This window comes from Seriola aureovittata, chromosome 24 (genome assembly GCF_021018895.1).
Source record: "Seriola aureovittata isolate HTS-2021-v1 ecotype China chromosome 24, ASM2101889v1, whole genome shotgun sequence".
NCBI classification, from domain to species: Eukaryota; Metazoa; Chordata; class Actinopteri; order Carangiformes; family Carangidae; genus Seriola; species Seriola aureovittata.
This window is the reverse complement of record NC_079387.1, coordinates 12,016,245-12,077,192: the sequence shown is the minus strand read 5'-3', so window position 1 is coordinate 12,077,192 and position 60,948 is coordinate 12,016,245. Positions and strand designations below refer to the sequence as shown.

Sequence of the window (60,948 nt, the reverse complement as noted above, 5' to 3'; positions counted from 1 at the left end):
CTCATCACCTGTCAGTCCTCATCCTCCGGGACTGTTGATGGTCTGAGGACTGATGGGGGTCAGCTGGGTCCAGGTCTGATGGTCTGACGCTGGAGGTGCTGACAGCTGTGTCTCTCCAGATGGAGCTCCCTAGGGATCAGAGACATGACGGACGCTTCAGGGAACTCACACAGGGTTGGACGTTTGAGTTGTCGCTCTGCAGGACGATGTGTGGTTTTTATAGAGCAGGGACAAAAACCAGGAACAGGACTGATGTGGGTGTGAAAATCTCAAAACCACCAGAGACTAAGGTTGTAAACATGCACCTGCTCTTCAGACTGAGAGTGACATGGTGATGATGATGATGATGATGATGATGATGAAACACACAGGTGTGTCTGTCCACACATGTCATAACTTCCTGTAAACTATCAGAGTAAAAGAACTGAGGAGCTCAGTTTAATACTGTAACAGACCTGAGATCACACACACACACACACACACACCACACACACACACACACACACACAACACACACACACACACACACACACAACACACACACACACACACACACACACACACACAAACACACACACACACACACACAAACACACACACACACACACACACACACACACACACACACACACACACACACACACAAACAAACACACACAAACAAACACACACACACACACACACCCGATCAGGTTTGATCAGAATCTGCAGTGTGTTAAGCCAGCTGTTGTACAGATGTCACACACACTGTGACGAAGTTGTGTGAGTGAGTGAGTGAGTGAGTGAGTGAGTGAGTGAGTGAGTGAGTGAGTGAGTGAGTGAGTGAGTGTTGCTGCCGCTGACGTGCCCTCAAGCCAAGCAGCTGGCACACATAACAGAGACTTGAGTTTCACATCCTAAGGTTTCACCCTCTGTACAGTGTGTGTGTGTGTGTGTGTGTGTGTGTGTTACAGTATGTGTGTGTGTGTGTTCAGAGGGGGGGTCCAGCTGCTGGCTATGAAACTGTCATGTCTTTTCACACAAACTTGACCAATGAGATTATTTTTACTCTCTGCCTCAAGAACAGGAAGAACACGAACACGAACACACACACACACACACACACACACACTAAAAGTTCAGACCTGATCTCACAGTCAAACCTGGACAGAGACCAGGGACAGTTGTGTCCGCAGGTTTGGGACTGAAGGAGGAAGGAGTTGTGGGAACATTTCTTCTTCTGTGTCTAATAACAGTATAGAGTTTCAGCGTGTTATTGAATCTGTAACCTCAGACAATGACATCATCATCTGACATCACCATCTGACCGTCGTCAAAACATCAGCTTCTTATTTTCTTTCTTCTGGCCCGAGGACAAACTGACAGAAGACGTGGCAGCTGTGATGTGATCCAGATGCGGGAGAGGACACTGATGTCTCCGCCTCGGGATGTTTAAGACATGTGAGCGGAGACGAGCTGATGATGATTTATCCACAGAAGAAGAAACGGTCCCTGGGACATCAGCACGTGGACTTCCTGTCAGGAACAGGAGCTCTGGTTCTGTTGGACCCTGCCGGTCCAGAGGTTTCACTTCAGTCCTGGGTTTGAGCCCTGACCCTCAGGTCCCCTGTCCTGTTCAGTCATCCAAACCTGGGTCCAGCTCAGGTGAACTGATTCATTTATTTAATCAATAAATGAATTTACGATAATGAGATAAATTTAATTAGTGAACTCAGAGACTACAGAGGTTTTTCCATCAGACAGTCTCAGCTTCAGAGCGGAGGGAGATACAAGGTTTGGACAGGAACCACACGGGAGCAGCAGGTCTGGTTCTGGTCTGAAGTGGACTCACCGCCTCGTCGCAGCCCAGCTTCATGACCTGCAGGATCCACTTCTGAACATCTGGCCTGCTCCGCTCCCAGATGTTCCTCCTGGACCGCTGTCTGTTCAGGAGTCCATTGACCTGACGGTGGGCGCCGACAACACTCCCACCCACGACCACCTGCCCACCAACAAGTGTTACCATTGATTTTCAGAATAAAAGCCTCAGCCACAGAGTTTGAAGGTCAGGTGGACGACAGCGTGCCTCAAGCCTCATCATCAACATCATCATCATCATCATCATTATCATCAGCTGTGTATCTAAATACAGATGTTTCGTTGGTCATCCAGCTGAGGCGTCGCTCTCACTCTCAGCAGGAAGTGTGAAAACCACCGCAGGCTGATCTGAGAGCAGCTTGACTTCCAGACGACTTTCACTCACTCACAGTCCGAGGTCAAGTTAATGATTATTATTATTAATTATTATTATTATTATTTCATTCGGAGAGGAAGAGTCTCTCAGGTCAAATTAATTATTCATATTAATTATCATTATCATGATTATTCATATTAGTTCAGTCAGAGAGGAAGAGAGTCTGAGGTCAAAATTATTATTAATGTTAATTATTACTATTGTTTATTATTATTTAAAAAATAACATTTGTGACCCATTCGAGCCAATGACGGGGGGGTGTTACAGTTAATTAGCTTCATTAATATTCAAGCTGATTCTTTCAGTAGCTGTTTTATCATCAAAGCTTCAGCAGGTGAGCAGCAGTCAGACAGGTGACAGGTGAGAGCTAGCGTTAGCAGTTAGCTCTGTTTATTATTAATCATATGGTGTCGATCTGTGTCTGAACATCAGCTGTTTCCCAGCAGGACGTCCTCATGTGTCTCTGGTGTGAAATCTGTCCCTGCAGCCAGTCGTCTCACACTTCACCCCAGTTTATTCTAATCATGTAGCTCCAACAGCTGGAAGTCAAGCTAGCTTCAGAGAGAAAGCTCTGCTGCCGCCACAACAGATGGATAGAGAGATCGATATATCGATAGATAGATATAGATCAATGGATAGATGGGTTGCTGGAGCTATACTTTATTTATCCCCTAGGGGGAAATTCCTGTAATGAAATACATGATGAACAGGGATCAGAGCCTTTATGTGACAGAAGCGGTTCTGAGATAAGATGTCTCTTCAGTATCGATCTGATTTTGTTTTTACCTTTAACCCAAAGTAACGACTTTACATCCTCCACTCTCTGACTGCAGCCAGGAGACTCACTGTAAAACTTCCCGCTGCTGGTAAAGGGGGGGGGGGGGGGGGGGGGGGGGGGGATTCTCCATCAGGTCAAACTTTCTTTTTTAATCTGCCTGTTAAAAACCTGGAGACAAACACACAGTATGAACCCACTGATGAAATGTTGGTGGCAGTGAAGAGCCTGATGTTTCCCAGCAGCACCTGAACGCATCATCTTTTCAAAACAATCCATACTACCTCAATGAAACTTTAAGGAGAAAAAAAAAATCTGTGAGTTTGTCATGTTTGTTATCAAGCTGCTAAAACACTTAGGAAGAAGTTTAAATCCGTCTTTCCTCCATTTGTTCAACATAAAAAGTGTCTCTGCATAAATAACTTGCTTAAAGCATCAGTCTGTGGGGGTGGGGGGTCAGGACTGAGCTGGGGGGTCAGGACTGAGCCGGGGGGGTCAGGACTGAGCCGGGGGGGGTCAGGACTGAGCCGGGGGGGTCAGGACTGAGCCGGGGGGGTCAGGACTGAGCCGGGGGGGGTCAGGACTGAGCCAGCTCCAGTCTGCTCTCTGAAGATGACGGAGCTTCGATGATTTCTCCAGATACGAACAAGTCCTGAAACAGAAGAGACACTTCTTTTCAGACAGGCAGGCAGACAGACAGGAGACAATCCAGACTGTCTGTCAGACTGAACTGATTCACTTCGGTCCAGCCCTCATATGTTCGTACTGTACCTGAAGGTAACAGCTGTTCCACCAGGTGTGTCTCTTCACTCACCTTATCGTAGATGACTTTAACAATGAGGGAGCAGCTCGGACACGACGCCACCTCCTCTCCGTTCTCCAGGTCCTCCTTTAAACCGACACACAGACCCGTGAACATGTTTCCTAATGTCTCCTGGTCCTTCACTCACACTCAGCTCGATGTGTTAATACCAGCGACCTGCAGACTCACCGGAACAACATCAAAGTTAGCTGTTAGCCGTTAGCTTGCAGGAAACTTACTTTAGTGATGGCGAATCTGTCTCCGCAGGGACAAGGGAAGTAATATGTCTCCGTGTCCTCGTCATATTCAAAGTCCTCGATCTCGACTTCGTCGTGAAAAACCGACATTTTATCGGAAACGTGAGCTCAGAAAATAACAGAAAGTCTTCATTACTAGCGTGTGCTGAGGCGCGCTGTGATGACGTCACAGCCAGTTGTCTCAGGCCAATGACGTTTTCCTACCTTTTTTTCCCCGCAGAACTTTACAACAAAAACACGAGGCGGTGAACAGACAACCAACGACTTAAAACACAATAAATGAATAAATGAATAAATGAATAAATAACAGTTTGAAGCCGTGTCTCCAGCTCTGCTTAAAGTGCCCGGTCGTGTCCACCAGGGGGCGCCATCAGACAGAAGACAGTGTCTGTCCCACACTAAAACCCAGAAAGTTCTGCAGAGATGGAAACAGACTGAGTTAGTTCATGGACTTTATTTCATTGTTTGGTTATTTCCATTCAAGTATGGTTTATATTAATTCACTACATTTATCCAAAGAGCGACTCATACTCTGTTATTACTGTCAAACTGAACTCCCTTCAAAATGCATAAATGATATACAATCATCCACTGGCAACCTGAACCTGAGAGAATCTATGAATGATCAGTTCTATGAGATACTCTGTAGTGTTAAAGGGATGATATTTACACGAAGGTTCCTGCTGCACTGAAGTTTACTGATGTCCTTCACCTGTAAGTCGCTTTGGAAACAAGCACCTGACAAGTGAATAAATGTAACTTTATCTGGCAGCTACTCTGAGGATCTGAGTAACTAACAGCAACATTAAATATAAATATGATAACATAGAAAACAAAGACAGTGTTGTAGTTTCACACACATCCACTTAAATATAGTCGAAGACAGGACTCCTTAAACTCCAGAGACTCTGAATACAGTTTGGTGTGAAGAACAGAATGAATCTGAGGTTCTTCGTTCAGGATCAGTGTTTGTGACGTCATCATAAATAACAACAGACAGAGGTTTTACTACAACAGGACTTTTATTTAACAGCATGAACCTTTCCAAACGTGGAGAAATAAAGACGTGAGAGTCAGACGCCATCACAGTCACTCACAGGAATATTAACTGCATTATGGTTGTATAAGTGTTGTTGTAGAAACTAGAATATTCTTCAAATATAAACAGGAACTGCTGAGTTTCATTTGGAAAATAAAGCTACTCTTGACTCTCTCACGCGGCTTTTAATTTGAAAAGTATCCCCGTTTACTGTATGAAGCGCCTGCGAGTTAAAGGCTTTCAGTCTGTATGAAGGGAGATATCGGCGGAGGACGCAGTAGACGTGTGTCGCCACACGAGGGCGCCCTCCACCTATTTATGACGAAGTGAAGCGTAGCATCGCGGAACTACAGGGAGTATCTTTAACGTGTCATTTGTAAACTCGCACTGTGTACATCACAGGACACCGTAGTGTAAATGTCTCTTTCCTTAATGTGCCATATAATAAAAAATGTACATCATATCAGCCAGATGGTGTTTCTACAGCCAGAAATGTGGACAGAGGAGAGAGTTTCTGTCTGTAGAAATGTGATAAAGCCGAACGGGAGTCGAACTTTTAGAGTTTATCATTCAAACAGAGGAATAATTTTAATCTTGATCGGTTATTTCCATATGAATAAGACTTAATTTAATTCACTTCATTTCTCTGGCAGTCGTAGTTACTGTTAAATTAAATACAAACAAGATGAAGAAGAAACCACCAGGGAACAAAGACAGTGTTGGACTTTCACATATGTCCAGTTAAATATGGCTGAAGGCAGGACTCATTCATCTCCAGAGTGAGAACATCAGTGTTAATTACAGCAGAGTCATTCTGATTCAATATTCAGTGCATTTGAAAGGATGATCTGAAATTCGGATGGATTAGATATAAGATGAACTCCATTTAAAGATTTGTCATTTCTACGTCCTCTGGCAAAAAGAAAGGAGACCTTGAGACCTACTGTTCAATATCAGAACCATATTAAATATTGAGAGCTGATTAACAGCTGATACACACACTGAACTCACCAGGGATCCTCAGTGATGAGTGGAAGTTCTTAAAATGCTTCCTGCTCACTGTGGATTTATTTCACTGAAGGCTCAAACCTTCAGTCAATAGGAATTTCAATGGAGTTATATACAGTATAAATATATATATATATATATATATATATTATAGTTATGATTTATGTTGATTTGTTTTATGTTTAACTGTATGAAAATGTTTAATGGCATACTGACTGTACTACACAATTCTACTTCTAATAATTACAGGAAACGTGTTGAACTGCGACTTTAACAGACAGGAAGTCACATTAAACTTTATATACTGAGACAGATTCATGATTTCTGATGTTTATATGTTTTGTTTGTTTGTTTGTTTGTTTGTTTATTTATTTGTTTTCTGGGTCCAGAGGTGAAAGGTAACATCATCATCAAAAGACCAAAGAGCTTCAAAGGTTGTTTTCTCAGTGTGAAGATCAGCATCTGGATGTCGTGTCTGAGGTCGTCATGGAAACCACACAACCTTCGCGTTTCCCGTTTTCTCAGCCGTAATGAACTTGAACAAAGCCTGATGCAGACACCCTGTTTCTGTTGGCTCTGCCTGGTGACGCTGCGGGGCGGGGGGGGGGGGGGGGGGGGGGGCAGTGAAGCGCGGGAACAAAGCAGGGAAGCAGAGCGAGCGATGCCATTAACTTCAAACGCCTTTCAGACAGAGATGTGGGCATCAACATCCTGTCTGTGTTTGAACGACATCCTGCAGGCGACTTCAATGATGCTGTTGTTTCCCGCCGGCCAATCACCTTCTCCTCTCTGACTGATGGGGGGGGGGGGGGGGGGGGGGGGTACCGCTCCCTCCCGTTGGACTTGAATGTACAGAAGAGTTTCTTCCGAGTCCCCGCGGAGCTGGCAGCCCCCACAGGATATTCTCTGGAAGGAGTCCCGGACCAGGAGCCTCCCCCTCCTGACAGGGAGGGAGGCAGGGAGGTAAAGAGAGGGAGACCCGGGGACCCTGAGACTCTGAGCATCGCCGTCATGGACTCAAGTGTTTGCGCTCTGGAGCTGCTGGGGGTCTTCTTCTCGGCGGGGGCCTGGATCTGTTCGCTGGCCACCACCCTGATGTCCACCTGGCTCACCCTGTCCACGGAGCTCCTCCCCACCGAGAGCTACGAGCTGGGTCTGTGGGAGACCTGCGTGGTGCAGGACCTGGGGGGCCTGGAGTGTCGGCCCTACGACAGCCTGCTGGGTCTGCCCCCGGACATCAAGCTGGCCCGGATCCTGATGTGCGTGACGCTGGGCGCCGGGATGCTCGGGCTGCTGTTGGCCATCCCCGGGATACACCTGGTGAACAGCTGCCACGGCCGGCTGGACGACCTCAGGTGTAAGAGGGCCCTAAAGATGGCCGGGGGGGTGCTGTGCCTGGTGGCCGGGATCCTGGGGCTCATCCCGGTCTCGTACATCGCCCACCTCACGGTGGTCCGCTTCTTCGATGAGTCGGTGCCGGACGTGGTCCCGCGCTGGGAGTTCGGGGACGCTCTGTTCTGCGGCTGGACGGCCGGATTTCTTCACCTGGTGGCGGGAACGCTGCTGCTCACTTCCTGTATGTGTCTGCAGAAGGACAGCTGTGACATCCCCGTGCCCATCCCTCTGGTGGGGGCGCAGCCGGGACGCCCCTTTATCAGGACCAGGTCCGAGTATGTCTGAGACCCCCCCCCCCCAGTAACATCCGGAAAACAACAGAACCGTGACTTCAAATGTTTGAAGTCACCTCTCCTGGATGTGGGATCAGAAATCTTTTCCCGCTCAGATCACTGAATTTAAGATTTAAAATGACTGACACACGGACTCTGGAGGTCGGATCACAGGTGACCTCACTCTGTCCTGTTGAATCTTGGGGGAATTTATCTAAAAATCATAATTCGTCATAAACAATTTCAGGGTTTTGATGTTTTCTAAAAAGTTTATTTCCTCAGCAGTTCTTCATCAGAGTCACTTTATTCAAACAAGATCAAAACTGGATTTTAAGAATTCATTTGATTTAAAACACTGATTTAAATCACTGATTTAAAATGTAATGTTTCCAGATGTTTGTTCCAGCTGGATCTTCTTAAATATTTCTGATCTAACAGAGAGAACGTAGTTTCAGCCGCTCACTGAGAGGATAACCTCCTGCTGTGTTGGATCGACAGTTACAGTAACGTTTGGCTGCACGTCTCAACACTCTGAGAAGAGAAGGTTTCTGATCTGACATCCAGGTGTGACCTTTGACCCCCTCACTGTGGGATGTGTTTCACTCTTCATGGAGCCAAAGAGACTGAACGTGCTGCTGTTTCCTGTTGTATTGGTCCTGTGTGTGTGATGACTGTCTGCAACACTTCTGTCTCTGAGGATGTCACCTCTGACCTTCAGCAGGGACTGTGGGCAGGAAAAGGCTGATTATTGAAGTAAATATGAAATATATATAAATATATATCAAATGAAATAAAGAACATGCTCAATAATCCATGTTATTTCCACTCACAGTCACAGCAGGTGAAAAAGACCATCAATGAGTTTCTCTTCAGGAAACATGATTTATTTTCATGTTCAGAGACAGAAGCTGCTGATGCTGAAAATCACTTCACGCTCAATCCAGACCAACGTTTGTATTATCACCATTATTATGATTATCATGATCTGAGCATCGTTATCAGATGATTGTAAAAGAGCAGCTTGTAAATAAAGATACAGAATAAAAACCTATGAAAAGTTGATTTGAGTGTGTTTACAGTCTTTAAACAGCAGCTCAATCAGCTGTGATCAGCTGATCCTGTTTGTCCTGTGTGTGTCTGTCACCTCTGACCTACCGACAGGAAGCTGTGAACCAGTTCATGGATGATGAAGCTCGCCGACATGTTTGACTCGTACGTTACCTGCCATGTCACTCCTCGGGGAGCGTCTGATTGGTCGGCTGCAGCTCCTCTGAGGATAAAAGAAAGTGGAGCTCCAGCGCCGAGAGCGGCTGTTGTTCTGCTGATACAATACGCTCATTATAATCTGCCCGTCTGCCTCCAGCAGCTGGATCCACATCAGTCCACCACGGCAACCGCACCATGTGACCACAACATGACACCACAGCAACCGCACCATGTGACCACAACATGACCTGTTGTTGATCTGCTGAGGCGTAGTTTAGCATAGCATAGTGTAGCATAATGTAGGGTAATGTAACGTAGCATAGCATAATGCAGCGTAGCGTCACAAACAGGATGATGAACACTGTGTTGTCACTGAGCTGATGCTTGTTCCCTTCAGCTTCCCTGATGCGTTCAGAGGACTGACAGTGTGGGTCCATTAAACACACACAGTAACACACACACTAACACACACAGTAACACACACAGTTACACACACAGTAACACACACAGTTACACACACAGTAACACACACTCTCAGATATTAAACACACACAGTAACACACACAGTTACACACACTCTCAGATATTAAACACACACAGTAACACACACAGTTACACACACTCTCAGATATTAAACACACACAGTTACACACACAGTAACACACACAGTAACACACACAGTAACACACACAGTAACACACACAGTTACACACACAGTAACACACACAGTAACACACACACTTACACACACTCTCAGATATTAAACACACACAGTAACACACACAGTTACACACTCTCAGATATTAAACACACACAGTAACACACACACTTACACACACTCTCAGATATTAAACACACACAGTTACACACACAGTTACACACACTCTCAGATATTAAACACACACAGTAACACACACAGTTACACACTCTCAGATATTAAACACACACAGTAACACACACAGTAACACACACAGTAACACACACACTTACACACACTCTCAGATATTAAACACACACAGTAACACACACAGTAACACACACAGTTACACACACTCTCAGATATTAAACACACACAGTAACACACACAGTTACACACACTCTCAGATATTAAACACACACAGTTACACACACAGTAACACACACAGTTACACACACTCTCAGATATTAAACACACACAGTTACACACACAGTAACACACACAGTTACACACACTCTCAGATATTAAACACACACAGTAACACACACAGTAACACACACAGTTACACACACAGTTACACACACAGTAACACACACAGTTACACACACTCTCAGATATTAAACACACACAGTAACACACACAGTTACACACACAGTTACACACACAGTTACACACACTCTCAGATATTAAACACACACAGTTACACACACCAACATGAAAGAGAGGGAGCTGCAGGACCTCTCAGCCCGCCGCCTTCTCTTTAATTGCCCTTTTCCTTTATGGGACAATAGAGCCATGATTTGATAAAAACCTGGTTTGGGGAGTGAGTCCACAGAGGAGCGTCATGTGGTGCAGACAGGAAGTGGACCCCTCACCCTCACATTGTTTCAGGGCGGCTCTCATCACGAAACATGGAAACGCTGCCACGCTCTGCCACCGCTGACAAACCCTCAGGTCTGCACAGAGCAACAGCAGGGGGGAGCCTCACGTCTCTGTCCCTTCCCCTCGCTTCATGGACGCTCAGCTGCTGCACTGACAGTCCGGCCCACATGAAGGACAGCGGCGGCCAGAGCTGTTGACAGACCTGAACATCCTTCACACGAGACGTGAGAGCCAACACATTCAATCCAGTCACAACCGTTAGCCCACGCTAGCATCGCTGTGATACGCTCTGCAGCAATGCTAACAGTTAGCCAGAACACAGTCATAATATGGGTCACAGCAGGTTAGCTAACGTTTGCATGTGTACTGTAGCCGGCAGGAGAGCCTGAGTCCATCTAAGACAGTCAGTCAGAAACAGTCAGTTCACATGACAGAGCTGAGGCTGATGAAGACAGGACACCTCAGAGTGGAGGTCACACCTCTCTGACCGGGTCACATCATCAATAATCAGAACTTATTGATCCTCAAAGTCACAAGCAGTTCCATGCTATATCTAAGCCCCGCCCACTCATTCTCACCTCCAGCCAATGAGTGATGACCTGTCAGTGTTCACAAGTGTGATCCGTGTGTTTTTGTGTTTGAATGCTGAACAACAGGAAACATTCAGCAGGTGAACTAATCCTCACCCCCCCACCCTCACCCCCTAACCCTCACCCTCACCCCCCAACCCTCACCCCCCAACCCTCACCCCCCACCCTCACCCTCTCACCCTAGCAGCAGACCTTTGGATTTCAACAGTTCATCATCAGTTTATTTTTCCTTGATAATTTGTTTGATTATATTTTTTTCATTGTTATTATCCTGCTCGTGCTTTTATTGTGAAGTACTTGTAACTCTTGTTCTGAAAACTACGACACAATAAGCCTCATTTACTTAATATGCCTATTTGCTTCAGGTGTGTGTGTGTGTGTGTGTGTGTGTGTGTGTGTGTGTGTGTGTGAGACACTGGTGACATTGTTCACTGGAGCAGAGTGTGGACCAGAACTCCCAGTATTGTAACAGTCGGGAACAAAAGATCCAGTTTTCATCTGAGTCCAACATCAGCAGAGGACAGGAAGTCATTCAGCAAATCAGATGTGACTGTGTGTGACTTTGTGTGTGTGTGTGTGTGTGTGTGTGTGTGTGTGTGTGCTGAAGTTAAAGTACCATTATCACAGAGTAAAAATACTCTGATGTAACAGTACAGAAGTATCAGCAGTAACATGTACATTAAGTATTTCTTGTAGTTAGAGTATCACAGTAAAAGTACTTCCTGTCTTCTGTGATTGATCTCTGATCAGATTATTGATCCTGACTCATGTTACTGTTGGAACTGCTTTAACTACATCAGATACACTTAGATAGTTCAGTCTGGTTCACAACCTCTGGGTCAGGCCAGTCCTGGACTCAGTCCTGGACTCATCAGTCCTGGACTCATCAGTCCTGGACTCATCAGTCCTGGACTGTTATGGGCCAAGAGGATCCAGGTTGTCTTCAGTTTCATATTAAAGTCAGCTGTCCTGTGACACTGATGAGAAACCAGACTTCACCCTGAGACTCGGTCCTGGTCCTGGATCCGGATCCGGATCTGGATCTGGACTCAGCTGAATCAGACTCTGGTTGATGAGAAGATAAGTTGCATGATGTCACTTTGTTGATTGGTGTTTACTGCCCCCAGGTGGTCACAGCGAGGAACTGCAACAACGCTACATGATGATGTCACTACCAGTTTTGGCCAGGTATACAGGTAATGCACCTTTAGAAACTTCAACACTACAACCAAGATCGTGAAACAGGAAGTAGAGCTGGAGCTGACGCACTGTAAAAACATTAATCAGATTAATGAACATGACATCATCTGATCAGTGATCAGGAACATCCTCATGAGTGTTTGTATTGAAGACATCACTGTTGTTCATCAGTCGTTATTAGTACAACTCTAATAACATCTAAGTCTTCATCATGTCACCTGTTCACCACCAGAGGGTGCCACATCTTCATCAATGACAGAGTGCTTCACAGGTAATGGAGAAGTACTTCTGTACTTTAACTGCTGCTCTGTCTCCATGTGGTCAGACTGTCTCATTAACAGCTGCTGAATCAGCTGATCAGGTGTGATCAGCTGATTCAGCTCCTGTCTGCAGTGAATCATGATGTTTTACTGTTTTACTAAAGGAAACTTAAAAAGGTTCTGCACACTCTGTTTCTCTGGAGCTTTATTGTGGAGGGACATCAGAGATGATAACATCCTCAGGAAGTGATGTCATACTGAACCAGCTCATGTCTGTGTTCATACTTAGTTTTACCTACAGAGTGGGAGCGTGTGAATGCATCTCAGCGTCTGCGTGATGCTGCTGAGTGGAAGTTTTTCCACAGGCGACAGAAAAGTCTGGCTGGGATTCCTGTTGTCTGTTCTCCCCCAGCTGCTCCTGTAAGGAGGTCACACTGCTCCAGTTTCACTCCTGCAGGCAACAACACTTCCTACTGTCTGCACAAAAGCAAAGAGAAAGAAGATCAGATGTCAGCAGGAAAGATCCACACTCCTGCTTTACGATGAGCACAGTGACTCTTTGCCAAAGTAGATCAGTGTTTTCTCTTTCCCAAAATACAGATGTTGTTCAGCCAAAGGTACAAGAACCAAAAGATCAACTTTCAAAAAACTTTTATTCTGAAAAACTGTACAAGTATAAGGTGTGTAGCATCAATAAAAGACAAAGAAAACATAAAGGTGAAAAAGGTGATTTTCAAATTCTCATAAATACAGAACAAATTTACAAATGATTTATAAATGAGGCAGAGACTCGAACCTGCAGAAACCATGAAGACAAACACTTTCCTGAATGAGCAGGTGGAAACACAAGGAGAGGAACAGACACAGTTTCACCAACGCTTTATTTTAACAAACTGATCATTTCCTGTAAATGATCTCAAAAGATTCCTGGAAAGAAATTTTCAGGCCAATACTGATATTGCACTGATTTTGCTGTTATATGTATAAAATATATTCATTATTTCTGCTTCTAATTAATTTGATTTAATTCCCTCCTCTTTTTAAATGTATTTTAACATTTTAACTGTTACAGATTAATGTAAACTATGTTTATCATTATTATCATTGAAAAAATCGCAGCTGATGGTCATTATTTTGAGAGATTTTTATACGGGACATTTTACAGTGTACTCACTAAAAACCACTGGTAGCATGCTATAAGCAGTTCCCATAATGCTTTGGGGGATGTGAATAAATAAGAGGAAGTTACCATGGACTGAGTCAGTGAGATGTGAGTCTCATTCACAGCAGCTCAATCAGAAAGTCTGCAGCCGCCGTTTCTCTGGAGCTTTATTGTGGAGGGACATCAGAGATGATGACATCATCAGGAAGTGAAATCATACTGAATCAGATCCACATGTGGTTCAGGTCTGACTCAGTCAGGCCTCCATGAGCTTTTTATTGATTCTTTAATTATTAGTTATTGGAAACTATTTTCTCCACGTGTTGAATTTATGTCGATCAAAAGACTCAACAGGTTACACATTAATTATTAGTGTACTAATCAGATCTGATGCTATTTGTCAAGGAGGAATAATTAGACAAGGTTTGAATATTTAATGTTTTTCTTGACTGGGTTTAATTGAGTCAGACGTCGCCCACTGAGTGAAACTTGCATCAACACTTTAAAGACTAATCTAGAAATAATCAATAAATTCATCAATAATGACTCAAATGACATTTCTTGTCCAGGACACCTTCAGGGACCTGTTAATTAAAGCGTCACCTGAACGCAGAGGCTCAGTCAGTGTAGGAAACATTAAAGCGCTGCAGGTGGAAGAGAGTTCCTCAGAGTCCTTCACTGTGATCCAGAACTCGGCGCCGTCTGTTCAGAGTCTCCGTCAAAAGCTCAGTGTCAAGCTCAAGATCAAACGTTCCTCCATCAGTCCGGGTAACTTCAGCTCTTCTCCACCAGCACTACACCGTCGTCTCTTCCTGGTTGCTGTTGCTCAGTCTCTTGTAAAACCGGCGCCACGACTGCAGCGTCTTGCCCGACCAGATCCAGAAGCCAGACGTGATCCCCACTATCATGGTCATCAGGTACTTGATCATGAACACGGTGAAGTCCGGCGTCACCGGTGCGAAGTTTCCATCGGGGCACGGCACGGCAAATCGCTTGCACGTCTGCATGTGCCACGTCCTCTCCCACCGCGGCCGGAACGCCTGCTCGTAGAAGTAGCAGGCGATGACGATGGTGGCGGGCACAGTGTACAGCACGCTGAATACGCCAATCCGCACCATCAACTTCTCCAGCTTCTCCGTCTTGGTGCCGTCGTGCTTCATGATGGTGCGGATACGAAAGAGCGACACGAAGCCCGCCAGCAGGAAGGAGGTGCCGATGAAGAGGTAGACGAACAGCGGCGCCAGCACGAAGCCCCGCAGGGCGTCCACGCTGTAGATTCCCACGTAGCAGACACCAGTGAGCAGGTCTCCGTCCACCTGCCCCGTCGCCAGGATGGTGATGGTTTTCACCGCCGGAACTGCCCAGGCCACCAGGTGGAAGTACTGCGAGTTGGCCTCAAGGGCCTCGTGACCCCATTTCATCCCGGCTGACAGGAACCAGGTGAGGGACAGGATCACCCACCAGACGGAGCTGGCCATGCCGAAGAAGTAGAGGATCATGAACAGAATGGTGCAGCCTTCTTTCTTGGTGCCCTGGGCCACCATCTTGTAGCCGTCCACCTTCAACTTATCGATACACACGACTTTGTCCTCCAACAGGAAGCCCGTGGTGTAGGCCAGCGCCACCATGAAGTAGCAGCCGGACAGGAAGATGATCGGTCTCTCCGGGTACCGAAACCGCCTCATGTCCACCAGATACGTGAGCACAGTGAAGAGGGTGCTCACACAGCACAGGACGGACCAGACGCCGACCCAGAGCCGACCGAACTTTAACTCCTCCTCACGGAAATACATCAGTCCATTGGGCTTGGAGACCTCGCAGGGGGCGCCGCAGTCCTTCACCCCCAAGAACTGGTAGCTGAGGTAGGTGGGCACCTGGAGCTGCAGGGGGCAGGAGAAGGGCTGGTGGGGCCGGACATACGGCGGCAGGGTCACGAGCTCAGGCGAGCCGGGGGTCGGGCCGGACACGGATCTGTCGACGTCGGTTGTGTTCTGACCCACGCAGATATCTCCTGATCCATGGACCGGGAAGTTCTCGCAACGCAGCCTCTCCGGCCACTGGAAGCCAAATTTATTCATGAGCGCCTCGCAGCCCTGGCGTGCCCGTTCACACAGTGACCGGCATGGCGGGATGGCCTGCTCCAGAACCGTGCAGACCGGAGCGTACATGGAGCACAGGAAGAACTTCAGGTCCACGGAGCACTGGACTTTCACCAGTGGGTAGAACTGGTGGACTTCCAGCCCAGCGTCCTCCTGGTTGGTGTGTCCCAGCAGGTTGGGCATGATGGTCTGGTTGTAGGCGATGTCGGTGCAGAGCGGGATGGAGACCGGCTGACAGAAGCCGTGCTCTGGGAGGGAAACCCCCCTCTCATACTGACTGCTGCAGGACTGGAGGAGGAGCGCAAAGACCAGAGAGCAGCCCGTCACCCACACCCCCCGCCGGCCTCTCCCCACCGCCATGACAGCCAACACCACCCCTGAGGAACTGGATCCCGCTGAGGAGCAGTTCAAAAACCAGCTGAGAGCCTGTTTCCAGAGGCACAAATCCGTGTAAGGAGCCCTTTAATGCCGCATTCCTTCACTACTCCACAACTCTCCAGGAAAAAGGAGGGAAAGTGAGTTTGTTCATGGTCCAGTCTTTGAGAGTCAGTGGATTAAAACACGTCTGTTCAAGTAAAAAGCGGCAGATTTAAAGTGTGTGAGGAGTGGGGGTGTCCGGTGTGGAGGGTCCGGGTCTCCTCACACGCCTCACTGAAGTTCCGCGTGTCCCTGAACCATCACTTATATCCGCTCTCCTCAGTCTGTCCGCGGGGCCGCGCTCATCACTCTGCCCGGGACAGTTTCCAGGCGCCCCCCCCCCCCCCCGCCGACATTCACCGCCCTCTTCTGCATCGCAGGAGGGGGCGCCTGGAAACCCCAGTCTGCCGCCCGATCCTCCAATCACACGCTTTGTTTTCTCAACCGTCTCAGCGCTGATTGGTCGGTGGAGGTGAAAGGGGGCGGGGCGTTGCGCAGGAGCCGTCACAGAGCTGCTGCTTAATATTCCTGCAGGGACTCATAATGTTTGAACGAAACTACAGGTACACGAAGTATTAGTACATCAATATGTACAATATGAAGTACTTGTACATGTCAGAAATAGTCAGGAAATACTTCACTTTTACTACTTAGTTTAGTTTCATTGCAGATTAATGAAGCGCATTAATTTCTTTAATCATCTCTAATTAAAATAAACACCTTCTATTTTCATTAGTAACAATATTTTCAAAGTAAAAGTACACATTGGATCATTTCCTGCTGCTGGTGTGTTTCATCAACACCTGGAACATCCTCAGTTATTGGTGCTTTTATTTTCTTATTGATTTGAATCTGGAGTTTCAAAATAAAAGGAAAAAATAGAATGTCTATGTGAATGTATAGAAATGACTGAAAGAATGAATTCACATGTTGCAGCAGTAGAAGAAAAACACACACACACACACACACACACACACACATCTGGTCATCACCTGAGCGTTGTCACAGGGAGGAGTTCATCTGTCCTCATCCAGTCCTGGTCCCGTATTCAAAAAGCATCTTGAGGCTAAAAATAGCTCTTATCTCGCTGATTTAGGAGAAACTCCTAAAATGAATGGGCGTCCTGACTTTAGGACTCCTTTTTTTTTTTTACTAAGAGCGATTCACAAAGACACTTAGTGCTAAAAGCAGCTCCTCAGTCTGAGAGAAGTTGGCAGCAGTCGAGAGGACTCCTGACTCACTAAGACCAAATCACAAAGAATCATAAAGAGCTGCCGTCACTCCACATCACAGTGTTTTAAACCTTACATGATGCTGAATCACTGAAAAGATTCCACTCAATCAGAGGGAATAATGATCGTTGTGAATGATCAATTCTCTCAATGGAAAATTGAGAAAAGCTACCTGTCCTAGACTCCCTAACTAAACCACAGCCTGTTGTAGCTGCACCTGTTGTAATGTAGCTGTGGTCCCAGCTGTGGGTTGAGGTGTGTGTCCACTGCTGCTGACTTCTCTCAGACTGAGGAGCTACTTTTAGCACTAAGTGTCTTTGTGAATCGCTCTTAGGTTAAAAAAAAAAAAAGGAGTCCTAAAGCCAGGACTGACGCCCATTAATTGTAGGAGTTTCTCCTAAATCGGCGAATGCGGGACCTGATCTTCTGCAGTCAGCTCATGATAAATGTGGTTTTTATCTCGACCCTCCATCAGCTGTTCTCACAGACTGGATCTGATCCAGGACCTGATCCACCACCCCCCCAGAACGGTCAGGGGTCAGGACGACTGCTCCAGAGTAATGAAATATATTCAGTGTTTTCAACTCCAAGCAGAGACGTTTCCGTGAGACCCACTCTGACAGATTTTCCACAGACTGAATGAAGAGAAGAGAAGAAGAAGAGAAGAGGAGAAGAGTATAAACACATCACAGAGTAAAGTAAACACAGCCCCAACTCTTCAAAATAAAAGACCTGGACCGGTACCCATCCATCACTGCTGCCTCGTCTCTTCTTCTACTGTTTCTTTACTCTGCTTCACATGAACATAAACATAAGAGGAAAAATGGAAAACAAGAGAAAGAGTCCAGGAGGACAGAAGGAGAGGAAGACAGAGACGGAGACAGAGTCTTTTTCTTTCAACCGTGTGAATGATGACGTGTCCCTGTCTCTGCTCTGTCCAGCAGCTTGTGTCAATAAAGTTCATTTGAATGTGGATTTCTCTGAGGCTGATGAAAGGATGGAGAGAGACTCATCTAACCCAGTATCTAACATGGAGCTGCTGCAGCCAGATAAACCTGGACCAGGATCTTGATCTGGACCAGGACTAGGACCAGAGACCAGATAAACCTGGACCTGGACCAGGAAAGAGGTTCTGCAGGTTCACCTTACATTCAAAAAACCTGCAGACCACCTCCACCTGACACTGAACCAGGTACATGACCCACACCTGGTCCAGCCCTCCCTCTCTCTCGCTCTCTCTCTTTCCACTCTGTCTCGATGTCTCTCGTCCTCCCAGCGCTGAGTGATGAGGCGTCTCTGCAGCTTTCTGCTGTTTCCTGCTGTTTTCATCACCACACACACACGCACGCACGCGCACACGTCTCCTCACCATGTGGTGATAAGCAGCAGCGTGTGACCTGCATGTAAACTCTCAGACACACAAAGTGACTGTTGTTACACCTCAGCTGTCCGTTACCACGACAACACACAGCTGACAGTTGTTGTGATTGAGACTACAAATCTAATCAGAGCTGATTGAATGGAGTGTGATGAGCTCCTCGTGATGAAGGTTTCTGTTCAACACCGACTGACAGGAACTTGATTCACAGTCTGTTTGTCTTCCTCTTCATTTCCCTGCTAATGATTTCCTTTGATTATTGATTAATCTGCTGATTTATTGTTGTTTATTACATGACAGAACAATAACATACACACAGCCTCACCAATAAAAAACTAATATAAAGATGTAAACAAACAACCCACAGAGAAGAAAATCATCTACATCTGTTTATGTCTGAATCAACTTTTAGTTTCTTCTCTTCAGAAAAGTGAGGAACACACAGATCGATAAACTGAACTCACTGTTATAGATCATTTATCGGCTTATTTACAGCTTATAAGATTTATTATATTTTATACAATATAAAATCTTTAACATTAGTATAGAAATCAATATAACACACGGACTTAAGTACGTTTCAGTGTGATTTATATGTAGCTAAGATAGCAGCTACTGCTACTCTGCTAAGCTAGCTCATGATTACATTCAGTGGAAACGTGTTATTAAAAAGGATATTTGTATTAGTGGAAATACGTAAATGTAGTTTTAGCTTTAGCAAAGGCTAGCTGTGGCTAGCTCACCAGCTAGCTTTAACTAGCCAGGTTAGCTCCGTCTTGAACTTACTGTAAATTTAGAATGTTGTTACCATGGAAATGATACATTTCTATGACACCAGACTTATTTACGTGGTAAACAGACGCCTCACGTTAAATAATGTTTAAGTTTTAAACGTAGTTACTACGTTTTAGCTTGTGGCAGGTTTGTTCTGATATTTATTCTTTGTTTGAAATCATCAGCGATGACCATGAGCGTCTGCAGAAAGTCAAGGAAACAAAGACTCAAAGTTTGTCGAGAGAAAACAAAGAAAGCAAACAAACAGAAAACAGTCGTTGAGGGCCGGACATCAAAGGCTGCTGAACATGGTGATTTATTAATGATGCCATTTGTTCGAGTGTCGTGAATGAATTTTCTCATCAAACAAAAAACAAACACTTTGTTAAATATGCACAAAGACCGAACTTCTCTTTTATCTCACAAATCAATCAAACGTACATTTGATTTTCCTGTCAATCAACTCGATCTCACTGTGTCTCTGTCAAACAAATAATTCTATATTTATACATGAGCACGATCAAAACAAGCGAACGCGTCGAGTTCAGTTGTTTTCTTCTGTAGAAACAAACACGTTGATCAGTAGCTTCGCGATGAACAAAAGAAACAAAGAAACAAAAAAAACTCTGTGAAACAAAGTGGTGACTGTTTCTCTGCTGTGACAACAACACCCGCTAATAAAAGGCCGGTAGCCTACATCTAAATCACAGAAGAAGGAGACGTGAGAAAATAAATTCAGTAAAGAATCAACAAGAATAAAATGCTAACAACAACCGCTCCGTACTCCTCGTTAAAGAATATAAAAGGTTTGGTGTTTGGCTGAAAAAGACTAAAAAACAAACAGGTCCATTTTAAAACAAACTGTATGTTTGATTATCATGTTAGCATATCTGGCTAACTAGCGTCCAGCTACAGTAACCTCGAGCTACGAGTGTATGAGATAGAAAGAAACTGTGATGTTCCTCGAGCTTCTCATTGGTCCTGACTCACGACCAGCGTAGCTCAGCCAATCGGCTTGTTCAGCTAAAATACAGCAGCAGTCACATACACCTGAAGGGGTGGAGCCTCTTTAAATCCACCTGGTTGCTGGCCACCAGTTTACAGCCTGTGTAAAGCAGCGTAGCAACACAGTTTAATTAACTTGCTACACATCATTAGCTCAGTTAGCTTCACTTCATTATTTATATTCCTTCAGTCAAGAAGAGTCAGAGCGTTTTTCATTCAAGTGTTCCAGGCTGTCTGCTTCTTATTTTGATGGTTTCAGCTTCATTTGTGAAGCTGCTATAGCTAGCAGCTAGCACCCTCTGCTGGCTGAAACAAGTGTAACGCCGACGTCTGCTGCTCGTCTATTTTTAATTCTCAGAAACAGGGACGGGGACGTCTGGTTATCTTAGAGGGATGTGATATTTCAGGTTGTGTAATGTGTAAAACGTCTTTGTTATTGTTATTATTGAGTGTAGACTGATGAGGGAAAAAAGAATTTAAATGATTTTAGCGGTAACATTACAAGATGTGAAGAAAGTGAAGGAGTCCGAAGACTTTCTGAATGAAGCAGAATTCTCTCACCATAGAACAAGTTTATTTAAGCAGCTTCAGGCAGGTTTATTGTGTATAAAGCATTTATATGATATATGTTGGAAAAGTCAAACTTGATCTAAAGCAACTTTTCAAAGTGACAACTTGGATCAACTGAAAACACTTTAATCTTCACACGCGGCCAGAAAATCACATTTCAATAAAACACACAACACACTGCAGAGTTGCTGCAGATTCAGTCAATATTCATGAAGAGTTTCAGGGGATTTCCTCAGAGAAAAACACATTAATAAATCCTCGCTAATCTGCTGCTAACGCATGCTAAAGAATGCTAACATATGCTAACAGGAATCAGGGTGGAGGGGGGAGTAAACTGTTCAGACTGAAGGGAACATTTTATATTTAAATCAACAATAAATCTGATTAAATTAGATTTACATAGAAGAAGATTCTTCCTCCACCCTATCAGCACGTAGCTTCATGCTAACAGCCAGATCACCTGTGATCACACCTCAACACCAGCTGTGATGATGTGACTCTGTCGTCTGCTGGTTTGGCGCCTCAGTGCCTTTTATTCCATCGGGGGGGGGGGGGTCAACGGTCTTAAATGGATGGTCACAGTGAAGGAGGGGCCAAACAGACAGAGAGCATCTGAGCCGAACGAGCCGTTTTTACTCTGTAATTATTAAAGTAATTCTTTAGGGTGTATTTACTTACAATGAACTTACGATTATAACTGAATTACACTGTAAAACTTCAGCTGATCTATTCTCAGCCTTTAAGTTTTTTTAATTTCATGTTAATTCAACAAGAATGTGTTTTCTTACTTCATTCCTTCACCTCTTCTTTTCATGGCAGATGATCTGAAATTAAAACAACTTGTGTGGTGTGAATTAATAAAACTGAATGTTTGATGTTTTATAGTGGTTAACACGATAATGATCATTTCTAATTTACAGACAAGATATTGTAATACTGCAGTTTTATTCCCTCATATGTTTAACAGTTGTCTCTGAGTTTGTCCCTTCAGACTCTCCGTCCCTGGAACATAGGTCAATATTACACATCATGATTTTATTTTGAAGGTAAGCTTGACTTATGGTATTGTTTCTCACAGTTTGATGCTAAGATGCTAACTGTTCTTTGGTTTTGGCTAGTCTCAGTTTGTTCACCCCTCTGCTCGTCCTCTCAGGCGGATGGTGATTTGATTGGAGGGTTTCATCACCAGCACTTGGCGCCAGGCAGCAGGGAGGGTTTCACCCTCCGCCCAGGGTTGTAGATGTCCCTGACCTCCGTCTCCAGACGAACACCTGGAACCTTGAAGATGGACACAGCTGAAAAACACAGAAAAACCCTGTGAGGCTGGGTTGGTTAACTGCATGCTAACTGTGTTAGCAGGGTGAGACTGGACAGAATCAAACCGGCAGCTACGGAAACATAGCATATGTCAGTGAAAATGATTATCTTACCATATATATGGCCATACTAGCATGTTAGCATATGTATAGCTTTGTTAGCATACAACTATGTTAGCATGTAGCCATGTTAGCATGCCCTTACTGTCTCTGAGGTGCATGATGGGAAGAGGCAACGTGCTGAAGTAAGGGTGCTGCAGAGAATCCTGGGCTGAAATCCGGTCTGCAGGGACTCCCTTTAACATCCTCTGGACCAAGTCCTCCGTCTTATAGGGCAGCTGGTTCAACCTGATTCAGATCAACACAGACTGATTGATGGGCCTGTTAGCATTTGGCTCTTTAAGCATGCATGTGGTCCTGTTAGCATACATGTAGCATGTGTGACATGTTAGGATTTAACATGCGTACAACCCTGTTTGCGTGTATGTTGATTATGTATGTTTGCGTTCAATATGTTAAGTGATAGTTAACTCCATGCTAACATGCTAACAATTTACCATATGGTAGACTGAGTAATACTGAGCCCCATGGTGGCAAACTCTGTTGAATGACAGCAGGCTAAATGCTAATACCTTAGCTTAAAGTGTTTGGTAACCCGGGCTCATGCTAACACTTTAGCACACACTACGTTAAATGATAGTAAGCGCTATGCTAACACTTTAGCATCCATTATGCAGAGTCACAGTTAGCTTACCTTTTCCAAACGGTCCTGAACTGTTTTGGCTCGGACTGATGAAACCACTCTGAAGAGAAAACAAACAGCCAACTGTTAGTTAACATGCTAACATGCTAAACTAACTTTAAAATATTTTCGTAGTGCAACATGCTCTAAGCTTTGTAACTACAGTTCCCATAATACTTTGAGGAATGTAAATGGTAAATACAGTCAGTTAGTGGATGTGAGAACTTGTGGTTCAGGTCTGACTCAGTGAGGACTGATCTTCACATTCACCTCCCACAGTGTCTCCTGCTGAGAGGAACATGTGAGGAGCTGGACCTGTTTAACCCATTTATACCGGGTGCTGCCCCTCCCGCCGGCTGCTGTGTAGCGCAGCATTGTAGATTCCTCGTCATTTTCATGACGCATGCAGCATATGAATATGTAAAATATGTATAAATATATCATGAAAATGACGAGGAATCAACAATGCTGCGCTTCGCAGCACCCGGTATAAATAGGTTAATCCTCAGCTGTTAGTCTGTGGAGGAGGTGACGTCTGACGCTCCAACATTACAGAGCATTAGTCACGGGCTGGATATATATTAATCAGGGTTATTAAAATAACAATACGTTTATTTAGACTGATTAATTAACACATATTAATGATTAACACAAATTCATGGTTAATAAACACAAATTAATGATTAATTAACACAGATTAATCACTGTGTCCAGTCCATAAGTACTTTCACTCTCACTTCACTTGTCACTTACTGTCTTGTCCTCGCTGTCTTATGATTGGCTGTTGGGACAGGTAGGGGGTGGAGTAAACTCACCTGGTTTATAATTGGGCAGCAGACTGACGCCAGGCCAGCTTTCCTCAGAGGGGACGCTCAAGACCTGCAGAGACCCACAACCCAGATATCATTATTATTATTAGTAATAGTAGTACTAATATTATTATTATTATTAGTAGTATTAGTATTAGTTGTAATAACAGTACTACTAGTAATATTAATAGTGGTAGTACCGTCCAGATCTTCCGCAGCTGTTCAAACACATCAGTGACTCCGGGGAACGCCGGCGCCCCCTGCAGCATCTCGATGAAGATACATCCCGCCCCCCTGATTCAAACACAGAAACTTTATTGAGTCACGTGAACAGAACAACCTTCAGCTGCAGCAGCTCCAGCACTCACCACATGTCCAGGGCCGTGGAGTAATCTGTAGATCCCAGCAGCACGTCGGGGGGGCGGTACCACAGGGTCACCACATCAGAGGAGAACGTCTGACTGGGGATGGACTTGGACCGAGCCAGACCTGAATCAGAACCAGAACCGGTCAGGACCAGCACAGTAAAACACCAGTAAAGACTAGTACCATTTCGTCTCTCATTAATCTGAGATAGTTTCACATCTTTATCTGAGAAAATAAAAGTTATCTCGTGGTGTTGTGTGGTGGGCGGGCCTCTGCGTGGTGGGCGGAGCTCCTGTAAATTGTTCCTTACCAAAGTCAGCCAGTTTGAGTTCTCCCAGGTAGCTGATGAGCAGGTTCTGAGGCTTCAGGTCTCTGTGGAGGATCCTCTGGCTGTGGATGTAGCACAGACCTCGCAGCAGCTGGAACATGAAGATCTACAACCAGACAGCAGACAGGTGCAGTTCACCTTCACCAGAAACCACACCCCCCAGCCTGAGATCACGTCAGTGGGACTGTAAGGATCTGTCTTACACCCCGAGCAAGTGTCTCAGCTCGTCTCAGATCGACACAGGTGTCACTTCCTGTGCAGCACCTGCCGTCATGGTGACTGAAATGAGGTGTAGTCAGGTGTATATTGCTGAGGAAGTAGGAAGTGACTGGTGTGAAGTCAGTGGTGCTCAGACACAGACAGTCAATGACCTTACTTAATTTAGTAAATTACCTTTACACATGGTGCACTCCGATGTAACAACACAAGATATTGTGATAAATTACACAACAACTGCAGAAAATTATAAACTTAAAATTTGTCCCACCCACAGCAGCTCATCACTCTGCTAGTGCACCGGTCCTCCTGCTGCTCCTCTAAACTGAATCTACTGCAGGAAACACACTGACTGGACATGACGACCTCACACAACCCCACGTCTAATAACCACAACTATCTCCTCAACATCCTGAAGGATGCGTGACGTACCCGGACGTTGTGTGAGTGCAGACCTCCGGGGTGTTGGGTCATGTACTGGGCCAGGTCTGTCTGCTGCAACAACAACGACAGAAGAAGAGGAGTCATCACCTGCAGCCTGATGTCTGACCAGTGAGATGCTTCATTAGAAACAGTGGGGCTGTACATTAACTGCTGACTGCAGCGCCCCCCCCAGGTCAGCATGGACATGTCTCTCACCACGTATTCAAAGACCAGGGTGAGCGAGTCTCTGGTGTGGATGATGTCGTGGAGGAGGACGATGTTGGCGTGTTTCAGACCTTTGAGCAGGGATGCTGCATGCACATGCACACACACACACACACACACACACACACACACACACACACACACACACACACACACACACACACACACACACACACACACACACACATGAAACCGGACACTGTGGGTGTTTCATATAAATCAGATGAAGTCATGATCTGATTGGTCACCTTCTCTGATGGCGGTGAACGGGACGCCCTCCTCCGTCTTCATACGAATCACCTTCAGAGCCACGAGCTGCCCATTGATCCTGCACGGAAGAAGAAACGTTCACAGTGAAGTCAGAGAGACACATTACAAATGTGTATGAGTGTTTGCTGGAGGATGGTTCTGTACAACCTGGCAACCCAGTCGCTGTTCTTACCAATGTCGTATGACTGATCTAAGAAGCATCAGTCAATTATTATTAACCATTAATTAAGACAGTCCTGGTGAAGCCTCATCAGCTTTGTGTCATTACTGTAACATGGACTTCCTGTAGGACTTTTATTAAATGCACACATTTAACAATATCACTGTACATTACATATTCTACTGCAGCTGTGTGTGTTTGTGTGTGTTTACAGATGTGTGTGTTTGTGTGTGTGTTTACAGATGTGTGTGTTTGTTTACAGATGTGTGTTTGTGTGTGTTTACAGATGTGTGTGTGTTTACAGATGTGTGTGTTTGTGTGTGTTTACAGATGTGTGCGTTTGTGTGTTTACAGATGTGTGTGTTTTGGTGTGTGTGTTTACAGATTTGTGTGTGTGTTTACAGATGTGTGTGTGTGTGTGTGTGTGTTTACTGATTGAATAATAGAATCTATGTTATTGTCATTAGCATCAGCTGGGTCTACAGACCGTGGTGACATCATCAGAGCGTGATGACTGACCTGCTGATGCCTTTATAGACGGAGGCGTACGCTCCCTCCCCCAGTTTCTCCAGACTCAGATAAGACTGAGCCGTTCCAAACTGAAGACCTGGTTTCTGAACACAGCACACGCGTGTTACACGTCATGTCATACAGCATATCACATATGCTGTGTGTCATATGATGTGTCATCTCATCATGTCATATTTAAGGAATCACATCAGATTGTATCACACAGCATATGTCAGGTCATACCGTATGTCACATGCTATATGTCAGGTGACATCATATGTTATTGTCCATGTGTCTCATCCTGTCTTATGTGATGTCATATATAATAATCAGATCACATAATACACATCACTGTACATGTCCTGTCGTCTGTCACATCACATGTAATACGTCATTATATGACACGCCACGTCATGTGTCCTGTTATGTCATGTGATATTTCTTGTCATATATAAGGTCACATTTTGGATTTTACCTTTAAACTAAACATGTAAATAAAAAATGACACTTTTTATTTTCATTATTCATCGATGTCTCATCAAATGATTTTAATCTGAGTCTCTAAAGTCTGTACTTAGTCGTTAAGAGGAGCGACAGGTGTGAGATGTCAGCTGACCCAGGTGAAGTGGTCTTCGCAGCCCCTCCCTCCCAGCGGGTCACTGTTGCTGCGTCCTCGCTGAACTCGTAGCCGTCGCACCTGAAGCGTGTGGAACCACTGAGGCCGAGACTCAGAGGGGGACGAGCCAGACCAGTCCGGATCCAGCTGTGCCACAAAGACGCAGGGCAGGAAGTGAAAATCGAATATAAATATTTTTACATACAAATAATATAATTTAAATGTTTTATTAAATTATTTGAATAAGTTTGTCAGTTATTAACTTATCTAATACATTGCATTAAACCGTGTTTGCTTTATTTTTCTGTACTTAGTTTTTAGTTCTGGAATTAAAAATATGTTATTATATTATTCAAAAATTTCTAATGTCTAAGGATACACTGTAAAAAATGAATCACAGCAAACAGTGATGTGCTTTAACAATATCACTGTGACAGATTAAATTAAAAGAAAAGGCAAAAAAATTCATACCACAATTAAAACCAAAACAATTACACTATGAAAAACAAAGACCATGGGAAGAAGTCCAAAGTGTAAGCCAGGAATCACACTGTAAAAAATGATGACAAAGATGCCAAGCAGTGGAGAACACTGTAGAAAATGCAGCAAAGTATATAAAAATATATGTAAAAAACTCTCTCTCGGGGCGTCGTGTGGCGTAGTGGTCTAAGCAGGCGCCCCATGTGTAGAGGCTACAGTCCTCACTGCAGTTGGCCCCGGTTCGAGTCCCGCATCGGACGGCCTTTACTGCATGTCATTTCCCCTCTCTCTGCCTCCCCATTTCCTGTCTCTCTCCACTATCCTGTCCAATAAAGGCACAAAAGCCCAAAAAAATATACTTTAAAAAAAAAAAAAACTCTCTCTCTCTATATATATATATATTTATTTATATTTATATATATTTATATATACACACACACACACTGTAAAAAATTACCAAGACATGTAACATGTCAGTTTCATCACATACCTCAGCAGGAGGGAGCGAAGTCGAACTTCTGCTTTTTCTGAAGCCGAGATCCTCCATCTTCACCTCCTCCTCCTCGCCATCATCATCATCATCTTCATCTCTCCTCTCTTTCTCCTCTTCATCTTGCTCACCACAGCAGCACCTCCTCACCCACCACCCGGCCTCACTCACCCACCGGGACAAGTCCTCCATCTTTTCTTCTCGTCTTTACACTCCACTCCTCTTCCTCCTCTCTCATATGACTCACATGGTCCAGGACGAGCAAACAGGGTCCCATGACCATCCCTAACCAACACCCCCCCCCTACAAAAAGACACACACACACACACACACACACACACACAGAGTTTAGAACAACAGTGTCCATTCAGCACAGTGTATGTGTGTATTTGCTGCCCTCCAGTGGTCACTGTCTGCAAATACAACTCTGCACATGGTGGCACATTTACTGATAATGGTCTGTCAACTGCATATAAAACACACACACACATAGGGCACATGTAGGGCATACACTATAAAAAATGATAACCTGCATGGATACAGAGAGACTCAAAACTAAAACCACTAACGTGAAACATTTTACAGATGGACTGACAGGTTTAGTTCAGGATCATCTTCATTAATGAACACCACCGTATGATGTTTGATGCCTCAATACAATCAAAGCTAATCTTACGCTGTAACCAACTACACCACGGTCACATGACTTCAACACCATAGTCACATGACTTCAACGTCACCACCACTAAACTTCAACTTGTAGTTTGATTTGGATTTCTGACCTCTTCTACAAAAGCCTTTCCTCTCACAGAGTTCGTGACAGTTTGTATAAACACAACACGGCTGTAAAGGTGGACTGATGAGTTAACGCGGCTGTAAAGGTTGAATGGTGAATAGATCAGTTTTCATGTTCAACATGATAACATCTAACGTCCCGACAACCTCTGTAGTTTCATTTGGACACATGTTAGCAACCGACACATAGAAGCTTCAAGAAATCAGGACTGGAGTTTTTACTGATGTGTTTTATGTCAGAGAATTAAATGTAAAAAAAGTCTTGTGCTTGTGTTCAACTCAGTCTGTAACTCCTGTCTCTAGCGGTCTCTCAATCAAAACAATAACAACAGGTGACATTGGGTGACATCATGAAGTAGCGTTGGATCATGGGAGTTGTTGTCTTCTCCCTGTTTGGATTCCCTCAGTGTCAGTGGTAAAGGAAATCAAACAGACTCAATGATTCTAACCGTTAAAAACACTGAATAAAGCAGTGTCACATTAAAAGTCATTGTTTGACTGACGCTGTATGGAGGACAGAGACGTCAGGGAAGAGTTGGAGCTTAGATTTTTTTCTTAAATAACTTACGAACCAGATATTCAGCAGGTTTTTAGCAGCAGCTGAATTACATACCTGAACTACCTGCAGCGGCCAAGCTGCAGTCCGACCCATGGCCCACGTCCTCCCCCCTCTCTCTCCCTGACTTTCTTGTCTCTCTCACTGTAGATATCTGAAAAAAAGCAAAAATGCCCCAAAAGTTAACTTAGAAAAATCAGTGATTCACCGACGCTCTTCAGGGGGACACATGATGTCTTAGAGTAGCTGGAAACTGCGATAGCTTACCTTTGATTCTTTAATAATTTATGAACCAGACACTCAGGATCTTTTACCAACAGCTGAATTATCCACAGAGGTGTCCTCCTCTCCATAACGAACAGACCAGGGATTAAAACCGAGACTTATAAAGCTGTTTCTATTTAAAAAAACAAAACAAAACAGATTCAGACTCTCCAGCGGACACAGGACAGGACCCCTCACGCGCAGCGTCTGGGAGCTGGGCTGTCTAACATTTGCCTGACTATTTTCTCTGATAACTTCATATTCAGAAAAAAATCCTTTATCTGGTTAAAATATACAGTTGAAAACCATCAAGGTATAGAATGTGTTTGCGGCTTAAAACTAGATTAAAGTAAATTTTACATTTCTGGAAGACAACTACAAAGCCCACCCATGCACTTGGGGGGTAGGAAGTCATCGACAGGCGACCAAATGAAACGAACCGTTACCACAGATCCTCTATAACAATATAACGAATAGACTGTAACTTTATTAACTGTCTCGGTTATTACCATAATTAAAATCCATGATGCCTATGAGCCAGGCGGGCAATTAGTATGGAAGTGAATTGGCGCCATTTTTATATCCGGGCATCCAGTTAATACTACAACAATGCTAATAATACATCAATGTTAAAATCACAGATTTCTCTGAGCTGAGGCTGGAAACATCTGGGATAACGTAAGTACACTACTCGAAATATACATATATAACATAGCTCAAGTCATTTTTAGACATTTTAATGTGGAAAAGTTACAGATTATAACTTATTTATTTCAGTTATGAACCAAAAACTCACCCAAGGGTAAGTTAGCTAAGTAAAGCTAAGATTTCTCTGCCGCCAAACTTGGTTTCATGGCGGAAGCAGGTGGTGGTGATTGTTGATGACAAGAATTTCGGCCATTGTTGCATTTAGAAGACAAGAGGTTATAATAACCTCCGCTGTGCAGCTTTGTCCTCCTGGCAGACTAGAGGCTACAGTGAGTCTGTCGGAAACTGAGACCGGTCGGGGCTAGCTGGTTAGCATGCTAACTTCAGTTGAAGAAAAGACGTGACAGACACTAGTAAACATTGTTGTTAGTTTCCACCTCTGGAGACAGCTGTTAGTGAGTAAAGGGATGATATTTGATGGTGAACTCACAACGTTTTTTCTAGACTGGTAAGTAAACACCTTCCTACGTTAGCTATATAGAGATAGCAAAAATTACAAATAGCCCCTAAAACCCATTGAATTAGGGACAGGCAGCTAGTGCTAAAATGCTAACTCATTTCCGCTGCACTCTGTCACCATAGCAACTATAACACTGTGAAAGTGACCTGGCTTCTCTCCAGCAAACACCGACTTCTCACTTAACCTCCAGGAGTTTGGTTGTTTTTAAACGTTTGTGTCTCTAAAAAAAGTCAAACTATAACCGAACATGTTTTTAACTTTTCCGTCCATAAGTTTCTGTTCTGTATTTTACTTTCACCTACCATTGTGACGCATATTATTTTCTCCTCTGAAGGTAATGTGAACAGATGGTAATGGTTTACTCGATAACACTTAACGTCATTACTTCAATTATCTGACCTTCATGTTGATGTTGTTGTTGTTGTTGTTGTTGTTGTGTTTGTTACCGGTGCCAGACCGAGGGGAAATCTGGACCGGCAGCAAAGGTTACACAGGCAAGGCTGCACCGTGTAGCCAAGAAGAACAGTCTGTGGATTAATAAGGGAGAGAGCCAAAGTTAGCGTCTTGCTCCAGCCGATGCTCATTTAATATTAAATACAACACAACAGTATAAAACTACATATTTGTGTATATTACCACATACAAATGTCGGTAGCTTGCGCTGACAAAACAGTAGAAAACCGAAATTCACGGAGGTTAATATTCTCAATGGCGGCGCCCGCCAAGACACACACTAACAAAAATACGTCCCAAATACATCTCAAAACCATGTCACAACTTCACACAACGATCTGTAATGCATTTACACGATATATGAACCCAAGCTAATCATAGAAAAGCCAGTTTTAACATACCTGTGGATTAATAAGGGAGAGAGCCAAAGTTAGCGTCTTGCTCCAGCCGATGCTCATTTAATATTGGGCTGCGCATGCGCAGAGCACATACGTGTAATCTCCCTTAGATATCCACAGTGGCATTAGAGCGCCGTCTACTGACATCTTTGAGTATTGACCTCATGTCAAAACTGTATAACAGAGTTAGATTAGTTCAAATAATTAACAAGGCTCCAGCCCCCCCGTGACCCTACTAGAGGATAAGCGGTAGAAAATGGATGGATGGATAGATGGATGGAAATAATTAACAAAAAATTAGGGGGTGTCTGTTTACATGAAAAACTTAACATGTGGCATTTCCAACCCACTACATGTTATTATAATTTTACTGTAACTGAGGTCAGCGCTGTAACTGGAAAGTCTGGACAGACATTAACCATGTCCGCCATGTTGTATGTTTTCAGAAGAAGCAGTGGAATAAGAACAGAAACAGAGAAACAATCAGCCTGTGGAGAGGCCAGAGAGGAGTGACTGTTCTCCCGCTGTCTGAGCCTCTAAATGTGGTCTGAGCTCGACCAGACAGCCGCTGGAGAACAGCTGTGACTTTCTCTGTGGGTGAGTGGTCTGTCATTAGATTTACACTATAGGACTGATGTGGACTCAGTGTGGCGGGCTGAGGGGCTGACAGGGTTTTTAATTGCTATATGATGTTCAGAAAGACAGTTAACACCACATCACATGAGTCAGAGGCTCCTGGTTCTCCAACAGGAAGTAGTGTGGCTTCTTACTTATGTTTTACATGAATATTAGCCTGATCAATATAGACTATTATTCCCTATGACTGATCAATACTTACTGTGACTCCCTATCACTGATCAATACTGACTATTAATCCCTATCACTGATCAATACTGAACATGTCATGTTGTTGTCAGAGCTTTACTGAGACTTTATTTATTACTAATTTCTCATTGCTGGATCAATAATCAGGATCAGATTCTTCAGAGTAACTGAGTACATTTACTCTAGTGCAGTTCTGAGGAACTTGTACTTCTCTGGAGTGTTTCCATGTTCTAGTACTTTATACTTGTACTGCATTAGACATAGACTGTCAGATAAACTCAGTGGATGTTAATGATCGTCCATGATCCCGTGTGTTTGCTGGGCTGCTCTTCACGTCACTGCAGCGTCATGACGCCATCTAGTGGACTGATGGTAGAAGTGCAGCAGCTGATGGCAGCTTCCTCTGCCTCACACTGATATGAAACAGAGAAGAAGAGCCAATCAGTGGAGGAGCAGCTGGAGAAATGATGTACATTTGAGTTGATGTGCAGATGAATGATGTGTGTTTCTCTCCACATGAAGGTAGAAAGTGTGTGTGAGCTGATGTGGATGTGAACTCAGCAGCATGGATCAGTGTGAGGACAGAGAGGAGGGAGCCCCTCCCTCTAAAACCACTCTGTGTGGGGAACATGAGAGAAAGACCAGAGCTCAGAGGTGAGATGAGGATCTCTAACTGTCCATGACTCACATCACTGCTCCATCATTATTCACACTCAAAGCTCTGTGTGTGTTAGAGACACACCACACTCTGCTGGACCTGGACCTGGACCTGGACCTGGACCTGGACCTGGACCTGGACCTGGACCTGGACCTGGATCCAGCTGTGTGTCCATGAAGAGCAACAAGTCCATGGGTCAACGTGAGAATTTCAGCCAATCTTTTGATGGAAGGTAAGAATTTAAAACAGTCAGAAAGACGTTTCTCACTTAAATTCAGTTGTTGTGTTTATTTAAAAATTTAAGATATTTTTCATCAGTTTTTATTCAACATGCACATTTATCAGTTCTGTTTTTGTTTCAGGATCCAGCAGCAGAGACCAGACTCTCCTGAACCCAGCTGTCTGTCTTTAAAGAGCGACCGGTCTATGGGCAGGATCATTGACTTTAAAGGGCGACGTCCATCAGCTGATCAGATGTAAGCTGTAACTGACAGTGAGACTCAGGTTATTGTAGAAAAGAACTAGTTTGTACCACGTGTTGTTGGACCTGGTCTGAAATCAAAGTGTTTGTGTCTGTTGTGAACGTCCTCACTGGAAGGTGGAGGTAAAACAGTGGAGGCTTGGTGAGAGCTGTTGGGACTAAAGCAAACACTGAGCTGAAAGCTACAAACAGCTGCAGACTGAGCTGTTGATTCTCAGTGGGATCAGCAGGACTAGTAAACCTTTACCGCTACAGGGAGTCGTCTGATTGGCTGTCACATCCAAACGTGACTTCATGGACCTTTAGCTTGTGTCTGTCTCTGTGTGGACAGACATAATGTGAGCTCATTCTTCATGATTCCTCCACAGAGTGGACCAGGAGAGCTCAGAGGTTCCCAGGTCTCAGTCTGCCCAGCAGCATCAAACACAGCTGGACTCCATATTTATGGTCTGTACATGTACAACAACTACTGTTCCATCTGTTGTGTTCACAATAATCTCCATGCTGCACTTTCACACCAGTGGACTGTCTGTCTGTCCAACATGGATCTGATCTGAGACCTTCCAACCAGTCTTCTAACAACCTGAGCTGTTCAATCAGTCATTGCATTGTTCTTTCTTTAAGGATTTCACTCTTTCTTTTGCAAACCAGTCTTTAAAATTGAATCAAATCTAGTAGGAATTGAACTCATGACCTTCAACCAATGCGTCAGTTTCCTAACAGCTTGAGCTGTTTGGTTAGCTGTTTGATTTTGCTTTCTTCAAACTTCACTGCAGCTCGTGATCATTGAAGACCAAGACCTCAAAACTTCAGAGTTGTCTTCATATTTCCTGAACAAGTTGATCATTGGTACTTCAGCCTTGTTCCTTGGAGCTCTAACTGTTTCCTCTGGACATTAGTATTCTCTGCTTCTCTTGCTCATTGAACCACTCAGTGACACAAACCCATAATTTCTTACAGTTCTTCAGTCTTTTCTACAAATGTCAGATCTGGATTCATTGCACCTAATGAGGATCAATCTCACAATCTTAAGCTGCCAAGCCGTTTCCCTGACACACTCCATTTCTTAGTGTTTCTCTTGGTGTTGGGCCTCAAAGGCTTTAACCCCTGAACTCAGACCTGAAGAGCAGATCTCAAACACCCTGAGCTTTTAAACCTTTTGAAGGTTTGGGGTCTTGGTCTTTGAAATTCACTGAGCTTCATATGGATTGAACATATATCCCCAAAACTAGTTCCAAGTAAACCTCCAACACGGTGAGCTCTTTAGTTACACATGAGCTCCATTTCTTCCTTTGCCATTAAAATGTGTTTAGTCATTGGTTTGTTCAGAGAAGCTCGCCTTCTGTTTCTTGTAGCATTTAACACAATTTATTAATTTTTCCTTCAAAATTGACTCGGGCCTCAAACACACAACCTCAAAATGATCAAAGACACTTTTTAACACCCACCATTTCAGGCTTTTATTCCAGACAGGATTTACAACATGTAGTAACTCACATGTGAACCAGCGCTCATAACAATAACCTTTGTGGGGTTTTTCAGGTGAGGATCTTTGCAGAAGCAGCAGCTCTGTCCTCTCAGGTTCTTTTCTCAGCAGCTTCGAGGACGGCGGCGGTGCTGTCCTTCGCCTCCTGCAGCAAGGCCGACACTCTTTTCTGAGTCTGCAGCACAAAATGGCATCACAACCACAGCCAGACGATTCATGGTGAGACTTGATTTACAGATAAGTGACTTGGAAAGAGCACATGAACACACTCACAGCCGCTCTGAAGGCATCGTCTTTGATGTCTTTCAGGTTGATCATCACGTTGTAGTACGCTCCAAAAACAGCCGTCTCCAAAGCTTTAGCTGCGACCTGGAAACACCAGACAAAACATCACAGGTGTTAATGAGGAAACTCGTTTATTTAATGCACTTTAATATCTCTGATAATAATAAGAAACTTATTGCTACAGCAGCTTTTAACATAACATGACAGAAACTAATTAACTGTTGTTAGTTCATCTCCAGCAGCAGTGACTAAGCTGAAGAGTCTCACCTGAGCAGGTAGAAACCAGTGTTTGTGTCTCACCTGAGCGTCAGACTTGCAGGCGACATTTCCGTAGACGACCATTTCTTTAAGAGGCGGCCAGAGGACACTGACCCTCTCCGCCAGAGCCAGCGGGACACCCACGGCTCTCTGCAGCCCCCCCTGCATCGCAGCCTCTCTCCTGATAGCAGAACAGAGCACATCTGTAACAGCACATACACATCTGGAACAGCACACACATCTGTAACAGCACACAAACATCAGTACACATCTGGAACAACACACACACACACACACACACATGCACATCTGGAATGTGTACACATCACCGTGCACATGAATGCATTTGGAGCATTTAACCAGAGAAAACCAGGAGGAGTGAGACATGACCTCTGAATCTCTTCTGTCGTCGTCTTTGGCATCTTCAGCGCCGCCTGCAACAAACAGACAAAGACAAACAGTTTAACATGTCGATCATCTGCCCGTGGCACAGAGACCCTCATCTGGTCCAGACTTTGTGTCCTCCTGTCTCGGAGCGTCCTCCTCACCATGTAGCTGTTGAAGGCGGTCGAGTCGGCGTCCACCATGTGCAGCAGTTCGTTCATGGCCTGATGGAACGGAGGAATCAGCCTCCTCATCACACCGTCCACCTTCTCAAACTGCCTCTTCCCGTACGTCATCTGACCCACCATGGCCCCCAGCGCCGCCCCCTACAGGATCCACACAAAACACGCTAACAGAGACGTTCAGATGTTGAGAGGTATCACTCTGTCGTATGAACACGGTGTAAAAACTGGTACCAGAGCAGCGACGGCGGCAGAAACGGATCCTCCTCCAGGAGCTGCTGTCCGAGCTCCGACGCTCCGAATAAACTGCTGCAGAGGCAGAGACACCAGCTGGCTGTCCTCCTGTGACCTCACCATGTACCTGCACAGGTACAGCCAACAGCAGCAGCTTTTATCCAGAGCTCAGGTCTTCACAGTGAAACCATGACAGACGGTCACATGTGACCTCCACCAATTACCCGTGACCACCTGCATCTCTCAGTGACTGATGCTGCCTTCAGAGAGATGTCTGGCTCTGCAGCCTGAAGCTTCAGTGATGCTCCTCAGTTAGTAGCTCAGACAAGAGCTTTCCCTTTGTACTGAACACACACATTATTAATGTGAGGTATCAATAAGAGGAAGAACTCACTCTATGATCCTCTCCTTTGGCTCGAACGGGCCGAGAGAGTCGAGGCCCAGTTTGCTGATGACCTGTCGACACAGAGACAAACACAGCTTCAGATCCTGAGGTCTGAAAACGTCTCTGACACTTTACTGTGTTTCATAAAGACGCTGCTGTCGCTGACCAGCCGGACTCTGTGCTCCTCCTCCACGACGAAGAGTCGCTCTCTGCTGATGTAGAAGTCTGCAGCGTCCAGCAGAGCCTTCAGAGGGATCAGACCCACGATCTGAGAGCCCACCACCGGGAGGTTCAGGTCCTGCACACACAACAACTGTAACACACTGCAGCACCACAGTCAGGGACTCTGTCAGCAGAGGGCGCTGCAGGCTCAGTGACGATCAGTGAGAGGTGAAAATCATCCTCTCTTATTGATATTGATATTTTTTATGATTTGACTCATGATTCATTCTTTCCTCCTAATCGTCCCCTCGGAGTTAAAAGGTTTCTATCTGACTTGACGTATATGTAGGTCTTTTCGTATATGTAGGTCTTTTCTTTCAGTTTAGGCATTTTTGGATAAAAAGAGTCTATCTTTCCTAAGATTCTTCTTCCGAGCCAATCAGCACTTAGAATGCACACAAGACGACCAATCAGCTTCTGCCTCTGTGTCACAGAGAAGACAGAAGACTGAGCGGAGATGAGATTCATGTGTGATAGAGATTCCTGTTGCACTTCAGATTCACTATTTCACATGCAAAAACTCTGAAGCTCAATATCTCAAAACCGCTCTGAACGCAGAACCTTAGAACTGGAAGGGGACGTAATATTAAAGTGCATTTATATTACACTGCATATACATATAAATATATAACTATAAATACTTTAGTTCCACATCAGATCTGTGGAGCCTACGTTACAGACACATGTTAATGTTAAAGTGAAGCCGTGTCGACCTCTGACCTCAGCGTCCCTGCAGATCTCCTGGTACACGGTGTGGAGGGGGGTCAGCTCGTAGTCCAGGATGTTGGTGGACACCTGAGCCAGGTTGGCCTCGTCCAGGTACCAGCCCATTCCCTGCACCTTCTTCAACAGCCCGGGCTGGTCCACACAGAAACACTGGGTTAACATCTGTCCAACAACTGGTAATCAACCTGAGACACGTCTGTCATCGTGTTGTTCGTCTGTCAGTAACATCAGAGTCAAACAGTGAGGCTGATTAATGATCTGACTGTTGGTGTGAGACGAGCCCTGGTCCGGGAACAAACACTGAGCCTGTAATTAACCTGGAACCTGAGACATACCAGGTTTTCTTTGTTAGTCCGGAGGCAGTGAGCAGGTTGGACAGCAGAGGGCGCCACCGCCTCACTGAGTCAGAGCCAATCAGCTTCAAGGATAAAAAGTTAGTAGGTAAACAGTGGTGAGGTCAGAGCGAGATGTGTAGAGATGTTAACGAGTGAGAATAATTAAACAAGACAATCGCCTGCTGAGGGATTCCCACTCCCAGCATGCACCTGGTCTTTCCCTCGGCCCTGCTCCCTGATGTCCAGGGCGATGCGGTGAGCCTGCTCTTTGGTGGCGATCAGGTTCACGTTGTAGGCGATGAGGAACTTCCGAGCACCGGTGACCGTGGCGCCCCAGGACGGTACGAAGACTGCGGGGCCGAAGTCAGGGGCCCACTCCTCACATTTCAGCTGGAGGAGGGAAAAATAAAAACTGCTGAGCTGGTTCTGTTGGAAACTGAAACAGGTTCCGGGTGTTTTTACCTGGTTCTTTTCTAGATGGAGTTTTGAATGTTTGAGAATTCTACTTCCTCCTTGACATCAGACTTTTATTTTGAAACCAGCTGCTGAACATCAGCCTGTGATGATCTGCTCAGGGGGGATTTTCTGAAGACTGTGTTGCGTTTGGAAACAGACTGCTGAACAAATGAAACAGCAGTGTGATTGGCTGTGGGAGACTCACCTTCTCAGGTAGAGCCTCATACTCTCCGGCCCTCACAGAGGGAAGACTCCTCCTCGTCTCTCTTCGAGCTGCTTCTCCGTAAAGATAAACTGAGGAGGAAGAGATGAGAGATTCTACATCTTTCATTTCTCTATGTGATCATTTACTTTAACACGTTCACACACAACTTTTCTGTGAGTGAATTAATATTCTTTATTATCACTGAGAGCCTCATGGGAGGTGAAGGCTCAGGTGATTCATCCACCTGACATTTCTTAAACTCAATATTTTAGTCGTGATCTTTCAAACCTTCCTCTGTACTATTATCTTTATTGTATTTTTATACATTTTTAATTACAGTGTGTATAACTGTTATTATTCTATATTTTAATTTTGTAATATTTGTTTTAAAGCCATTTATTTTATTCACTCTTTACTTTCTAACATACGGACATTCGTGTGTAAAACTGCAAAACTGACATTAAAATAAATGAATAAATATATATAAATATTCTATTTATTTTCAAATAAACTGCATTTATTTAATTTGATTTATTTCTTCATTATTTGATTGATCAATGATAACAGATGTCTGATTATTGTCATTACTGGAGCTCTCTTGACCTCTGCTTTAAGTCTGGGTTAATCTCCCATAATTCATCTGTGCTGTCTCACCGGGGACGTGCAGCATCTCTGCCAGTTTCTGTCCGAACATGTTGGCGCAGTGGACGCAGTCGTCCATGGTGACGTTCTGGACGGGGATGAAAGGACAGACGTCCAGTGCTCCGGTCCGAGGGTGCTCACCTGGCCAGGTAACACACACGTCAGACATTTCCTTTTGTATAATAACCCCCCCCCCCCTCCCTCACCTCCCTCCCGTGCAGCTATAGGACCCACAGACCTGAGTGTTTGCTCATGTTGATGAGGCTGAAGGCCTGGCGGGCGGCGTTCAGCGCTCCCTCCACCACAGCCTCAGGAGAGCCCACGAAGGTGTAGACAGTGCGGTTGGTGGAGGCCCCGGGGTCGACGTCCAGCAGGCTGCAGCCCGAGGTGCCAGAGATGGCGGTGGAGATGGCGTCGATCACCTGACACACAGGAAACAGTTTGACCAGCTGATCCAGACGATGCTGCTGATGTCTCTGCTGAGGTCTGTCGGCCTTTTATTTTATTATCGTATAAAACATGTTTGATCCACTGGTTTAAAGAGGACTCACCCACCCCCCCCACCCCCCAACACACACACACACACACACACACACACAGCTGACAGTGTGAAACTCTAACTACAGACTCATGTTTGTGTTTAATTATTGTACAATCCTGTTGAGCAGCTTCTCTCCTCTGACAAAACAAACAGGTCAAAGGTCAAAGGTCAGTTTATTTTCCACTGACAGTACAACCAGGTCCAGACTGTCTGACTAACTAACAGCAGGGTCCACTTCCTTCCAGAACTTTTAAACCATATCACAGTCTTCTTCATCAGATCAGACCCGAGCTCTCAGTCCTCTGACTTGAGCTTCTTCTGATGAAGCTGATGATGAAGATAAAACTGAACATCAACACATCTCCATCACATGCATGACACTAAACATCATTTACACTGGATATAAAGATAAATGAATGAATGAATGAAAGAAGAGAAGCTGCGTCAGGTTAAAGATGAAGACACCGACCTCTTTGTCTCGACCCTCGGAGAAGTTTGGGACACACTCCACCAGCTGAGCCATGGTGTCTGCTGAACGACTGGCTGAACGACTGGCTGAACGACTGGCTGCAGAGTCTGCAGGTCCAACTCCAACCCTCCAAACACACACACACACACACACACACACACACACACACACGTCTGACAGACTTGAATCATTAACAGCTCTGCATCAATGATTGCCACACACTCCTCTGAACAAACACTGGCTCTAAACCTGCTGCTGCCCCCTACAGGCTGCTCAGCTCATCACAGTCTGTCCTGGGGGTGAGGGGGTGCGCTGCGGGGACGGCTGTGGAGCTGATTGATAGGGACTGTTTTCATTATTGATTAATCTTGATTAACTGTTGACAACTGTGGACACATGATCGAGCCGATCACTGATCAATACACGCTTGTTTCAGCTGCAGTCTGTCGTGGTGCAGAGCCGCCTCACGGCCTGATGGTGGCGCTGGAGAGAAGCTCCGACTGAAGCCAATCCTCTCTGATCAATCATCCTGAGACACTGAGCTCATTTTTCTGTGGTTTGATTATTGATTATTGATTAGACATTAATCCTGAGCTTTATTCTAAAGAAGAAGACTCAGTCCATGTCCAGCTCTTTACCCATGATGCTCGGTGTCACTCGTGTTCATTTGTGACATTAATGTATTGATCTGCCTTTGTTTGGTGTGGGAGGTCAGAGGTCAAAGGTCAGGGTCTCAGTGTTGATCAAAGAGTTGGAGCTTAAAGTCGGAGGGAGATGTTTCCACAGACGACATGAAGTATCAATAAATAAATGAATAAAAGCTGAAATTTATAACTAAATACATGAACAAATGCAAAATAAAAACATTTTGGATATAAAAATACCTTTTCTGTATTTCTACATTTATTTATTTATTGAAATGTAAAAATACTGAAATATGTTTTTGTTTTGCATTTATCTATGTATGTATTTCAGTATTTATTGATGATGAAGCAGCAGAATTTAAAATGTAAATGTATTGATTTTCTACGTGACTGTAGAGATACACTGATCCTTCAGTCAGCTGTTTATTTGCTTTAATCAATATGAAAACTGAGCGTGTGCTCCATCAGCTGCATGTGTTTCCACTGCTGGAGCCTAGGTGGCGCCACACCACCAAATATCACAGCTTAGACTTTAACCTTGTTTCCTGGTTTGAACTGGTTGGAATAATAATGTTCCTTTCATTTCACTTGAGCATTTTCCATTTAGCTTTATGATGATAATAATAAGAATAATAAGAATAATAAGAATAGTATTTATCTTCCCTTTTCTCTCTGAATTTTCCCTTTTAATTTGAACTCTGGGTAAAAATAAAAATAAAACTGAAACTGAATTTTGGATGAAAGAGAAATGTTGAATAATTGAGCAGCAGAGGATTTTAACGAGGTTCATGTTGTTTCACCTCTGCACAGAACATGTGATGGTTTTACCGTCAGCGGCTGAGACCGTTTCCCTTTTAGTGATTGATAATATTTTTCAAATCGGACAAACATTCACAGAAGTTGCTGATTTACAGCTGTTATCATCACGTTCAGGTTCCAGCCAATGATTTGTGGTTGTTTTTCTCTCTAGTGTCGCCTCCACTATGTCAATCAATCTATATTTATTAATATATCACCTTTCATGCACATGTGTGTTGTTCAAAGAGCCTCATCAGTGACTCTTAACTGGACCAGATTAATTAAACTAACCCTAACCCCATTCACAGATGAAAAGATGCAGTAAAATAAAAATGAAATCATCAAACTTTGAGTCCAGATCGATTTAAGTGGAGAGTCCCGTTGTTTCTTGCAGTGTTGAGCCAAACAGTTAATAAAGAAGTTTTATGATTTGATGATGCAGCTCTTTATGACACTTCCTCCACTGCAGCTCAAACACTCGCCCAGAACAACATATGAACGCATGTCCACTCCACGTCTCTGATCTGCTGCTGCTCATCATGATGGACGTTTGGGTTTTGCTCGTTTTCACTTTGGGTAAGAAAAGTTGACTTTCACTTCACTCACACAGGAAGGTTTGTTTGGTTTGTTTATAGCTGCAACAGGATGATATCTGAGGTGGTGACCTACAATACTGCATCACAATTACTCCTTTAGCTTGAAAACACTGACACCGACACATTTCTGTATTCTTCTGAAATCTTCCTTCTACTAACACGTGCACACAATCAAATATGATGAAATAATGTGTGTGAACACAGTTTGTCAGGAGGCTCGTCTCTGATTTCTTTGTCCTAATTCACTCGTCTGGGATTCATTAGTGTCATTAGTTGTTTTAGTTAATCTGAGTTTAATTATGAGATTTAGATGATTTTAAATTTGATATGATGATTTACTGAAGCTTGATGCGAGTCTAAAAGAGAATATTTATGGTACCACTTTACAATCAGACTCTCCTTAGAAATATGATGGTTTATAACTAGTTTATTCATTAGCTTGTAATAAGATGTTTCCTGCCAAATAGTGAGCTGACATGTATCTGAACTGTTCAGCCTCATCTCTCTTTGTTTTCTCCATCATCAGCATCTGTAGCTGCTGCTTCATCACGTTTGTTCAGTTACTAATGAACCACCATCAGCATCAGAAAGTTTCATCTTGCAGATCAAATGATGGCAGACCACATGATCCTATCACATGACCAGATTCATCCTCTGAGGCCTTGGCAGTGTTGTTTACCTCGACATTCTTTGTCCCACTGTTCACATCTCTGATTCTCCCACCATCATCTTCATTTTTACAACCATTTATTAATCATTTATTTAATGAGTAACTAATGTTCTCCTGTTACCAGCTTTAAATGGTAGTAACACATTAGTCACATTAATGAGTAGTAAGCAGTAACTTCATCTTGCCAAATAGTGTTTATTTATTATAAAGTGTTAACAGCTGAATTAATAACCCAACTTTAAACTATGTATAAATGCTTTATAAAGCTGGTCTGATTGTGACGTGGAACCCACTCTGTTGATCTAAATCAGTTTCCATCAGAAGTTAAAAGCATGAACTGTGGTCCACCACACTGGTCCGGACTGAAACACGTCAACATCTGTTGGATGGACTGTGATGATGTGTTTCAGACGTTCACGCTCGCCTCAGGATGAACTGTAATAACTGATGACCTCCTGACTTTTCCTCTGGCGCCATGTCAACATTTTAGTTAGTCCAGTACATGATGAATGTTGTACCTGCTGAACACCAGGATGTTAGCCTTGTCACTATGCCATCGTCAAGCTAATTATTGTAATAATTATGCGTCTGCTCACAGCTGTTCCTCCGGCCTCTACGACGACGACGACGTCAGCTCCTGCAGCTACTACTGCTCCTGTTCCTGTTACTGCAACCACCGTCCAAGAAAATACTTCTCTAACTCCAGGAAATACTATTCTAACCACCGTCCAAGAAAGTACTTCTCTAACTCCAGGAAATACTATTCTAACCACCGTCCAAGAAAGTACTTCTCTAACTCCAGGAAATACTATTCTAACCACCGTCCAAGAAAGTACTTCTCTAACTCCAGGAAATACTATTCTAACCACCGTCCAAGAAAGTACTTCTCTAACTCCAGGAAATACTATTCTAACCACCGTCCAAGAAAATACTTCTCTAACTCCAGGAAATACTATTCTAACCACCGTCCAAGAAAATACTTCTCTAACTCCAGGAAATACTATTCTAACCACCGTCCAAGAAAGTACTTCTCTAACTCCAGGAAATACTATTCTAACCACCGTCCAAGAAAGTACTTCTCTAACTCCAGGAAATACTATTCTAACCACCGTCCAAGAAAGTACTTCTCTAACTCCAGGAAATACTATTCTAACCACCGTCCAAGAAAGTACTTCTCTAACTCCAGGAAATACTATTCTAACCACTTTCCAAGAAAGTACTTCTCTAACCACAGTTTCAGAAAGTACTACTCTAACCACTATCCCAGGAGGTACCACTGTTCTAACCTTTGCTCCTGAAAGTACTACCCAACCCACTGAATCTGAAAGTACTGTCCAACCCACTGAATCAGAAAGTACTGTCCAACCCACTGAATCAGAAAGTACTACCCAACCCACTGAAAGTACTACCCAACCCACTGAATCAGAAAGTACTTCAAATATTATTACATCAGAAAGTCCAGAAACAACTAACAATCCCAGTACTGGTCCTGTGGCTCCCACCATGGATCCAACCATCTTACCTCCTGATAATACTACTGATGTACCAACTACTACTACTACTACTACTACTAATACTACTCCTCCTACCACTACTCCTCCTACTACTACTACTACTACTCCTCCTCCTCCTCCTACTACTACTACTACTACTACCACTACTCCTCCTCCTACTAATACTACTATTACTACTCCTCCTCCTCCTACTACTACTACTGCTCCTGCTCCTACTACTGCTCCTACTACTCCTCCTCCTACTAATACTACTATTACTACTCCTCCTCCTACTACTACTACTCCCACTACTACTCCTACTACTACTACTACTACTGCTACTACTGCTCCTACTCCTCCTCCTCCTACTACTACTACTCCTCCTACTACTCCTCCTCCTACTACTACTACTCCTCCTACTACTCCTCCTCCTACTACTACTACTACTACTACTCCTACTACTACTCCTACTCCTACTACTACTACTACTACTCCTCCTACTACTACTACTACTACTGTTACTCTAACAACAACTACTCCAACTACTACTTCCACCGCCTCCCCCACCCCCCCCCCTCTGGTGTGTAATAATGGCGGGGTGGCTCAGAACAGTGTGTGCACCTGTCCGGACCAGTGGAGCGGAGAGACGTGCTCAGAAGGTGAGCTCGGTGTAGCCACAGCAACATGGACCAAACTCAGACCTTTTTAATGATTGAACATCCTGATGGTTGATTGTGATTGATCGTGTTTGTCACTTGTGCACGTTGAGCTCCACTCTCTGGTCCAATCGGCAGAAAGCTAAAACCCTGCTGTTCTGTAGCTCCATGGACGGTACAGCTTCTAGAAGCTGCTGACACGGCCATGAATTTAGACTCTTCGGCTGCAAAACACACATTAGTCCAGAGTGATACAAACTGACCAACAAGCCAAACTCATCTCAACTCTTATTCATCTCGTCCTCTTAGAAAACTTCTGCAAAGGTGGACTTGTGGATAATTTCACATTCCAAGATACACCCATCGGCTGGTTCGCTTATTCTGACGAAGTCTGTCCCACAGGAACGAGTGGTGGTAGGTTTCATCCATCTACAGATGAATCCATGGAGATCCATCCACCTGTCAGTCTGATACACTGGACTTTGTTTTGTCCATGCAGCTGGTAAACCAAAGGCTTCCACCAGATGTTCCAACAAGACCGGATCACTTGGTTTGGACCGTCCGCTGCAGCTGCTCCAGTGTGATCAGACGCTCAGCAACATACAACTAAATGTAAGAGACGCTGCGAGTGTGTTTAACAGTGATATGGAATATTTCCAGCAGTTCCACACAGAGCTGAGACTCTTTGAGTGTCGGTCATCCTGTAGAAAGGCAGATGTACATCCGGTCCAATACGTAGGTAAAGTCAAGTGTGTCAGATTCAGGTAATAAATGCATGATCATGTGTTTCCTCTCAGCTCACCAACGTGGCTGATTTAGAGACACTGGCGTCCAGCACACAAATTCTGACGTCCAGACCTGGAGAGCTGACGGCCGACAACATTACGACCGCAGCTCATATCGTCAACACGCTGCTGCTGTCTCCTAACGCCACAGAGGTAAGAGCTGAGGCTGTAAACGACGAGCTGAATGATGGTTTATGACAGACTCCGGACTGTAGAAACCTACGGTGTGTTTGACCATGAAGACATATTCTGCTGTAACAGTGTGTTGGTGTTTGTATCGCAGAGCGTCAGGGTGGCAGCAGTAGCTACCGTCAGTCAGCTGCTCAACGCCAGCACTCCAGACACCGAGGAAAACAACGCCACTCTGGGGTAAACACAGACCACCAGTCTGTCCACATCTCATGTTTAAATATCTATATTTTATCAATTTAATATTATACCATTATAATACGGACAAATAAATATATCAATCCAATATCCATCAGTGTTTCAGTGGAACTTTACAGACCATTTCTTCAGATAAACATTTTAACTGCAGGTGATGGATTTTATCATCAGTGTCTTTTTAGCTTCCTAATGTGTTGGAAACACGTTGGACTTTAGATTTGAGCTAAAATGTGTTTAATGTTGGTTTTAACCCAAAGAAACGACGGACTGTGGCTCATGTCTTGTATCCATATTTGGTTTTCACAGTTTTTATTCTCAAGCACAAAGTGAGATATATCAGCTCTTTTACGAATCATTTCCAGCTGTGATTAAGACTTGGTTGTTGACGTGGACGTAGTTCACAAATAGGAAAGTGGAGGAGGAGGAGGGTCTCCACCCGACTGAAAGAGACTAGAATCATTTTAGATCACAGTTTATCAAGTGTTTGAAAAGTTTTTTATTTCTGATTCAGATCAAAAAGTCAACAAGACTAAACTGAGCATTTCATGATTATAGAGTTTCACATTTTAAGATTCTCACAGTTGATACTTGATCTTAGACGTTTCACAGCTGCGGCTCAAACAGTTTGTGGTTAAACACAGAAGCTCGACCACTGAAGAACATAGGGCCTGAAGCTGGATGTGACCTCTGACCTCTGAGCAGACAGGACGATGATGAGCCTGGTGTGTTCTGTATGTTTGTGTGTTTCAGCCTGACGCTGACCCTGGACCAGCTCTCTGTGAACCTCAGCACCAACCTCAACGCCTCTCAGTCTCAGGTGGTTCAACCAAACCTGGTGGTGCAGTCGGCACAGGTCCCTGCGTCCGACACTCAGGGCGTCCAGTTCACCTCTCTCACGGGTCAGTGGTCCGGACCGAGCCGACCGCGACCTCTGGTCAGCTCGTAACTAACCACACGTGTGACGACTGATGGTTATGATGGAGGATTAGAGGACGCTGGAGCCTGACCACAGTCTGATAATTAAAGCTCACGGCGGTCATGAAGTCCAGGTCGTTCGACCCAGTTTCCCGCTCTCACAGCCTCAGTCAGCTGTGGTGTTATATGATCATCTGGACTACTTTCTCTTTTGTACTTTTATGACTTTATATCTTTAATATTTTACTTTGTTTGGTCTTTTATTGCCTCTGGTGAATTCCTCAGAACAGTATCAGTGCATGTGACCCATGTTGTGAGTTTGGCATAATGAATATTCAAATTAGTACTTTGGACTTGAACATGATTTACAAGTCAAACCTGGTATTTACAGGAAGTCAGATATGACACGATGCACCAGTGACATCACAGGGAGTGAGCTCCATCTGCTGCTGTGTCCTCGACATTGAGTCTGTGGATCTCTGATGATGACATCATCACTAACTGATCTGACGTCTCCGTGGTTTCAGGAACGTCTGGCAGTTTTGTTGCCAACCGGATTCAGCTGAACACCAACACGTCAGAGGTGGGGGTGGAGAACGGATTCAGAGCCGACGCCCTGATCTACGTACGATTCCCAGCAGGTCGGCTCCTGCACTAGAGAACTTTAATAAACTGGCAGACATAATGTTACTGCTGTCAGGCCCAGGTTAACTACAGCAGCACGCCGAGGTTATTTTACTGTGCTGCTCATTCTGAGAATAAGACTAAAGGTCCTCTTGTGTCTGTAGAAGCCGCCAGCAGACGTCAGGAGCCTTCGGGCGTCTCTCTGGGTTTCGTCCTCTACCAGAACGACCGCTTCTTCAGGTCCAGTCTCTACAGGAGTCGTCACGCCACCGTCAGGGTCCTGTCGGCCACGGTCGGAGGTCGTGAGCGCAGCGTGGTGCCACAACATGTGGAGATACAGTTCAGACCAACGGTGAGAAAACAGTTGAGGTTCATATTTAATATGGATGTTAAACAGAGTTTTCTGACTGAGGAAACTAACTAACTATTTACATGGTGATCAATTCGTTTTCAATCTGTTGGATTTGATCACTAGAAAACACCAGCTGTTGAACAAGCCTCATGATCACAGCCTAGTTCATTCAGTCTCTTCCTCCTTCCTTCACCATGTATGGCTAAAGTTAGAGATGTTCAATGTGCTGCTGTTTCAGCCGCCGAACGGGACGTCTCTGTACGACTTCGCCTGTGCTTTCTGGGACTACAGCAAGGAGGACTGGAGCACCGTCGGCTGCTCCAAAGGAAACGCCTCGGACGGAGTCCTCCGATGTTTCTGTAACCACACCACCAACTTCGCCGCTCTCTGGGTAACGTCACAACACTCAGCTCCAACGGCTTCGTAGACTGGAGCAGCAGTTCACACGTTAAAGAGAAGATTCCACCTGAATCATATAATTCTCTCCCAGTATTTAATCATCATCAACTGTAAATGTTACAAATGTAAGAAGAGAAAATACATGATGATGGAGACGTAGTGAAACTTTGTGTTTCAGTCTTTCAGGGAGGACTATAAGTACGCAGAAGCTCTGGACTGGATTTCCTTGGTTGGACTGTCTGTATCTGTTCTGGGTTTGGTGGTAACGATCATTTACCACATTAAAGACAAGTAAGACTCCAGTTCTCGAGGGAGACCAATCGTTTCTTTCATGCATCTTCATTTTGCATCTTTTAACATCATTTTGTATTTGTAAGTTATAAGTGGTGTTTTTATCGTGAATTACTGTCAATGATCTGAATATTTCTTTGTCTCATAATTATAATATTTTCAGAACTAAGTCATATTTTTTATTTATTTGAGAACATCGAGAAAGTTGAAGCAAAAAGTCAAATTTAGGACAAAGTTTCAAACCTGTGAGAAAAAGTTTTTTCTAAAAAAGGAAAAAGTCTAAACTTTGAAAATGACATTTTAGAATAAAATAGGCTGTTTTCAAAATACTACAAATATTTTTTTACTGAGAATTAACTTTACTCTCAATTTAATTAGTAAAATATAAAAACATTACGACGTCTTTCTCGAAATATTACGACTTTTTTCTTGAAAATACTAAAATACAAAATGTGACTTTATTCCTGAAAGTTTTTCTCTTTAGTTTTCAGAAAAAGTCTCGTCAGAACAACAAGAACTCAAAGATGGCGCTGCTGTGTATCTACGTCAGCCTGCTGGCCTTCATCATCACCTTCCTCTCTGGAGTGCAGAACTCCCACCGGCAGGACGTGGGCGAGGTGCAGACTCAAACGAACGCCATCCTGGACTCTGACGAGCACGTGGAGCCGGACGGCGGCTCGTGCACGGCGGTGGTGGCTCTGCTTCACTTCTTCCTGTTGGCCACCTTCATGTGGAACAGTGTGTACGCCACCCAGCTGGTGCTGCTGGTCCGGACCATGCACAGAAGTCTCCCCCCACACTGGACTCCGCTCAGTGTGGCTGTGGGATGGGGTATGAGACGTTAATAAGTGTTCACTGTTTACAGAAACATATCTCCCACACAGCTCTTTCTATATTCATGTTGATGAAGTTGGCACTGGAGTATCAATTGTTGTATTTCTACGTATTGTATTTCTATGAGGAACTGTCCGAATACTTTTGGCCTTGACTGTATGAGGATAACCGTTATGATTTACCACGAAGCTTTAAACTAACGCAAGAACATTCCTCACTGATGTTTTGACACATTAAAATATGTGATTTTTGAAAAAAATCTAATTAAACCATTTTAACTGATTTAACTTCTTGTATTATCTTAGGAGTCCCAGCTGTTGTCATGGCGATCACACTGGGAGCTACCTACAGGGTGGACAATCCTCTGGGATACAGACAGGAGGAATTGTGGGTCCATCCTTATAATTTATTCTCTTTGAAAACACAGTCACATGACTCGTCGTTGAACTTTGTTTAAATGAAGAAACTGAGAAGAAAACTCAGGTGTGAATAAAGCTGGTTGTTGTTTGACCAAGTATCTGTTGATCCTCCAGCTGCTGGCTCGCAGGACTGGACAGGGACAAACATTTTGACTTTGGGAAACCGATGTTCTGGGGTTTCATCCTTCCTGTGGGTCTGATCCTGATCTACAACACAGTGCTGCTGGTCCTCACCTGTGTGTCCATCTGCAGGACAGACCCCCGCCTCGCCAGGTAACACAGAACAAACACATCCATCATCTGAGAGCAGAGGGGTGTGGTGAAAACTCTTCTGTCAGTCATACTCTGACGGAGCTGTTCTGTCCTGCAGCACCAGTCAGTCTCTGGGGAAGAAGTTCCTCACCAGTTTCTCTCTGGCTGTGATACTGGGTGTGTCCTGGTCTCTGGGATACCTGGTCCTGGTCTCCTCAGAAGAAACACACTTCGCCTTCAGCATCATCTTCTGCCTCTTTACAACCACACAGGTGCGTTTGTGTCATCCTCCTTTTTAGAATTGCTCTGAAGGTTTTGTTTGTTCTGTCCAGTTGAGAGGAGCTTGGACTGAGACAATGATTCTGATTCTTGTTCTGAATCATGTATGAAAAGATCAAATGGTCCAACACAGAAAGGAAGAATAAATAAATGGACACTGACCTTCCTCTTCCTGCTGGTGTTTTCAGGGTCTTCAGATCTTCGTCCTCTTCACAGCCAGAAAGCCGTCGTTCAGAGCCACCGTCTCCCGCTCTGTGCAGTACATCGCCTCGGTCAACGACATGCTCCACATGACCACGTACAGTCTGCAGAGGGTGTGGACGGGGGGGTCCGAGTCCGAGTCCGAGTCCTACAGAGACCTGAGAGACGACTGCACGGCCGGCAGCAAGACGCCGAAGGTTTCATCACCAGAGGTTCAGGACGAAGATCTGAAGATAGACATGGGACAGAGGAGGATATCAATCCTCCTGACAGCTCCAACAGAGACACAAACCTGATCAGCATGGCTGCACACTTCCCATCATGCATCTCCAGTGAGTTCCAACTCAAAGAAGACAAGATGGAAACTTTTGTTTCGTTTAACAGATCAAAGGAAGTCATGTTGTTTTCTCTGGTATTAATGAAGCCATGATGAATTCCCTCCCACACCTCCCCCTCCTCCCCTCCTCCCCCTCCTCCCCCTCCTCCCGTACACTGAGGTGAACAGTGAGTAATGAACTGACTCCTGCTGCTGGACACAAGGTGGCAGCATTTAGTAAGATTTTAAATCACACGGCCTGACGCCGAGTCACAACAAACATGACTTTTATTATTTTACTACTTTTATTACTTATATTTTTTAGTATTTGATCGATTGTTTAAGTCAGAATATTTCTGTTTTCTGTATTTTTAATTCATTTACTGAACATTGCACTTCAGTGATAGGTCAAAATCATTTTTCAGTTTGAATAAATCTAATAAAACCTGGTGATTTGTTGCTTCACAGTTAAAATGAGCTACATTATATATGATATGTTACAATAAATAATACAATGTTTAATATATCAATAATAATGATCTAATAATATAACAGTCATGACACAAACACTGGTCATAGAAGCCTGGTCCATCGCTGCTGCGGCACTTTAAATAAAGGTGATCTCTTTATTTAAAGTCTCAACTGGACTTTAATGGTCTGTTACTGGTCTGAACTGGTTCTTTTACTGGTCAGACCTGCACCAGTTTGACTAGTTCATGATGATTTGCTTGTTAACAGAAATACACAGGTGTGACTCCACTGAGCCACCAGAGGGCGTCCTGACACCAGCGTCCAGTGACGGTTCAGTGCCGTCTGTGTTTCCTGTGACTGTGTGAGCCGACTCCATGTTTGTCTCATGTTTGATTTGCAGTCTTGGATCTTTCCCATGTTTTATCTAAATGAAAGTTGGCACGTGAACCGTCCATCTGGTTGTGATCAGTTAAAGGCTGTAAAAGCTGCAAACACATGTCCTCCATGTCCACTCTGACTTTACGTCCACTGTTTGTCTAAACATGGGAAGAGGAATGAGAGCTGGTGTGTTAGAGAAAGGCTGACGAGGCTCTTTAAGCCTTTAACGACCACATGTTCCTGTTTTATTGTCAGTCATTAGAGTTTTCCTGCCTGCGCTCTCAGCATGGATCTGAGTGAAGCTCAGGCCTCCTGCATCTTCTGTTACAAACAACAAACAAAATGGTGGAATTCTCCTTTAACTGCAGCTGCTGTCGAGCCTGAAAGATCAATAGCACTTCATAAATTCTCCCCCACACATGATTCCTCTCAGTTTCCCTTGAATCCGCTTCATTTATTCAAACTATTTCCAGGGCTGGAGACGAGATCCAACATGTGGAGGAGCAGAAACAGATTTCCATGGAAGAGCAGGCGGCTGTTTGTCCGTCCAGAGGAAAGGGCTGATTTCAGCAGGACGGAGGATTTGAACCTGCAGCGACCAGCGCTCTCCAAGAAGCCGTGTCAAAGGTCGAGTTCTTTAAAAAACAAATTGCTGCATTTCCATGTAGATGACACGTGGTTGCTACAGATTTCCTATGGTTGTCAGGGGCTCAGGAGACAGTTGCTATGGCGTTATGGGTGGTTGCTAGTGGGTTACTAGGTGGCTGCTATGGTGACAACGACACGTGTCTCCTGGTTAAATTACAGTCGCAGCACCGCCACTCAACAGGAAGCTGTGCCAGCAGACAGTCAGTGAACGTCCCAGCACGACGTTAGCTTAGCATGAACAGGAAAACCCTGAACCCTAAACCCTGACCCAAAGTCCTGATCCTCCTGCAGGTCCATGACCCCCTTCCACTAGAAAACCAGGTCTCTGACCAATCAGAGCTGAGCCTGAACTCAGTGTGGGTGGAGCCTCAATCAACCTTATCAGCCATGTTTACTGGGAAACCTTGTTCACGCGTCACAGACTCGATCCCCTGAGACTGAACCGCTTCTCTGACTACAAAGAGACACAGGACGAAACCTGATAAATCCATGAGACTTATGTAACTGTTGGTCCAGATGTGACGGGTTTGGCTCCTCTCAGTTGCCGTAGCAGCCGTACAACACCACGCTGTCAGCTTTAAATATGAAGGCAGCAACAATAGTGTTTTATATCTTTTTCTTTGGCAGCTCGTGTTTTCTCTTTCCCTGCTGAGTGGACGGACTGACTCATCCTCGGCTCCGGCTCCGGCTCCAGGCTCCAGGCTCCAGGCTCCAGGTTCCAGGTTCCAGGCTCCAGGCTCCAGGCTCCAGGCTCCAGGTTCCAGGTTCCAGGCTCCAGGCTCCAGGCTCCAGGCTCCAGGCTCCAGGCTCCAGGCTCCAGGTCCAGGTTCCAGGCTCCAGGGTCCAGGCTCCAGGTCCAGGCTCCAGTCTCCAGGTCGAGGCTCCAGGCTCCAGGTTCAGGCTCCAGGTTCAGGCTCCAGGCTCCAGGTCCAGGGTCCAGGCTCCAGGTTCAGGCTCCAGGTCCAGGCTCCAGGTCCAGGTTCCAGGCTCCAGGGTCCAGGGTCCAGGTTCAGGCTCCAGGTTCAGGCTCCAGGCTCCAGGTCCAGGCTCCAGGCTCCAGGTTCAGGCTCCAGGTTCAGGCTCCAGGCTCCAGGCTCCAGGTCCAGGTTCCAGGCTCCAGGGTCCAGGCTCCAGGTTCAGGCTCCAGGTCCAGGCTCCAGGTCAACGAGCTGAGAACCAGCCTGACCTCTGGACTCTTCACAGAGGCACGGCTGCTTGTCACACCTGTTCCTGCTGTTTGACACTGACATGAGAACCACAACAACCACTGGGACAAACACTGGTCCTCCACAGAGGCAGAGCGGCGGTGAACTAAGCTCCTCCCACTAAAAACAGAAACTTGGCAGAAGCTTCATTTTGGTCTCTAACGAGGTAAAACTCCTCGTTACATGGTTCAGCTCGACTCAGGAAACACCAGAGAGAGAATCCCCCGTCACAAACCGCTCAGTGTCCAACAGCATCATAAATAACACAGGGTTACCACGGCAACGGCTCAGCGACATCCAAGAACTAGGGATGAGGACAAAAAGGTAGAAGAAAGTAGATTTAGAAAAGATAGAAGAGAAATTCACGTCCAGAATAGAAAAGAAAAGATGGAAGACGAAGGAAAGAAGGAAGAAAGGAAGGAAGGGAGGAAGGAAGAAAGGAAGGAAGGCTCCAGACCTCTGACCTCTGACCTCTGAGCTGAGAGCAGGTGTTTGACACAAATATAAAACCATTTAAAACAGTATTAATGCCATTGATTATAAATCATCTCTATTGGTTGAAGATATAAACTGTTTGACGGAGACAATGAAGCCGAGAAGATCCCGATTCTTCAGCTGAGGACTGGAACAGGGTCAGGATGGAAGACAGATCCTGGTTCTGGTTCTGTTGAGGAGGTTGATGGAGGAGATTCCCTGATGGAGGAGCAGTGAGTCATCAGAGTGTGGGAGCGTGAAGACTCTGAGGGTTTCCCACTGACTCACTCTCTGGCTCCGAGCGTCTGTTTGTTGTGGATTCTCAGAAACAGCAGCTGCAGCTGATCCAGCATCAGTTTCACACTGAACCCAGCAGCTGTCACAGCGCTCCTGCTAACACCACTGCAGCCTCTGGACATGGAGCTGGAGGATGGCGGCGGCGGCGGCGGCGGCGGCCTGATTCGCTCTGTCACTACTTCTCATGCTGCGTTCACAGCACACTGTACAGACAGAATCTGGCAACATCAGAGTTCATCTCCCAGGGAGGAGAGCGCCACCAGCTGGAGCAGCTGACCACACTGCACCAAACAGCTGGTGCTGCGTTCACTGCGGGGCTTTTAAATCATATTTATGAGCTTCAGAGTGTGAAAAACATTCGCGCCAGCCTCAGAGAAGAACCACAGACACGTCAACAGACTGTTGCTACGAACGCAAAATAAAACATGAACACAATCTCATGTCATAGGAACCCAAACCAACACAGAGGTATCAGACGTCTGCAGTTGTGGAGGGATGTTTCCCCTCAGCTGCTGCGTTTCTAGATCTGGAGCAGATCCAGCAAACGGGACCAAACCAGGTCCTGGATCTGCTCTCAACAACTTCTGACCACAGCTCAGAGGAAACCTGAAAACATGGAGGTCCAGACGTGTCAGGGCTCAAACCTTTACATTTCAATGAACAATAACGAACTACAAGATTTATCTACTGACTGAAGGGCTTCATCATCATCATCATCATCATCATCAGACCTGCAGACAGAACTCAGGGCTGAGGAGCAGCATCCTCCTCTGTGTGATTTTAAATGGTCACATCTACAGAGGAGGGGGTTACATAACCCTCCTGATTGACCCTCTGCTACAGGGAGGTTGGTTTCCTCTGTGGGGGTGTGCAGGCGGGCCGGGTGGGACAGCATGTGGAGTCTGGAGCAGATTAAACTCTGATCTGATCAGACCTCCTCTGACTGGAAGCAGATGTGGAGTTAAAGTGTGCGGTTTGGTGACTTCATCAGTGCTGCACGGGGTTTTCCTCCACCGCTGGAGTCCAGTCAGACCTGGTCCTGAGGCAGTTTTCATAAACCAGATTCCAGCTGATCTGGAAAACAAACACCATGATGTTTGATGACATCAGAGATACAGTGAGCTGAGATTATTCATCATCATCAGCTCCTTCCATCCAGTGACTGTCTGTTTGTGTGACACCGATCAGCAGCTGATGGTGAAGATGTGAAACTGAAACAAAGACCAAGTGAAGACGCCGAGGACACTTCATCCAGAAAAAACCAGCAGAGGAAAATCATTTAAAACATGTTGCTGTTGAGACGTGTCACAGCTCCGGCCTGATGTTCACTGACACTGGCTGAAACAGCTTCATCCTGCAGTGAAACCTCTGGAACATCTGCCCTGTGTTACGGGGGGGCGAGGTGATGGCAGCAGAGATCATCTCCTGCTGTTTGAAGCTTCTCCACAAACAGAAACTCTCTATTTACGGCCTGTTTCATCCTCCACATCCTGGACTTCAACAGACCTCAGTTCACTTCCACAACGTGTCTGTGGATGAGTCAAAGCCACCGACACCCCCCCCCCGTCTCCCAACACCCCCCCCCCCCCGTCTCCCAACACCCCCCCCCGTCTCCCAACACCCCCGGCCTGCTGCACATCCACACAGTCAAACAATCCATAACAATCCATTCTCTCCCCGAGAGAATCACCGTGAAGAACAAGAACCTCGACCTCCGATCAAAACAAACACGAAGAAAACGAGTTAACGTTAAAGTGAGGATCAAAACGAGTCTGAAGCTGCAGCCATCAAACCTAAACTCCTGATTAATTAACTGACCAATCAATAAATGAATTACCAAAGTGTTCCTGATTGATTTTCAAGTCAGTCATGTCTTTACAGGGTCGAGTCTCAAGTCAACAATATGACCCGTGTCCAAGTCTCCAGCCACGACCTTTGTCTCTTTCAGCTGCTGTTAAAGTCGGACACTGTTTCTGTGGAGCTTTATTGTGAAGGGATCAGAGGTGATGACATCCTGAGGAACAGGAAGTGCAGTACAGACTCTTGTAGCTCTGGTTTGGTCTCTGTAGCTGAGTAATGTGTGTGTGTGTGTGTGTGTGTGTGTGTGTGTGTGTGTGTGTCTGTCCTAACCTGACTCTGAACTCTCAGCCAATCAGCTCTGCGGCTCAGACCTGCCAGGACCAATCGGGAGAGGCGCTGTCCAGGCCGATCCGGGCTCGGCGAGTGCGGTGGCGGTTTGGACGCGGGCTGTGCCCCCCCCCCGCTCTAATCTAATTGTCTCTGTGGTGACGGTGATGAGAGCGGCAGAGTGGAAACATGTGGAGAGCAGAGCCACAACAACAACACACACAAACGCTTCACTCATGCTGCGTTCACTTACCTCACTGACGTTCTGGTGGTCCATGTGTTAGGATGAAGTGCTGCTGCATCAGGATCAGACACCAAACACCTTTACCTGGTCGTCATGGTGACCACGGTTTTATCTTCTGACGATCAACAGAACAGTAGAAACACAGCGTTCTCTGAGTCCAACTACAGCTACACACACATTACCCCCCCCCCCCCGACTCTCACTCTGCTCTAACCATCAGCCTCAGGTCTGTTTCTGTCATCAGGTTCCTGGATGTCCAACCCCCCCCCCCCCCACTGGGAGATCCAGATCGGCCACAGCTGATTAAGTGATGTCTTTGGAAGAACTGGTCCAGATGGTGCAACACAAACACACTGGGACAGACAAACAGACTGGGACCAGGACACAGACTGGGACAAACTGGGACTGGGACAGACTGAGACAGACTGGGACCAGGACACAGACTGGGACCAGGACACAGACTGGGACAGACTGGGACTGGGACAGACTGAGACAGACTGGGACCAGGACACAGACTGGGACAGACTGAGACAGACTGAGTCCAGGACACAGACTGAGACAGACTGGGACCAGGAAACAGACTGGGACAAACTGGGACTGGGACAGACTGAGTCCAGGACACAGACTGAGACAGACTGGGACCAGGACACAGCAGTGTGTGGTCTCTGATCCTTGTGTTTAGTGGTGAACAGGTGTTTTAAATGACCGAGGTCTTCTTTAACACTCGCCGCTCGCCGAGGCCGACCGACACATTACTCCTTACACAGGAAAACACCACAGAGGAAGAAACTGGCCCAGGAGTGACGAGGACTCTGACGTCCCCTCTGGATTCAAGGACCTGAACTTGGACCCAGACCAGTCCGTCCTGGATTATGTAACTGGGTTTGATGGATACCAGCTCCTCAGCTCAAGGACACTTCTCAGGTTCTTTCTACACATGGGCTTCCTCCTGGTCCACATGTCGTCGAATCACAAGTCTGCTTTTAGTCCAACATCTGACGTCAAAACAAAGGCGGTGAAATTTACAGATTATCGATCGTCACACAGAGCGACGTGATAAACTCAGATCACATGACCAGGACTGAACCCACACCTGCACAGTCTGAACATGACCCAGTCATAAACAGACTTCACAGTCCGACTGTGAGGATGCCATCAGGGCTCTTATTGTGAAATCTCTGCCTGGTTCCTGTTTGTTGTCTGAGCTTCGTTGTGTCAGTAACGTGTTGAAACCGCGTAGCGATAATGACGTTCAACTGTGAACAGGAAGTGAATCATGTGGTGTAGTTTCACAGGACTCCTGAGGCCTTCAGGTCCTCTGACATCACAGGATTCAAAACATGATCCGACTGTACAAATGTTTTAGTTTTGATCTTATTATTATTTTCTGAAATCAGGTTTTATAGTTTTTAGCTGCTCATTTGAGTTCTGAACGGCCCACGTTAATCGTAGTCCCCGAACGCCCCACAGTCGGTAACAGTGCAGGGTGTTTTCCGTGTGAAGGTGAGTTTGGAGAATGAAACTGGCTGTGGGACGTAAATCTTCCCTCCTCTGGTTTCCATTTCCTGCCGTTTAGTGTCGGCTTCAGGTTCCTGATGCTGCTGTCAGCTGAGAGTTAGTCGATCAACACATCATCAATCAATAATCAAAGAATCTTTAGAGAACCACATGAGGAGTCTGCAGCCCTGCCAGACACAGGCCGCTCTTATTTTGAAGGATCACACAGTGCCGAGGTGATATGAGCCCCCCCCCCCCAGACTGAACATTGGCCCCTCGTCGGCTTCACCAACACGGCTGTGAAAGAGATCAAGACGACGAGATCATCAATCTCTGAGCTCCTCGCCAGCGCCAGGGTTTCCCCGACAACCAGCCCCCGATTCTCATCGTGTCCCCCACCCCCTCACCCTCCCTCACCCTCCCTCATCCTCCCCCTCTTCTCTCCACTCACTCCGGCCAAGTCTGATTTTCCTAAAACAAGGGAATCCCAGGCCAGATGTTGAGATGGGGGGGTGGGGGGTCCTTTGCATCATAACATCATAACTCACCTGTCAGAGAAAGTCGAGGGAGGACGACAAAGAAAAACAAAGAGAGAAACAGACTCACGACTCTGATCCCTGACCTACGAGTCCAGACCAGCTCACCCAGTCCAGAACCACGACCCACAGACACACCCACCAGTCCAGAGTCAGAGCGGCAGGTCACCGTGTTTGAACTTACCAATAAATCCTGAGGAGAACCGTCCAATCAGCCGTCACCGGTCCTGGACCCACGGAGGTCTCAGATCCACTTTGAGCACAAAGACGTGAGATGGATCCAGGACGTTACATAAGAGCAGGTCTTCAGGGACGAAGGTTCTGGACTCTGAAGGAAAGCTCTGCACACAGAGCGGGAAAAGAGCTGAGCTGGATCCAGACCAGATGTGAGAGGAAAGAACAGGCCTGGTCCTGGTCCTGGTCCTGGTCCTGGTCCTGGTCCGGACCAGCGTCCTGTGAAACATTTATCACAACATCCGAACATAGAGGTCCAACCCTGAGGAAACATTTAACAAGTGAACCTCCATGGACCTGTAACTTCCTGTGTGTGTGTGTGTGTGTGTGTGTGTGTGTGTGTGTGTGTGTGTGGTGGGGGGGGGGACTGAGATGATGAGACAAACAGAATTGAGTCCAAACCAGTGTTTTTCTTCATTCACTGTTTATGTTCTGACATCTTTCACTTGATTATTGATTATCAGTTTTAAATCAATTATTATTGGCTCAGTGAGAACCTGTGGAGGTGGTGAGGCTTTACAGAAGGTCAAAGGTCAAGCCTTTCCGGGAATGAAAGAAAGCGGTGGAACGGGTGAGTGTTTCCAGGTGACGCTCTGACATCGCTGTCGTCCGTGGCAACGAGCCAATGGAAGTCAGTCAGCATCAGGTTGTGAGTCCTGGGCCCCATGTGAACTTCAGTCTGCTCTCAGAGTCCGAGACCAGGATCAGGTTCACAGCGCTCTGACTCAGGGAGTGTTTGTGTTTTTACTGAGCTGCTCCTGGTCCTGATCTCAGATCAGTTTACACCTGAAGACCTGCGGACAGGATCAGGGGGTCTCGGAGACTCATGAGTCTCGATCCAGACATGAGACACACAGAAACACAGAGTCCAGCAGAGACCTGGATTCTCCATAAAAACGTCCACTGGTCCCACAGTCTGTGAAGCACCTGAAGGCCTCACGCCCACCGTGTCATGTCAACAGTTCAAGGTCCAGATGAAATCCACATCACAGATCTCAGACCCCCCCCCCCTGTCTTTAGAGCCTGAACTGGACTTTTCTCAGAGTCAGGGATCTGGACTGACGCCCTGCTGACATCTCTGAGCTGGATCAGACCAGGACCAGGTCTTCATGGATCTGGATCAGAGTCTTGCAGAAGAACCAGAGACACAGAGTGGAGACCAGCTCGAGGCCAGAGTCCAGAGTCTGAGCAGAACCTGAGACCACCACTCACTCCTCCCACTGACTCGCCCACCCACCCTGCAGCCCCCACAGAATCCCCCACCCCCCAAACACACAAAGCTGCTACAGATTAAACTTTCAACCAGGACCAGAA

At 45.3% G+C, this 60,948-nt stretch overlaps 6 protein-coding genes and 1 long non-coding RNA gene across 8 annotated transcripts; 3 read left to right on the top strand and 4 right to left on the bottom strand.

The window, feature by feature from the left end:
* Positions 1-2,408: 2,408 nt before the first annotated feature.
* dph3 (diphthamide biosynthesis 3) lies at positions 2,409-4,252 on the bottom strand. Its single transcript, XM_056371026.1, has 3 exons — positions 4,050-4,252; positions 3,823-3,897; positions 2,409-3,660 (listed from the first exon to the last, which is right to left on the bottom strand). Exons 1-3 carry the CDS (start codon positions 4,155-4,157, stop codon positions 3,586-3,588), a joined length of 258 nt encoding a protein of 85 aa, XP_056227001.1. The 5' UTR covers positions 4,158-4,252; the 3' UTR covers positions 2,409-3,585.
* A 2,664-nt stretch (positions 4,253-6,916) lies between these two features.
* LOC130165351 (putative claudin-24) lies at positions 6,917-8,843 on the top strand. Its single transcript, XM_056370560.1, has one exon. The coding sequence runs from the start codon at positions 7,126-7,128 to the stop codon at positions 7,792-7,794; it is 669 nt and encodes a 222-aa protein (XP_056226535.1). The 5' UTR covers positions 6,917-7,125; the 3' UTR covers positions 7,795-8,843.
* A 4,408-nt stretch (positions 8,844-13,251) lies between these two features.
* Positions 13,252-16,808, bottom strand: LOC130165492 (frizzled-7-A-like). The gene has a single exon (XM_056370812.1). It carries the CDS (start codon positions 16,235-16,237, stop codon positions 14,573-14,575), a length of 1,665 nt encoding a protein of 554 aa, XP_056226787.1. The 5' UTR covers positions 16,238-16,808; the 3' UTR covers positions 13,252-14,572.
* Positions 16,809-21,358: 4,550 nt separating this feature from the next.
* Positions 21,359-29,656, bottom strand: cdk15 (cyclin-dependent kinase 15). 2 transcript variants are annotated; one of them, XM_056370813.1, is made up of 15 exons: positions 29,613-29,656; positions 28,205-28,507; positions 27,235-27,381; positions 26,628-26,722; positions 25,927-26,006; positions 25,670-25,764; positions 25,463-25,525; positions 24,797-24,920; positions 24,489-24,609; positions 24,321-24,414; positions 24,127-24,190; positions 23,324-23,372; positions 22,775-22,917; positions 22,042-22,548; positions 21,359-21,890 (listed from the first exon to the last, which is right to left on the bottom strand). In XM_056370813.1, exons 2-14 carry the CDS (start codon positions 28,394-28,396, stop codon positions 22,436-22,438), a joined length of 1,380 nt encoding a protein of 459 aa, XP_056226788.1. In that variant the 5' UTR covers positions 28,397-28,507; positions 29,613-29,656; the 3' UTR covers positions 21,359-21,890; positions 22,042-22,435. The 2 variants fall into 2 exon arrangements, with proteins under 2 accessions (XP_056226788.1, XP_056226789.1); XM_056370814.1 differs by having other exon boundaries at positions 25,463-25,522.
* Positions 29,657-35,250: 5,594 nt separating this feature from the next.
* ftcd (formimidoyltransferase cyclodeaminase) lies at positions 35,251-40,768 on the bottom strand. Its single transcript, XM_056370815.1, has 14 exons — positions 40,613-40,768; positions 39,841-40,024; positions 39,615-39,743; positions 38,961-39,049; positions 38,510-38,689; positions 37,959-38,096; positions 37,183-37,314; positions 37,026-37,087; positions 36,632-36,758; positions 36,380-36,541; positions 36,222-36,265; positions 35,874-36,012; positions 35,562-35,657; positions 35,251-35,463 (listed from the first exon to the last, which is right to left on the bottom strand). Exons 1-14 carry the CDS (start codon positions 40,664-40,666, stop codon positions 35,380-35,382), a joined length of 1,620 nt encoding a protein of 539 aa, XP_056226790.1. The 5' UTR covers positions 40,667-40,768; the 3' UTR covers positions 35,251-35,379.
* A 5,136-nt stretch (positions 40,769-45,904) lies between these two features.
* LOC130165229 (uncharacterized) lies at positions 45,905-46,609 on the top strand. Its single transcript, XR_008826755.1, has 3 exons — positions 45,905-46,081; positions 46,267-46,407; positions 46,538-46,609. It is a non-coding gene; the product is annotated as an uncharacterized LOC130165229 (long non-coding RNA).
* Positions 46,610-46,869: 260 nt separating this feature from the next.
* Positions 46,870-53,743, top strand: LOC130165663 (adhesion G-protein coupled receptor G7-like). Its single transcript, XM_056371114.1, has 11 exons — positions 46,870-46,880; positions 47,392-47,540; positions 48,060-48,197; positions 48,345-48,595; positions 48,771-48,923; positions 49,110-49,224; positions 49,601-50,062; positions 50,362-50,443; positions 50,590-50,748; positions 50,846-50,999; positions 51,195-53,743. Exons 1-11 carry the CDS (start codon positions 46,870-46,872, stop codon positions 51,501-51,503), a joined length of 1,983 nt encoding a protein of 660 aa, XP_056227089.1. The 3' UTR covers positions 51,504-53,743.
* Positions 53,744-60,948: the final 7,205 nt, after the last annotated feature.

Bases quoted from the DNA above. Each gene is read 5' to 3' on its own strand.
- LOC130165351 (XM_056370560.1), top strand. From the start codon at position 7,126: ATGGACTCAAGTGTTTGCGCTCTGGAGCTGCTGGGGGTCTTCTTCTCG.
- cdk15 (XM_056370813.1), bottom strand. From the start codon at position 28,396: ATGGAGGACTTGTCCCGGTGGGTGAGTGAGGCCGGGTGGTGGGTGAGG. The intron at 26,007-26,627 runs GTCAGTCATCAC...TCTTCCGTGCAG, and splicing joins GTCTATAAAGGCATCAGCAG to GATCAATGGGCAGCTCGTGG. The intron at 23,373-24,126 runs GTGAGTTTACTC...TTTTCTCTTCAG, and splicing joins GCTGCCCAATTATAAACCAG to AGTGGTTTCATCAGTCCGAG.
- LOC130165663 (XM_056371114.1), top strand. The intron at 48,596-48,770 runs ACTAACTAACTA...CTGCTGTTTCAG, and splicing joins AGAGTTTTCTGACTGAGGAA to CCGCCGAACGGGACGTCTCT. The intron at 50,749-50,845 runs GTAACACAGAAC...TCTGTCCTGCAG, and splicing joins ACAGACCCCCGCCTCGCCAG to CACCAGTCAGTCTCTGGGGA.
- ftcd (XM_056370815.1), bottom strand. From the start codon at position 40,666: ATGGCTCAGCTGGTGGAGTGTGTCCCAAACTTCTCCGAGGGTCGAGAC. The intron at 37,315-37,958 runs GTCAGAGGTCGA...TTGTGTGTGCAG, and splicing joins AGATCTGCAGGGACGCTGAG to GACCTGAACCTCCCGGTGGT. The intron at 35,464-35,561 runs GTGAGTGTGTTC...TTTGTGCTGCAG, and splicing joins ACGATGCCTTCAGAGCGGCT to ACTCAGAAAAGAGTGTCGGC.
- LOC130165492 (XM_056370812.1), bottom strand. From the start codon at position 16,237: ATGGCGGTGGGGAGAGGCCGGCGGGGGGTGTGGGTGACGGGCTGCTCT.
- dph3 (XM_056371026.1), bottom strand. From the start codon at position 4,157: ATGTCGGTTTTTCACGACGAAGTCGAGATCGAGGACTTTGAATATGAC. The intron at 3,898-4,049 runs GTAAGTTTCCTG...GTCGGTTTAAAG, and splicing joins ACAGATTCGCCATCACTAAA to GAGGACCTGGAGAACGGAGA. The intron at 3,661-3,822 runs GTGAGTGAAGAG...CTTCTGTTTCAG, and splicing joins TTAAAGTCATCTACGATAAG to GACTTGTTCGTATCTGGAGA.